The sequence below is a fragment of the Rhineura floridana genome, chromosome 4 (genome assembly GCF_030035675.1).
Source record: "Rhineura floridana isolate rRhiFlo1 chromosome 4, rRhiFlo1.hap2, whole genome shotgun sequence".
Taxonomy (NCBI): Eukaryota; Metazoa; Chordata; class Lepidosauria; order Squamata; family Rhineuridae; genus Rhineura; species Rhineura floridana.
The window spans coordinates 3,309,715-3,381,803 of NC_084483.1; the positions used below are offsets into that span (position 1 = coordinate 3,309,715).

Here is a 72,089-nt window from a genome sequence, read left to right on the forward strand (position 1 = left end):
CTTACTTAAGCCTAGTTAAGGGGGGGAATAGAGATGCTGATTTTGCCGTAGGTAGATTTATGAAGGGCACTGAATTGAAACTCTTACTTCAACAAAAGAAATAACCACAGCTATGTCTGAGTCTTTCGACTTCCGGCAGGACAGTTGCTCTTTCTTATTGTGACACTTACGTACTACAATGAAAAGAGCATCTCTTGCAAGAAAAAAAATCATTCATGTTGAGCTGGTGTTATAGGGACTTTCTTTAAGAACCTGTTTTCACTTATATGACAATAATTAAAAAGACAATTTCTTTGAACATGTATGCCTTTGGGTTCCTATATAACTGGGATTATATAAAAGATTTCCCAGCCATGCTGTGATTTCTAGAAGTTTTGCATGAAGATAAACAAGTACACGTCTTCAGGAATATGGGTAAGTAAATAGCTGCAAACTAGTATTTGTTGTTGCTATGGATTTTTCAAGAGCTTTACATATCCTACCCCTTGGATCCACTTATGGACAGATCAGCCCATTTCTATTCTGTGACAGTTCCACATGTGCTCAACCGTATGCATCTATTCTCTCCTGTTTTCTTGTAGACTAAAAAAACACATTTAAAATTGCATGGAAATCGTATGCATTGTTAATGTTTTTGTAAGTATTTCCCCATATACGTATTATGCTATTTCAATATATTTCTCCATAAAATGTGTGTTTTTGCACATATTTTCCTGTAAAATATGCATTTGTGTGCACATTTTTGAATGAAAACTGCATTACAAAATAGGGGAAGTGCATCATCTGATCGATAGCTGTCCTGATTTGCATATAAATCTGAGACCAGCAAATTAGATTCGTTTGCTTTAAAATGCAGACCAAATGAATTTCTCCTCCATCCCTCTCAACAAACCAGTGAGATAGATTTAGGCTAAGAGACAGTGGGCTGCCCAAGAAAGGTATTTAGTATTAGTATTGGCAGATAAAACCCAATCACCTGTCTTCTGCATTACCCCTTGTTCTTTCTTTCTTTAAAACATTTATATGCTACCCTTCACTATAACTGATTCCAGGGAAGTTTTTGCAATTAAGATATCACAATGGCAATAAACCCACCACACAATTAAAAACAACCCACTAGCAGATTAAAGAGAGCCACTAGCAAGATTTAGAAGGCCTAAAACCTTTAAAAAAGAAAAAGGTTTCAACTGACACTCAAAAGAAAGCAGTGCTGGCACCAAGTGAGCTTCCCTAGGGAGGACATTCCAAAAAGGCCCTCTGGTTGTCACCCACTCTCTCTCTAAAAAAAGAGGTAAAGAGTCTCAGCTGATAACCTGTGATCGTGAATTGGATGGGATGGGAGATGTCCTGGGTCTCAAGCCATTTAGCTTGCACTGAACTAGACTGGGAAGCAGAAAGGCAGCCAGTGGGGTTCTTCTGACACTGGTGAGATATGACCCAAAGCCTGGCAGTTGTATTCTCTACTAGCTGAATCTTCTGGACAATCATGAAAGGCAGCCCCATGAAATACACATTACAGTTATCTAATCAGGAAGTTACCTGGATAACTGTATCCAGACTATCCTTGTCCAACAGAGGCCACGGGCTTGTGGGCTTCCCATAGGCATCTGGTTGGCCGCTGTGATGCTGGACTAGATGGGCCACTGGCCTGATCAAGCAGGCTCTTCTTATGTTCTTATGTGTTCACTGAGGCTGGTGGGAGTTGGAGTCCAGCAGTACCTGGAGGGCCACAGATGCCTATCCCTGCTCTAGTGACAAAGCTGGAACCAAAGCTGTGAACTTGATCCTTCCAGAGTAAGTTGAATGCTATCTTCTTGAACCTGGGAACCATCTATTCACAGCATCACTGTCTTGTCAGGCTTAAGTCTCAGGTAACTGGCTCTCATCCAGCCCATCAGACTCCCGATACTGCTTTAGCATTTTCAGACCTTCACCTGACTCAGATGACAAGGAGAAAGAGAGGTGAATCATCTCACTCCAGTTCTCCAGATAGCTTCACCCAGCAGCTTCATGTAGTAATTAAAAAGCATGGGGTGAAGAGAAAATCCCCATCTAGAGCAAATTCCACAGACAACCCTCTGGAACTAACCCTGTAAGTAGGAACAGAGCCACCATATCACAGTGCATATACAATTGTATATGGCATTAAAAGCCACGAAGAGCTCTATAATCTACGGTTAAATTCTCTGCTGAAACTTGATAGCATTTACACTGGAACACAGGTACCTGGTATGTAATCTGGTGTGAATGCTTTGGCCCCATGGACATATATTTGCATCTGTATTTATGAGCATTTTTTTATGCACGTCAGACAATAATCCAAACATTTTAAATAAAACCCTTTTCTCCATGTTTATTGTCAAGAATATTCTTTTTGTACTGTATAGAAATATTGTAGGATTTATTAAGACATTATAAAATGACACAATTAGCTCAACAATTTATATATCATGTAACGTCATCCTGACAAATTCCTATATTGAATCTAACTGCAGTACAAAGAGTACAATATACTCATATAAAGCCACTAATTGGGGAGGGGGGGCGGAACGATCACCTGAAAATATCCTTTTACGTTCTGATAAAAACTTAGAAAGGAAGAGGGAGTGAGGAATCAGGAGACATTCAAAGGTAAGGTTAGAATTCCAGTTTAAAATGTTGAATTGCCTCAATCTAATTAATTCTCATTGGCAATAACATAGCAAAACAATATTGCAAAATCTCAGTGGGCGTTAATTATCTTTATGTCTGAGGAGTGGTGAGGGAAATAACATATCCAGCAGAGACAGAAATAAAGCCATGCCCACAATAAGAAAGGCGAAGAATGTTGAAACATTTGGGGACTCCGTTCTGCTCATCTTCATAGTGCAAGTGAGATTCAGTCAGGTATTTGACTTGACATTGATTTCAAGGTGAATACTTGCATGCTTAAAAGTCTAGTCACACTTTCATGCAGTTCCAGGAATTCTGGCTCACTTCCCCCGATTTACAGTGTAGAAAGTGTCTCTATAAGGACTGGGCTGTTTGCATTATAATCACAACATACATGACTCAATTAAAGAAGTATAGTGCTTTTGAATTACTGTAAAATATGCAATCAAAAATTCAAACACAGTTACTCTGTGCACATTCTTAATTAATTCCAAAATGGTGTACTGTTTGGTTATCAACACAGTATTTACTGAATAGAGGAGAAATATATTTACTGTTCAGTAAATATTGTAATTTAAATAAATGCAACCTGATCCTAGCCACATTTACTCAGAAGTAATTCTGATTTACTTTAATAGCATCTACTCTCAAAAAGAACGCTTAGGACTGCAGCATATCATATCCTGATCCTATTCAACTTTACTTGGAAGTAAGTACCACTGAGCACAAAATGGCTTGATCCAAAGTAAATATGCATAGGATTGCAGTTGTTAAAGCACGGTTCTAAGCATGTTTACTCAGAAATAATGCCTGTAGCATTCAGTGGGACTTACTTCTTATGAGTGAGGATTGTGGTATTAATTACTCAGTGGTTTTTTGTTGTTATGGTGGTGATCCTCGCTGGAGGGAATCTTTTGTATCCCTTTTTCTAAATACCACTTAAAACACAGGCAAACTGCTTCCACACTGCCCATTGTCATTTCCAATAAGCCCCGCCTACTTTGCAATGCAAAGTGCCCTAGGATGGTGAGGGCAATGCTGATGAAATAGGCAGACTTAGGGATGATGTGTTGGCTTTTCTTATCTCAGACTACCCAGGTCTGACAGTTGTGATAGAGCAGAGTCCCAAAATATGGCACTAGAAACTGTAGTAGGCCCGAGCATGGAGGCTGGATTATTATTAACAGAATCTTCTAAGGGTCACACAAAGGGGTAGCCCCGTTTTACAGAGTTCCTGTATGAAACAAAAACAGACCCCCACAAGTCTCTAAAATGAACTTGATGTGAACTGACTAAACACAAAACTTTTAGTAGGTGGGGCAGGGGGATGGGAGTGGTCAATTAAAAAAATCTTAAACAAGAAGGTCCTACTTTGATTGACTGAGAGACCCCCTTTATTTTTCAAGCATAAGTTCATTTTGTTACCTTTTTCCCTTTAAAAAATGTTATGCTACAAAAAGTCTCCATAATAAATGTCTTTAAAAATCGCTATAATACACATGGTAAAAATAATGTAAATACATGTCGATAACACCCAAACAAGTCCTTTGAAGCCCACTGTGAAACACTGTCAAAGGTTACAAAATCGAGTCTATGAAAAGTCACTGTGTTTGTTCATTTTGCAGTATAATTACATGGATAACGCAGTTATACCTATCACTAAGAGCTATTGTCTGTATGAAGGTATCTGATTTTCCTACGTTATTAATTGGGCCATTTATAAAGGGTATTTTTTTTTGTCCTTGGATGTGCTGAAAATTTCATTTCACCCTCAATCAGGACAGTAGCCACAAGTTACTGGTCTGCAAAAAACACAGCTGTCTTCTCAAGTTCTAACAGCACAATCAATCTTATACATGTTTTCTCAGAAAGAAGTCCCGTTGAGTTCAATGAAGCTTACACCCAGTTAAGTGGGTATAGGACTGCAGCTGACGTACACCAATAAACCTAGAAACTCCTTGTGTGTGTGTGTGTAGGGGGGAGTCCCCCAAACATCCATTAGCTCTGACTTATCATTTACAGCAGTTACAACAAACTGAAAGCAGTTTCTGGTTTCTGACATGGACAGACCAAGCTTCGGTGAACAAGAAAACCACCAACTGCCCAAAGACAAAGAGGACATTTTTTCCAAAATGATATGTTAATATTTGCCCAAAGAACACTTGTACGTTCAGAAAGTTTATACTTTGCTCCTCCAAAATCTGTTCGATTGTTCAGTTTTGCTGTTCACGCATAAACACAATGAGTATCAATAAATAAACTAGAGGAATGCTTTAAAAACGGTATTAATATTACATTGTGCAAAAACATTTAATGACCTATATTCTATGCACATACCCTGACTAAAATACGAAGGCCAAATTCAGAAGCCATTACCTAGTTTCAGCCCTTTCCTGTAGAAACAATAGTAACTGGGCTGCAATCCAGTGCAGAATTGAGCACATTCAAGTCCTCTTGATTCAATGGGATATGCGTGCTGAACAGTGTGCGGGACTACAGCCACTGTGTCTAGCTAATCATGTGCCATTAAAGTGCATGGGACTTTTTGCCATTGTTTTTAATGAGACTAGCATTAGGCACTGAATAAGGACTTCAATATTTGGCCCTCTTTTGTGATCTGTGTTACATTTACATTAATCCACTTAAGTGCAGGAACAATATTTTCAAAAGAAAACTTTTTCCTTGCTGTTTAATAATATATTTAGCACTGTTTCAAAAACTGCCCTTTCAATAGCTTCTGCAGTTTAGCCAATGAAGTAACTCTTCCAGGATCCATTATAATTTGATTATCCAGCAGGGGTAGGCTTTTTACTTCCAAAGGAAAAAAGGGGAACGGCTCAGTATCTATTAATCATCAATCACACTTTCTTCATTAGGATAAGCAGTTCTTCAGTTCATCAACATGTTCTTTGCTGCTTATTGGAAAGAAACTGTGATGTCTGCCTACAAGGGAGGTTGCTCAAGGGTTGCTTGCTCCTTCAGACAGATGTGTACGGCACCTGAGCCAATTTGGAATCTAAAATTTTGGTTTTTATCTTTTTCTGTTTGTTTTATTTTAATAAAAAAGCAAGGTCAACCAAGTTTAGTAAGTTGGAGATCTCCATTTATCTTTATCGTATCAATAGCTGACAACTTCTCAACGCGGTGGTAAAAATCAAAAAGCTGGTGTCCGTCCACGAATATTCTAAAACGAGGGTGCTCACAAAGTATTTCAACCTGTAAAAAATAAATGTTATGAATCAGGGTCACAACTGCAACTGGAAAGAGCATTTCGCAGAACTTAAATATCACAAATATAGGAACCATGGCCAATTTTATATTGCCTTGAGCAACTGTGGGGTTAGGCTTGTTTACTTATATACAGAATTATTAACATCCATTCAATAATCACCCAGTTATGAATCAAACCCACTGTAATCCACTGTGGTAACCCTGGACCTGGAATGTCTGGGGATCTGAGAAACAAATCCTGCTCACAGAATCACTGGATGATACCGGGCAAGCCATTTTCTCAGCTCCAGATCCGTGACTGCAGTATGAGAACAAGCATCGCTTCATAAAACTACTGTGACAATGTACTAAATGAACAGATACAACGGTTACTGTAAAAAGACTTGCACATTAAAGTACATTATGAATTATTAACACATGTTCAAAGCAATGATGGATTCGTTATCACAAATCCCAGAAGCGCCACTCTGCCAGAGGTAGTGATATTGCTGATATACCAGTTGGAGTGCTTTATTGGCTCCACTGGTGTGTCTGCACAGCCTGACCTCACTGCAGCCCTGTCCAGATAAGCTGCAGCAACACCAGTGACCAGAGGATGGCAGGTTTGCCCCATCACCCCATTTGCTACTGGCTCTACAAAAAAAAGAGACAGCACACTGCCTAGAGTTTTCAGCAATTCGTGTGCACTGAATTACCAAAACAAACAGTGCTAATCCCCCAGTCTGCTGTTTGCTAGCAAGGACTGCCACCTGGTTTAAGGGTCTAACATATGAGCCAGAAGAGCACACATACTGGCTACTGATGGCCTCTATATTTTCAGAAGCACAATGTCTCAGCTTCTGGGGGCATAGAAGCTGTGTTGCCACCAGTTAATGGCCATGTAGCACTCTAAAATGACATTATTCTAGCTGCACAGTGTCTAACAGAATGAGCTGAGAAGTTCCTAGTTCAAATCTCAGCCACAAATCCACCAGTAACCACCACTCTCTCAGCCATCCCTAGGGTGGCCAGATGCAAAAGAGGGCAGGGCTCTTGCACCTCTAATAGTTGTGCAGAAGAGGGAATTTCATCAAGTGTAGCTTGAATGACAAGCTACTCCTGCTGAAATCTTCTGTTCTAGACAACAATTAACTAATAATCAAAAAACCTTGCAGTTTAAGAAGCAGATTGGACTGTGAAAGACCAACACAAATTGTGTTTGCATTTTAACAAATTTGTAGAGCAGTCCAATAGCTCAGAGAGGAGGTCAGGTCTCCTGCTCCCCTGGTGCATTCACTATAGCTGCCCAATTTCCCTGATTTTTAAAGTCTGATAGAAATATCTGTTGGCTATAGTTATGTTCTTAAGCCGCAAGATTTTTTGCTTTTTAGTGAATTTCTCTGCTTTTTAATCCAGGAGGTAAGAAATGGGATCCTGTGCAAGTTTGCTGAGAATGAATTATTTGCATGCTTATTGAGTTCGGTGGGATTTACTTGTCCGCAATCATGCTTGGGATGGATGAAACTGACCACAGGGGATGGGGAAGGGAGGAGGGGGAAGGGAGCAGGCAGGAGGGGGAGGACAAGTTTGATCATTTGCATGTTTATTGAGTTCAGTGGGATTTCCTCCCGTGCAATCATGCTTAGGATAGGTAAAACTGACCATGGGGAGGGAGGCCTGGAGTGGGCAGGGGAGGAAGAAGAAGGGAGGAGAGGAAGAAGGAAGGAGGGAGGAAGAAGGGAGAGGAGAGGGGAAGGAGGGGAAAGGCAGGTCTGGTCATTTGCATGCTTACTCAGTTCAATGGGATTTACTCTCGTGCAATCATGGCTGGGATAGGTAAAACTGACCATGGGGGAGGAATAGGGGAGAGTAGAGGGAACGAGGAAGGGGGAAGAGAGGAGCAGAAGGAGGGGGAAGGGAAAGGAGGGGATTGGAAGGGGAGGGGTGAAGGAAGGGGGAGGGAAGGGGCTAAAGGGAGGTGATGGGAGGGAGGAGGAGGGGAGGGGAGGTTTGATCATTTGCATGCTTATGGAGTTCAATGGGATTTACTCCCGTGCAATCATGCTTAGGATAGGTGAAACTGACCTGGGGGAGGGGCAGGAAGGGGAAGGGGGAAGGGAGGAGGCTGGACTGGGCAGAGGGGAAGTCCCTTTCCAAAAGGAAAACATTGTGAACAGTATCATTGTTTTTCAGGGCTTCCCCCACCTTTTTATTCTACAGCAGGTACATGTAGCCTCCCACCCAAATTTAAACCAAAGCTGTCACTGGCCACATCCACACCAGACCTATTTCACTTTAGACTGTCATGGCTTCTCCCAAATAATCCTGGGAAATTTAGTTAGTGAAGGGTGCTGAGCGTTGCTAGGAGATGCACTGTTCCCCTCACAGTCAGAGGCTGATTAATAAATCACTCAGGCCACTAGAGCTCTGTCAGCGGAATAGGAGTCTCCTGTCAGCATCCTTCACAAACTACACTTCCCAGGATTCTTTGGGAGAAGCCATGACTGTCTAAAGTGAAATAAAGGTCTGGTGTGTGTGTGGCCCCGATTAGGCAAGCCCAACAGCTGGGAGTCTGGCTTTTATAACACTGACAGTTGATTCTTACTGAGCATGCCTGACATTATCACTGAGTTCAATACTAAATTTCTTAAATTAATTAAAAATCAGCCAGGCATTTTTTAAACTTTTAAACTGCAGAAGATGAAGGTCAGAGTATGGGGGCAAGGCCAGTAATAGGATTACAGGTACTCTGTGAACATGGCTGATTTTTAATTAATTTCAAAAAATTATGAGACCACTGACACAAAAAAGTCCAAAAGGGGTCTGGTTTTTCTCTCTCTCTTTTTACACTTTGAACTCTCGATTCTCTCTGACTGTTTTGTGTATTGCCATGAAAATTGACAGGGTTGTTAAGCAAGCGTTTCTGAGTTCAGAACTATAAGTTATGTAAGGTTTTGTTTTGAAATGAGCTTATGGGAAGCATCAGAATAGCATGGGGGTATTTTCAATTTAACACTGCAGAATGCAAAAAATCCATGCTCACTATAGTATACATGAAAGGTGCCAGAGCCCTGACCTGTTTTGCATCTGGCCCCCCTTGCTTCATTCCGATCTGTAATATAGGAGTAAGCCACGTGTGGAGAACCTTTGGCTCTCCAGATGTTGCTCAAGTACCTAATCTGCTTTGGCCACCGGCTGTCCCTGCTAGGGCCAATGGGAGTTGTAGTTCAGGAAAGGTTCCCCACTCTTGGAGGAAGCAGTCTACTTTACATAACTGTTGCAGGGATACTGAAACAACGTATGCAGAGTACTAATTGAAATGTGCTATATAAATGCTAATGTTGAATAATAATAACAACAACAACATTAGCATTTATGTAGCACATTTCAATTAGTACTCTGAATACATGTCAAATGCAAAATATGTGCTCTGCTACTGAGCTATGGCCCTTCCCCATAAGTGAAGCACTCCAAGTGACCTGCTCAAGGCCACACAGAGCCTTTTCATATGATGAAATGTCTGTGGGGAGAAAACAGTATTGGTCCCATTCAGTGCCAGGTAGCTTTAATCCCATTCTCACATCAGGCAAGGGGACATGAATAGCCCTTGCTTTAGGGGAATAGTCACGTCTTTTAAAAATGTACTGAGATATATGTATACTTATTAAAGAGCAGGAATACACTCTTTCTTAATGCCCCCCCTCCAAAAAAGGTAAATTAAATGCTGCAGCAACATGTGATTAGAGCAGAGTGGTGGCGGCCCTGCCTCTTGCTCGGATGGGATTGGGCAAGGCTGCAGCAAGATCGGGGAAACTCAGGATTCACAGTGGCAGCATCTCACAGGTGTATACACCCCTGTGGGCCACTGATGCCCCAGCTCAGAGCTCCCCTGACCTCACCACCATCTTGCCCCATCCTGGCAAACACAGTGTTGCCACTGCTGGGAGGGTACAGCTGTCAGGCTGAATGTTTGATGGCAGAACATCTAAACATCTCAAAATGACACAGAGTGCAATCACTACTTGCAAGTAATGTCACAGGCACTTGTCAGACAACTTGTAGTCCACCAAATCAAACACAGCCCACCAGACATGAAAAGTGGCTCATCAAAGGCTCGAGAAACCTTTCTTTTTGCTACTTCTCTGGGACTGTTAAAACCAGGGAGGTTGTCAAGCACCTGGTAGGCTGGGGTTTGTTTGGAGCAGGTTGTGCAGTGCAACTATTGTTCATACAATAGTTGCAGCTGCAGGAGGGTGCATGTCATTACGCATTTTTCCAGCAGCTCATTTCTGCACTTGAACTGAACAGAATGCACTTGCAGAATAGGAAAATGTATTCTGGATTCCTGCAACCAATGGGAAGCAACATCCCATTTCTCAAGTGAAAATAAGATGCTGTAATTCCTTTTTTTATGTTCAGAAACTGCATACATCTTAATTGAGGCGAGCCGCATGGAACATATTTTTGCCATTTTTGGAGCAGCTGCACTGACTAACACTCCTTTTCCAAGTACAGTTCAAGGTGCTAGTTTTAACTTTTAAAGCCCTCAACAGTTTGAGAACAGGGTTCCTAAAGAACTATCTTCTCCCTCATAAACTTCTCTGGCCATTTAGACTGGCTTTACAGGTCCTGCACTGTGTCCTCCTGTCAACTGAAGTAAGGAAGTAGGGACTGAGGAGAGACTAACACCATGTTCATTTTTACATTTGATTTTAAATACCTGCTGTGCTTTACATTTATTGCTACTGATTATAGTGATACTACTTGATTGTATTTTTATGTTTTCTTACATATGTCACAGCCACAACTTAAAATTGGCTAGAATACACTTTGAACAAACAAACAAACAATATGCAAAGACCTTGAGTGGGGCTTTGTTCCAGATTCTCCCATCCTATCTAGTCCACAGAAACACAACAAAATACATAATTGAATTATGGCTAAAATGAAAACACAATGTCATGGTGTAATTGGACTGTCCTTAACCCCAATAAATATACCAAAAAATGTTCCAAATATTAACATCTCAAAGTACAAAAAACACAGGACTTGTATGCCTAGAATATGCACTGCATTGTGACCAAACTTTATATCATCAGAGAAAACTCATGCAGGATGTGTATGTGGTCTAGACAGATGTAACCAGCTAACCTCTATCCTGATTTGACTTCAAAAGCCGACTTTGACATTTATCCTGCATTTTAAATCACAATTTCCCCCGCACTTACTAAAGGAAGGATAATAATCATAAGCAACAATGCAGAGCATCACTATAATGTGGTTCTCTTGCAAGTTTTCATCTGTGCACTCACCCACTCCTAAGAAAAAAGCAATACATTTCACCTATCGATCTAATTGTTCCTCTCCCCCCCTTCCAGCAGACTAGAAATCACAAAATCCCAGGCTGCACTACTCATATAATTTACTTTCTCTAATGCCATTCAAGACAAACAAATTCAGCCATAGATTGTACATGTACATATATAATCAGTAGTCTTTTAGGGAGAATTTAGCATTATTCCTTACATTACAGCGTGTTCCATCATGTTCTGGAGGTAATACTACTGATGTTCATAAAGTGAGTGTCCTATGCAGGCATGCTAAACACCAAAACAATCCAAGGGTGAGAGCCTGACTGGGATCCTATAAGGAGGGAGGGACCTGAAGGTATGCAGAAAAAACTTGCATAAAAGATTACTAGCTTCTCCCAACCTCAAAAAACAACAGGAAATGAGGTCCATGCCTACACACTGGCCTCTAGTTGCCTGGCAGCAGAAAGCAGCACACAGGCCACCAGAGTTGAGAGTTACAGCCAAACTTCATGTCTGAGAGCATTTCACATGTCTGAGCTTTTTAAACTGAGGGGGCTGGATCCTGGACTGGGACTCGTTTGTGCAGGGACAAACAATCCTTTAACTGCACGCAACACTCCCAATTAAAGTTGTCCCTCCCCCAGCTCCTGTTTGCCCTGGGAGGGAATATGCTATTAGTGGATGATTTCAACAAACCAATACATTCAATGCATAAACATATAACACGTAGTTTGGCCATTCAGCTGAAGTAAGGCAAGCAGCCCGCTATTTACTTCCCTTCTAGGGCCCACAAAGGGGAGGACCTGAGATAGCAGAATGCCTTAGATGCCTTGGATAATACCCTCAGACACTCATGTTCTGAGCTCAGTTTCACCCCTGCTCACGGGATCCTTTAAATATCCTAGGGGAATGCTCTCTCACAGTTTAAAGGATGGTTGCAAACTGGCCCTAGAGATATCATTTGCGGCCAATTCCTATCCAGCCTCTGTGACGGATGAGTTTGAAGGCCAAAGGGGAAAGGAAACAAGCTCCCCCATTGACTCCAGTGCTATTGGAGCATTATTTGCTTTGCTGATGTCTGGAACCTCAATGATTGCTTTGGTGCCAATGAAGCTTCTCAAGCATTGAGACACAGTCCTTTGGAAGCAGTGGACTGCAAACAGACACCTATGCTCAGATGTTCATTTGGATGCATATCCAGTTGAGGCCCAACAAATTATATTTGATCTAGGAAGTCTGCTTCTGCCTGCAGATCTTCTTAGCTAGATTGGGGCAAACAAGCATGGCGTGGGGTGGAGAGGGAAGTAAAGGGAGAAAAAATATTTTCCTCTGGACTTAATGTGCCCCCCTTCTTCCCCCTTCAATATTTTTTTTCATGAGTCCACATGTGACAGTTGAAAAGCAGTATTTAAGATTTTTTTGTGGCTCCTTTTGATGTTGTTCTCATTGTTACTACACCTACTCCCTTTTTATCGTAAACATGGAGGTGGCATGTAACAGAGAAAGATAAATAACTTTTCGTAGAGTTGCATTTCTTTGTTTATTATTCCTGTGTACACGATGGATATCATGAGCTACAGACACCCAGGAGAAGCTCAACTGGATCTTATGGCATTGCATCAGCTAACGCCAATACTGAGACACATTATATCCACACACACACCAAACAAACAAATCAGGAAGTATGGAGTCAGTGTTAATGAGTCTACGAATTATATGGTAGCCGTTTCAAACAGAGGCATAATTTTTGGCTGTAATAACTAGAGATGGTGTAGAATATTTGCAAAATCGGATTTGTGATCGAATTCTGGGACAATCTGCAAGTTTGTCTCACCATTGAATAGGCTCCCACTCTCCGAGTGCAGTCGGAGCTATCGGTGACATCGTAATTAAAAATATATATATCCATGCAGAGAATTACGTAATTATTTTTGTAGTCAGCTACTACTGTATACATTATATAAATTATACAGCAGCGTAAGGAATAATGAAAAAATTATGTGATTTCTTGGAAAAAATCACACAAAAAAGGGAGAACCGGGAATCGCGATAACTAGTGGAATGCAATTTATGGTGAATCATAACTGGCAGCCCATTTGACAAACAGAAAAATGAAACGTAATCAGATAGTGAACCCCATCCCTAGTAATAACCAAACCCAGAAAATTTGCTATACTACTAAATGTTACCATCTTTAGTTTGTAGTAGCATCCCCATGTCTGGACTTTCTTGACTGTTCAGATTAGTTGCCATCACAAGCAATACGTGCCACACAAACAAACATAATATCAAAGTCCTGTTCATAGATTTAAATCAGTAGCTTTGAGTCTATGCATTGCTCTGTTACTCAAACAGGCAGAGATTCTTACAGCTCAATGTTCTTTTTGACATTCACATGATTTTTTTTAAAAGAAAAAGAAACACCAAACACTTTACCCATTATACACAGCTCCTTTATGAACTATTTATACTCACCCTAAAGGGCTGGTCTGGAATAAATGGAAAGTAAGGAAGAGATGATTGTTCTTCTCCCCATTCGCCAGATATGCAAGAATTCCTGAGAAACTGTCTGTCCGAGAATATGGCTTTCAGTTCAATAGCTACGTCAGCAGGAGGATCATCCGCGTCCCCACACGTGAGACTGATGTCAAAACTGTAACGGGAACAGTATCCCTCTCATTCACCCAAAATAAAGCAATCAAATCCAACTGTAGCACGCTTGACTTCTAAGCATGTACAAATACATCTTAAATAGTATTGACACACAGAGAGACACACACACAATAGTATTGGCACCAGCAGGCAAATAGATGTAGTACTTGTAGACTAGCTTTCCTGCTTGGCTCCTTCATCTATGTCTTCCTTACAAACACTTCACACATTAGATGCTTCTTCCTCCCCCCCCATCACACAAAAAAAGAGATATATATCAGTGCCTACTCCAAGGGAAGCTCAGAGGGTGGCAGCAAGGGAGAGGGCCTTCTCAGTGGTGGCCCCCAAATTATGGAATGATCTCTCTGACGAGGTGTGCCTGGTGCCAACACTGTTATCTTTTCGGCACCAGGTCAAGACTTTCCTCTTCTCCCAGGCATTTTTAGCATGTGTTTTTAAATTGTTTTTATATTGTTTTGGATTTTAAAACTGTGTTTTAAATTGTTTTTAAAATATGTTTTTAAACTGTGTATTTGTTTTAATGTTTTTGATTGCTGTAAACCGCCCAGAGAGCTTTGGCTGTGGGGCAGTATACAAGTGCAATAAATAAATAAATAAATAAAATACACCACTTGTGTAGCCGTTGTTATTATAACCAAGAGAAATGTTGAGAAACGAGGGCCTTCTCTTATACAAATACCCCCTCTGGGGGTCAGAGGAGAAACCAACATTCTATATTTACAACAGCAGATAAAAATAGCTTGTCTTGAGAAATGCTGGGTGTTTGGTAGGCACATTCTTTGTGTGTGCGTGGGAACAGAGCTTTTCTTACAGGTCTTGGGCTGAGAAGGCATACAGGGCCAGGAAGGGAAGCGCCCTACCAATCGCAAGCAAGCCCTGCCTGTCTTTTACCTTTCTGGGTTGAGATCCACGATGCCCATGATTAAGACTTTCTTGCCGGGCCTCATTCCTCCTTTGATGTGCCCACAGAATGGGACAACCTGGAAAAAGATTGCAGGGATTCAAAATGACTAGGCCCTTACATAATGGGGGCAGACAGGGTCAGATCAGGCCCCATCGCAACAAGATGGGGAAGAGGGAAAGGAGGAGAGAGAAGGCCAAAATCCTTTACCAGTCGTGGGAAATACACCTCGGCTTGTACGGGGGATCCCAAAGAGTTGTTCAAATGCCCGTCCTCTATTTTCTGAAAGCAAAAACAAACGCACGCTCAGACAGAGAAAGCGCCTTTGTGTTCAGCACCAGACCCACGGCGGGGGAAAGAAAGAGAGGGCCCTCCAAGCAAGCAACAGAGCGCCAATCTCATGTCAAGTCTCGAAGACAGAATCCATATTTTCCCTCCAGCCCCTTTGCAAAACAAAGGGTGTTGCCTGCTTCTTCAAATTTCCCAGCAAGTCTTCCAGGGAGTAATGCATGTCAATCCCCTGAGATGGAGGAGAACCCCAGAGCTCACACACACACACACACGCGCCAGGATGACACCTGAAGAGTGGGAGAAGGGGCAAGCCACCCGAGGCCCCCAGTTCGCTCCACCATCCACCAATATCCCTCTCGCCACGCCAGCTTTTCCTTCCCAGCAAAGCTATCAGCTTTGGGGGAGCCTCACGCGTTTGCCGGCCACTGGATCCTACCGCCGCTGCAAACAGGTATTCTGATCGCCAGATCCCCACGTTGAAGCTCTAATCCGTCACTAGGGGGAATCTGGGCGTGAGCCCCACAGACCCAGAAGCAGGCCAAGCGCAAAGGCCCTCCCCTTACACCCCCCTCGAGCAAAGTATTTAGGCGGTGTGCCCCTTACCACCGCGTCCCTCTCTGCCACCGATCCCGCCATCTTGTTGAAACCGTGCAGCCAGCCACGAAGCCTCGATCAGCTGGAGGAGGAAGAGGGGGAGCTGCTGGAGGGCAGGCAGGACCCGGCTTAGACGTGCCTGCCGAGCGCAGGGCACGGCGCAGCGAGGCTGACCTGGCGGGGAGAGGGAGGGGAGAGGGAGGAGACTGGTGCTGGCCGTCCCGAGCGCTGGATTCTCCAGGAGGAGTTCCTTGCAAATCTCCAATGGTTTGCAGGCGGCGCGCAGAGCTGGCGATGCAGCCGCAGCAGCAAGGAGGAAGGTGAACAGGCAAGGCAAGCCTTCTCCTCTGTGCCAGGCAGGAGGCAGCATATAAAGCCCTGCCGCCGGCCTTCGGGAAGCCCAGCGCAGGGCATGGGACCAGGAGGAGCCGAACGGGGTGGGGACTCGCCCAGGCTGTTGCAGCTTGTTCCGAGCGCACTTTGCCTCCAGGCTATTTTGACGCAGAGAGAGAGAGACGTCGCGGCTCTGACAGCGGCCGGGAGACAATGCAACACGGTGCGGGGGACGCCCGACGAGGCATAATTTGGAAAGGGAGCGCAGCGGGCGCCCCAATGTGGTGGACACCGTCTGTTGGGAGCGGAGAGGGGACCTCTCAGTGGGAATAGGCGCTCGCTGTCAAAGGTGTGTTTCGCATCTGGGGCTGGCTAAGGGCCAAACGGTTGAAGAACCCTGTGAACACCTGAAGCACGATTTAAAAACCGTGTTAACATCTTAATTCTCCACCCCACAGAAACTCTGGCGTGGCTTGTTCTGTTAAATTCATTCAATGGGCAGCACTTGGCAATACAGTAATCAATAAATTGTTATCATGGGTAACTGCTTGAAAACCCGAAAAGGAGTGAAGAAGCTGCCCTAGGGCCTGTCGGGGTGCAGAGATGCACCTCGAGTTTTCAAGTTACTGCAGAACTCAATCTACCACCAAAGGATAGTCCCATTAGGAATGACTTAATCATCACAATACCAACTACAAACCCTCAGAATAACAAGCCTGCCACCTGGCTTAAAATGAGATTCTTAGAGGAGAAGGAACAAGCGGCGAAGTCAACTAACCCTCTTGGTTGCTTAGTAAATCAAGCAGAGGGGTGAATTCAAATGTCATCAAGCTGAGCCCTAGTACTGAAGCAATGAATACCTGGGAGAAGAATCTGGAACCGTTGAGATGCCCCCCTCAAAAAATCTTAAAACCACAGAGAAAGAAGGACTTTCCCTCAGAAAATATGGGCAGGCAGTGCCCTCAAAGGGAGGAATATATGAACAAAGACCAAACTGCACAGAGTATGAAGATCCAGAAAAATCCCCAGGGGTCCACTACACACCCAGAGGGTGCAAACTTACAGCAGCCCAGGAACCATCTGACATTTCTGTCCTGGAATATCGCAGGCTGGCAATGTAAAGTTGTCAACTCTTCCCTTTTGGACTTTATAAACAAGCATGATATTATTCACTAATAAGCAAAAAACATTGCGGTTTAAGAATGTACTATAGCCAACAGATGTTTCTATTACACTTTAAAAAGCAGGGAAATTGGACATCTGACCTCCTCTCTGAGATATTGTACTGCCCTACAAATTTGTCAAAATGCAAACACGAATTTTCACGAATGCCCGTCCGATCATGGGGAGGCCCATATGGTTCCCATTAGACAGTCCAAAGGCAAGGGCTATAACTATGCTGGCCTTTGTCTAATGCAAATGGCTAACAGACTGGATCTAGTAATTCTGAATGGGAGTGTGGAAGGTGACAGTAATGGTGATATTACATTTCTTTCAGGGTTGGGAGCCTCTACAATTGATTACTTTATTGTTTCGTATGATTTATTAAATTTAGTGTCTTGTTGTAAGTTGGGCAAGTGTATTGAGAGTGAGCACCTACCCATGGTCTTATCTTTGAAATCAGGAACTCAAAACATTTTTGCAGATTATGAATTGATGCCAAACCCTGAGGTCGAGATAAGAGCTTCACGTGTTAAGCAGTCAAATAAGATAGGGAACGTTTTAACAGAGTTGTTGTACTTGGAAGGTTGTTGTACTCAGAAGGTAGTCTATGCCATCGTGCAGCTCTGTAAACAGCAGATTCCCCAAGAAGAGTGGTAATCTTGTTTGCAAGTTAAAATCCCGGAGACTAATTCTAGTAAATCAAACACTGGTTTGATCGTGAATGCATCGACATGGAAAAAACGCTAATTGAAAAACATTAGTTATATAGGGAACAAAATTTGCCAGTATTACCTCCTGAATGGTTTCAGTTAAAGAGGAGATATAATGCTTTAATGAAAGTAAAAAAGAAGCAGGCCACAAGGGAGACATGGCAAAGCTTAATTAAAGTGACAAGAGCAAATGATTCTGCAACTTTTCGGAGAGTGCTCTCGCAGGGCTGCCTGAAAACAACAGTTAACATGGACAGCCATATTCCCATGAACTCTTGGAAATTATACTTTACTGCCAGCTATGCAAAGGGACAGAGTTGTCACCTGATATCAAAGGCAAATATAAACAGTTTTCCCGAGTGGCCACCAGTCACCTCCTATGAAGTTAGAATCATATTTCTAAATTGAAAGCTGGCAAAGCACCGGGGACCAATAATATGCCACCAGAACTCCTTAAGACAAATAAAGAGCAATGGGTTCCTATCCTAGGAACATTGCAGAATGTGAAAAATCCACTCACTACAGTATACAGCCACTTTTGTGCCTGTAAAATGACAAATGTGTCATTTCGCAAGTATAGAAAAGCTTTCACGCTTCCTAGGCTCAATGTTTTACCTTCTGCGCTTTTAGAAGGCAGATTTAACAAGGTTCCAGTTATTTGTTTATTTATTTATTTATATCCTGCCCTTCCTCCCAGCAGGAGTCCAGGGCAGCAAACAAAAGCACTAAAAACACTTTAAAACATCATAAAAACAAACTTTAAAATACATTAAAACAAAACAACTTTTTTTAAAAAAAAAAGCTTTGAAGAAATCTTAAAAAAGAAAAGAAAAAAGGTTAAAAACATACTTTTTTTTGAAGGGTTTAAAAAACATTTTATAAAGCAATTCCAACACAGACACAGACTGGGATATGGTCTCAACTTAAAAGGCTTGTTGAAAGAGGAAGGTCTTCAATAGGCGCCGATAAGATAACAGAGATGGCGCCTGTCTAATATTTTAGGGGAGGGAATTCCAAAGGGTAGGTGCCGCCACACTAAAGGTCCATTTCCTCTGTTGTGCAGAACGGACCTCCTGATAAGATGGTATCTGCAGGAGGCCCTCACCTGCAGAGCTCAATGATCGACTGGGTATATAAGGGATAAGATGGTCTTTCAGGTATCCTGGTCCCAAGCTGTGTAGCGCTTTGTAAACCAAAACTAGAACCTTGAACTTGCCCGGTAGCAAATGGTCAGCCAGTGCATTTCTTTCAGCAGCGGGGTGACATGTTGCCGATATCTTGCCCCAGTGAGCAGTTTTGCTGCTGCATTTTGCCAGCTGCAGCTTCTGGACCAACCTCAAGGGCAGCCCCACATACAGTGCATTACAGTAATCCAGCCTGGAGGTTACCAGTGCGTGGACAACAGTGGTCAGGCTATCCCGGTACAGAAACGGCCACAGTTGTCTTACCAGCCAAAGCTGGTAAAAGGCACTCTTAGCCACTGAGGTCACCTGGGCCTCTAGCAGCAAAGATGGATCCAAGAGCACCCCCAGACTATGGACCTGCTCTTTCAGAGGGAGTACGACCCCAACCAAAGCAGGCAACTGACCAACTATCTGAACTCCAGAACCACCAACCCATAGCGCCTCCATCTTGCTAGGATTCAGACACAGTTTTTTGGCCCTCATCCAGCCCACCACCGAGTCCAGGCAGCGGTCCAGGGCTTGCACGGCCTCTCCCCATTCAGATGTTACAGAGAAATAGAGCTGGGTATCGTCGCCCCAAATCTCCTGATGACCACTACCAAGGGCTTCATACAGATGTTAAACAGCATGGAGGACAAGATGGTACCCTGCGGCACCCCACAGCACAACTGCCAGGGGTCCGAAAGACAATCACCCAATGCTATTCTCTGAAAACGACCTTGGAGATAGGATCGGAACCACTGTAAAACAGTGCCTCCAATACCCATCTCACCAAGTCTGCCCAGAAGGATACCATGGTTCATGGTATGAAAAGCCGCTGAGAGATCAAGTAAGAGTATCAGGGTCGCACTTCCCCTGTCCTTCTCCCGATAAAGCTCATCCATCAAGGCAATCAAGGCCAATTCAGTATCAAAACCAGGCCTGAACCCAGACTGGAATGAGTCAAGATAATCTGTTTCATCCTAGAGTACTTGCAGTTGCTGCGCCACAACCCTCTCAATCACCTTCCCTAAGAAGGGGATATTTGCGCCTGGTTGGTAATTGTCACAGACCAATGGGTCCAGGGTGGGCTTTTTCAGGAGCGGTCGGATCACCAACTCTTTTAGAGCAGCTGGAACCACTGCCTCCCGCAATGATGCATTGACCACACCCTGGATCCACTCGGTCAAACCCCCTCAGCAAGCTGTAATCAGCCAAGAAGGGCAAGGGTCGAGAGGACATGTTGCTGGCCGCATCATCTCAAGCACCTTGTCTACATCATCAGGCCGCATCAACTGAAACCGTTCCCAAGAAGTTGCAGCAGACGTTGCACTGGACACCTCATTGGGGACTACAGTAGATGTGGAGGGGGCATCAAGACTGCTACGGAGGCGAGCAACTTTACCCTCAAAGTGCCTTGCAAACAATTCCCACTGGGCCTCTGTAGGGTCTAAAAAAAGCTCAAGTTAAAAAGCTCTTATGCCCCTGTGACACCGGAGATGTAGAAACTCTTGCTCATGTGCTGCTATATTGCCCTTTTTATTTGGACTCCTGACTGATCTTATCACCCCAATTCTTCAAAAATCCCAGGGGGGGGTCTGATGCATTTTATTTAGAATATTTACTCTCAGATTGGAACCTGCAGGTCACATATAGTGTGGCAAGATTTTGTGCATCAGCTGTTACCTGTCGGAGAGTGATGATGGAATAAATATTAATAAAAACTAAATTTCTGGGGGCGTTTTGCCCACTGCTGTATTTATTTAACACAATTAGATTCATATTATCTCATGTTGCAGCTGTTTCTTTCTTTCTCTGCATAATGTTGAATTGTCTTAATAGTTTTAATATTTTGTAGTGCTGGTCTTTGACTGTAATAAATGATTGATGATTAGTTATGTAGTAACTGTTGACTGTGCCCACTTAATGGACACTCTTAAATAAAACCCTTCTTTAGACTCCAAAAAGTCACAGCAGCATGTGAGATTTGTTTATGCACTGGGGAGATTTTAGGAAATGGGCCTGTTTTCTGAGTTTTCCATCCTCTGATGGCTGAAGGCTGTCTTTGTCAAGATTATCATGTTTCACTCTAGGAGAAACTTTGCCACCATGAAAGATCAGCAAACATCACTGTCTTATCCTAGAGTAGTGCCAGCCCTAACATTAGCCAGAATGAGACGACCACCTCAGGTGGCAAATGCAAGGGGGGGATCCTGCTGAGCCCCCTGGCTTTACCCGTCTGTTGGAGGACAGAGGTACATGTACCAACCATCCTGTGCTGCACCCCCATACTTTTATTTAATTACTTCTTTATTACACTTTATTTTTTTGTTTGTCTATTAAATTTATATTCCACCTTTCCTCCAAGGAGCTCAAAGTAGCATACAAACTTCCCCTTCTGATTTTATCCTCACAACAACAACCCTTGGGAGAAGGGTTGGGCTGAAAGATGTGACTGGCCCCCAAGGCCACCCAGTAAGCTTCATGGCCAAATGGGGATTTGAACCCTGGTCTCCCAAAGTCCCAGTCCCACACTCTTCACTGGCTCTGCTGATCTCAGGAATAGTGGAGGACAACAGCAATGAAATCACATTTCTCTAACACGACTGCACCTGCTGTGCCAGCCAGCAAACCTATTCCAAATGGTAATAGGCATGTTATACTTTGGTCCTTGTCGGAGTGGGGAGGAGACCCATCATGACCAATTTGCAAAACAGTTTGCAGGTAAAATCACTTGCATCCTTTCTGAGTTAGACTGCAGGCTGATTGCAGAGTCTGTGAATGTGCCTGAGTCTTCTGCTGGTCCAATTATTTTATTTTTTACTTTATTTTAACAAAAGCTATGTACTGCTTAATTGTAACAAAACCTCTAAACTGTTTATAAGAAATATTAAACTTTATATTAAATATTAAACAATAAAAGAATTAACTGGAAATTAAGATAGAAATCTTAGCTATATGAGGGTGTTTCCATGTCCAACTGAAGTGATGGGATCATTCCTTCTTACCTGCTTAGAGATCCTTGGTAAGGAACATTTAATCTAACCTACTTCTAGCAAGAAGAGTTTAAGTGCTCTCAGGCCAGACCAGTCACCAGAAGGCCATTATAGGAAGAAAGCCTAGTGTTGTGGAGATGTTAGATGGGAGCACTCAGGAGTAAAGATGGATGGCCCTGAAGGCTGCAATTCTAACATACTTACTAAGGGACTAAACCCCATAGAACTCAACAGGACTTACTTCTTGGTAGATATTGTTAGGATTGTGCTGTTGGTAAGGCTTGACTAGGAATCCTCTGCAACGATATCCATATCAAAGCAGGATTGTCAGCTCCCTGCCTGGAATGTCCTGCCTACTTTTTAACGTGGCTGCTCCAAACTTCTTTACAGACTTGACCCTTCACTGCAGAGAGAGGTTTGAGAAATGAGTAAGAGTTAAGATTCTCTACTCTTTCCTGCCTATTCTGTGGGCAGCTATAAACTCACTTTGACAGCCAACCCAATTCCAGGGAGTAATAATTGAAGAGAGAAAATACACATGGTTTGGTCTACCTTCACAGGCAGTAGATTGGGAATGACAGCAATTGAAGCCACACTTCCCAGTATGTGAATTCTCTTTTACCACTATTGGGCAAGAAACAAACCATCATGTAAATGACAAAGTGCAGCATCCTACTTCAGACTTTGTTGTCCAACTCATAGAGAGTGATAAGGATATCGATGCAGGAGCAGAGCTTAGCACACTCATTCCCTCTTGCTCTGCTTGTGTGTAGGATTTACACATGAGCAGCATGCCTGAACAGGATTTCTGTTACCTAAGGGGAAGGGTCACCTGGGACAAAAGATGGATGAGGAACAGACTGATGCTAGAGGAAGAAGGGAATTTTCAGACCAACGTTGAGTACGGATATAAGAGATGATGATACAAGTTTCCCATCACAAGGTGGAGCAGAGGTGAAGATCATGAGCCAATCAGGGCAGGCATCCTAAGTCCAACTGTTCTTGGCCTGTAGTGCTGAGTGCAAAACAGCAGGTGCTAATGGTATTCTATGTACTGAATGAAGGTGGATGAACCTATTCTTACAGGATGCAAACAGCTGTTAATTAGGTTACTGGTAGATTCAGTGCTCATTGAGGAAGTCACTTTGTTCTTTCCAGGGCTAACTGATGGCCAAATTGAGGTGTGGACTCATGCTGGCAGTTGGCAAATGGATCAGATGCAGGATTAGGTGTTACCATACATCCAGAATGTTTGCCCCTTTCAGACACTGAGAGCAAGTTTGTCTCTTGCAGCGATCTGTCTGAAACTTGGAGGGCTTCATCACTCAAGTACTGTTACTATGCCTACAAATTTCATTCAATTCTGTTAAAAAGTTTTGAAATTATATGTTTGTTCATTGCCCCATGTGAGTCAATGGTAAGTGGTAATCCTTGTGCTGATGGGACCAGTTAGTTGAATACTGCCCAAAGTCTTGGATTTTTTGAAGTGAAATTCTAATTCGGTCTTTACCTGAAATGGAGGTAATATGAAGCAGTCTGAAGTGAACAAGTGAGGTTTGAACTGAATTTTGTCTTTGGAGCATACCTTTAGTGTCAATCAGTGTAAGTAACTTGACTACAGTATAACCAAAAAAAGCTCATAATAGCATCAAGTTGTAATAGTACATCTCAAGTATCAACCAGTATAAGTTAACTTGACCTCAGTACAAATAGTAACATACTAGTAGTAGCTATGTAGTTCAAAACACAGCAACCTGCCAATACAGCCTTATAAAGATGAGCCAATATGTCTTGGCATTCTCAGCTCATGGCTTTTCTCTTTTGTGATGATCATTGTGAAGGTACCCCATATTAAAGGTGCCTTGGGTTTATACTCTCCTCCCAGCAGAAATTAAAGAGTTGCTGCCATTATTTAGTCATCGTTGCCATTATCAAATTTTCCCACAAAGGCGTAGTTTTAATGAAATGGGGAAGTGGGTCACAGGCATCCACCCCATCTGGCCTCTCAGGTTTCACAGCAGGGCATCTGCCTTCTTGGCTGGCTTTAGTACTGAAAAAAAAATTGTCATAAAGCCAGAAAGGAAGCCCCTCTTCCTGCATTAGGCTGATCCATGATTTTGTTTTCAGTATATCAACATGATGGGAATGACTGAGGGGGTTGGGTGGTTGGGTGGGAGGCAGGACAAGATAGGAGCAGCTGGGAAGAAGACCCTTTTCTCTGCCTTAATAGTTTATTTTGGTTCTGTGGATGGATATTTCTGGATGCTATCTAAGCACTGAGGAGCAATGCTGGATTGAGGACACTCCCAGACTGCCAACCTGGTCCTTCAAGGGGAGCAGAATTCCATTTCTAACAGACTATACACTTAGTCCTGGATTCTGGATTCTCAGTTTATTTGCCACACCTAGTTAGAGTTGTAATGATCTGTTCTCTCAATTTCTCATTTTTTTATCTTAAATTTGGTTCTCCACATGTCTGCAGCAATTTGTAATTTTTTAACAAAATCCTCATAAAAATTCTTCAGTATTTTAGTGCAAATTTCTTCCAATAAATACATGTTTGGATGCAGTTTTCACTAATGTACATAATTTTTGGAAGCAATTTCTCCTCATCTAATGCATTTTTGCAAGTTACTTTCATTCATATATCCATTTCTACACACACTTTCCCCTAATATATGCATTTTTGCAAACATTGGTTGGTTGGGGAACTGCACTGCAAAATTTCGGTAAGTGAGGATTTTGAAGGATGTTTCGGTTGACATATAGTTTTGGAAAGTGCAAATTTGATAGATTGAGCTTGAAATGCAAACTGAATCTAATTTCTCGCCCATCCCTATATCCAGTCAATCACTGAGCTCAGATCCATAAACATTCTGACATCAAATAAAAAGGAAAGATAAAGTTGGGTGTCATCCACATACTCCCAATGTAGGTCATTGTCAGCTCTACACTGCATCAGCAGTGTCAGGGGGGGCTGGAAATTCCTGGGTCTTTGGCAGGGAAGGAAAGTCCTTAGCCAGCAGTCAGGTTGTAAATCTGCCAGGCCTATCCGAAGCGTACTTGCCGAGTCAGAAGTCCAGAAGCGAGGTCAGTGGAGGTCCGGGATCAATTGCCAAGGAGGTCAGTCAAAGAGATGCTGCAGGGAAACTAGGTCTACACAAAGCCACGCCTGACGTTGCAGTCAGCAACAAGCTGCAGCCAAGGTGTGCCTTATCAAGAGCAGGATGGACAGCAGGTGTGAGCCCTCAGCATTTGGGCCTTAAGGAGACAGGCCTGCCTCTCTTCTGCCTGACCTTCTGCTGTCTACGTTCTGCAGGTGAGGGGGGAGTATCCTGTTCACTGTCTGTGTCTGGCTGCAGGGCCTCTGCTGTCCCTGGGGTGCTCTGCAGCTGAGGGGCAGAAGGAGCTGGATTCTCAGGAGGCTCCTCCATGTCTCCTGCTGCTCCTGGGTCTGCTGCTGTTACTCCCGAGTCATCCTCATCTGAGGAGTCCTCTGATGGGGCCATGACAGTCATCCACCAGAGTGACCAAGGCTGCCCAAAACCCAGATTGAAAGGGATCAAGAAAATCAGACCGAGAAGGTCTGGAGCCGGGCTACCAGAACCTGGTCACACACCTTGCCCAAGATTGGCAAATCTGAGATGATCCAGTAATTAATTATCAAAAGGTGGTGGTGGGATCCAATGAGGACTAGTTTTGCAGTGGTCTAATAGCTGCTTCCTTCATTACAGATGGCAGAGATCCCCTGTCTCCTAAGGATGCATTCACAGCCTCCATCACCCACCCGGATAGTCTCCCTCTGGCCACATTAATCAGCCAGGATGGGAAAGGATCAAGAGGGCTAGTGGTCAACCTAAAATCTGCAAGCAGCTGATGTACATTCTCAGGCAAAAGCAACTAAAGGCAGTCCCACTGTGGGAGCTGCCATCCTATCCCACCATCACAACAATGCTTGTGGGACGATGCCACATAACGTGTCATTCATATAGAGGCACTGAGAATAATGGCAGCTTGCTAGGGTGCCAAATGCAGCTCCACCACTGCAAGCAGAGCCTGAGCTGGCTAGATAAAAAAAGGACACAAATCAAAAAGCCACTGCTGCAGCCACATACCACAGTAAGCCTCCCTCACCACCTGGCTTGGATTGAACATTTTCATAGTTTTCCTGCCCCTGGAGATCATTTTGTCTTTTAGGCTCCTTCTTTCTCCTTGCCACCTCCTGCCATTTTTCATAGGAAGAAGGTGGGGGAAAGCTGGACAAAACATTTTGGCTCAACACTAATTCTAATCCCCCATCAGCCAAGAAGCTCATTTGATGAACTTGGGCCAGCCATTATTTCCCAGCCTAACCTATCTTGTAGGGATGAGTGAGAAACTCTATTCAGTTTATCAAATTGGCACTTTCCGAAGCAATATGAGAACCCGAATCCCAGCCATCCTTCAAAATTCACACGTTTAATACAAGTGCACTTATTTGCACTTATTTACCAACCAATGTTTACAAAAACGCATATATTAGGGGAAAGTGTGCATAAGAATTAACATATGAGTAAACATGCAAAAATGCACCATGTGATGAGAAATTGCTTGCAAAAATGTGTACGTCAGTCAAAACTGCATACAAAAATGTGTTAGAGGAAAATTGCACTAAAATGCTGAAGAATTTTCATGAGGGTTTTTTTAAAAAAAGTTACCAATTCCTGGAGAAATGTGGAGAATTGAATTTAAGACTGGAAAGATGAGAAACTGAGAGGACCGAAATGGACAGATTTTTCCACCACTCCAGGGTTATTGCATGGATAAAATGGGGAAGGAGAAACAATGGATGCTGCTGAAGTCCTTGAAAGAAAGGCAAAACACAATGTAATTTTTTAAAAAAGGAGATCAGATCCTTGCTCTGCAGATTCAGATCTATGTTGTAAAGAATTTTGCTCTTTCCTAGGAGGGCCAATCCACAGACCTATATATTCCATAACATCTCAGTCCTGAACACCTTTTCTTAGACATGAGTCCTATCAGGCTTTGCATGACTTCTCACTAACTCTGTGCCACTAAAGCAAGATCTTAGCAACTCCCAGACGTGGGAGTTCCCTGATATGTGGCAACCTCTAATAAATGAGCAGTCAGGCTTTGGCTCCTATTTCCTCTTCTGACACAAACAGTGCTGGAAAAAATCTCAAGTGCAGATGTAATCTGGACACCTAAATATTTGTTGCTGGATCCTAAAATACTGGTGCCAATGCCACAAACTTTGAAATATTTCTTATATATAGGTCTAAGTGGCTTACATACGGTTTCCAAATGGTTTCCCATCCAGGCAGCTTACAGCGCCAGGTCTCCTGAGCTTCATCTATAGAGCTGCATCATGTGCCTTCAGTCCATTTTCTGGAACGGGTGGGATAACAGCATTGTACTTTCTTGTGATCCTCAGAACATCACAACATTGTCAGACAATGCTGAGAAGGTAGCATATGACGGTGTACAGATGGGCATCCAGAGGTTGTCTTATTGAAGTTTGGTATATATTGCTGTGGAATGCAGAAATGAATCATCTGGTAAGACTGTTGGCTGAAAGAATGAACTTAAGGTTTATTACTACAGGGAAATAAAATCATTCTGACTACAAGCATACACATGGCTATTGCAGAGCCACAAGGCTCACACTCACAGACACTATATCTGACAGACTAGAAAGGAAGGGGAAGGAAGTGAAGCCTGAGGAGAAACAAGCTAGTACTTACTAAAGAAGGAATCCGCAAGGAAAGAACAGGTTGCCTTTCTGTCTGTTGGTCTCTGCACTTCAATAAGGATGCAAACAAACTGGAACAGGTTCAGAGGAGGGCAACAAGGATGATCAGGGGACTGGAAACAAAGCCCTATGAGGAGAGACTGAAAGAACTGGGCATGTTTAGCCTGAAGAAGAGAAGACTGAGGGGAGATAGGATAGCACTCTTCAAGTACATGAAAGGTTGTCACACAGAGGAGGGCCGGGATCTCTTCTCAATCGTCCCAGAGTGCAGGACACGGAATAATGGGCTCAAGTTGCAGGAAGCCAGATTTCGACTGGACATCAGGAAAAACTTCCTAACTGTTAGAGCCATACGACAATGAAACCAATTGCCTAGAGAGGTAGTGGGCTCTCCGACACTGGAGGCCTTCAAGAGGGAGCTGGAGAGCCATCTGTCGGGAATGCTTTGATTTGGATTCCTGCATTGAGCAGGGCGTTGGACTCCATGGCCTTGTAGGCCCCTTCCAACTCTACTATTCTATGATTCTATGATTCCTGCCCGTTCACATTACTTGTTACTACTGTTGGTGCTTGACTCCCAACTCGGTTGCCAGGTTCATGGCCTGAGACTGATCCTGTATCTTTAGGAGAAGAGAAAGTCAGCCAAGTGCAGATGTTCTTGCAACATTGTAATGGGAAAAACCACAAGGTGGAATTCTCCCTTCCCCCTGCACAACTTTTAAAGATACAGAAGACCTCTTGGTTGCCAGGCCCAGCCTCCTTTCTCTTCTCCTAAAGATACAGGATCAATCTCAGGCCATGAACCTGGCAACCCTACTCCCAACATGTCTTAGTTAGGCTTGCAATACTTTGCCTTTCAAAATGGCCATCTGTCTTTAATAGACGAACAACCAGGAACTGTTCAACAGGCGTCTTGTCTCTGTGGCACCACTGACGATATTCCTTCCAGATGGATGTTAATGGCAAGGGAGCCCTCTTTGGAAGCTCAGAGAGTGGAAGACATACTATAGTAGGGTTGGTAGCCCATCTCTGTGCTTCTCTGTAGTTCTCAGTAGAAGAAATTCATTTAAGCCATATTTATCTCATGGAACAAATCCTTCTGCAAAAAACACAGTAGGAGGAAGCAGGACTTGTGAGGCAGCAAACTTATGAGGCACAAGTGATTACAAATTAAACACTGCATTCAGGACCAGGGCCAAGCATGCCTGGGCCCTTGGGCACCAGCATGCTCCAGGCCTGTGGCACCATAGCCCAACACACACACCCTACAGGTGGTGTGCACACTGTGCACAGCATTCACACTGACAGGAGAGGTAGGTGGGGCATGCATGTGGGCTTATTGAAGTCTGCACTGTCTGTATTGGGGGGTGCCTGGGAGCTCCCTCTCCATGATCTGCAAGGTCAAGTTGCAGGACCTGACGCTGCAGCAGATCAAGGAACGGGAGCACTCTCCCACCCTAAGGAGGGCCCCGTCAAGGACCCTTCTGGGCCACAGGGCCCCTCGGCCAGGGCCCAACCTGGCTGTTCTCTGGTGCCAGCCCTGACTGCATTTTTGGATAAGTTTGAAGTGGTTGAATAAGCGCAAGGTTATAATAGAGGAGGCTGTTTCTCAAGTTAAGAAGCTTGGGAAGGCAGGCCAGTTTTGTCAGTCCTTATGTGAAGAAAAATTATTCTGACTTACTTTGCCATAGTAATGTTTCTTTCTATAGGCTTGTACCTGTCTAACCAAAAACAGAAACTGTGGAGGGGGGGGGAAGAGCCAAAGAGTCCTAGCTTCTTTCTCTTCTGTCTCTTTCTTCCCCTCATACTCTCCATTGCAGACTTTGTTATATAATGCCACCACCCTGCCTCCACTCTGTGACCTACAGGCCTTCCTCATTCTCCTTCTGCCTACTTTAGCCCTTTGCAGGATTTTGGCAAGCTACCATAAACCTTCACACCCTTGCGCATTCAGGAGGTAGGGCTGGCAGCACAGAATGAGAGGAGAACAAATAAGCGTACAACCAGTGTGATGGAGCTGAAAAGTAGTGTGCCTGGGCTGGGGCAGGCAGGAATCAAAGGTCAAATCCTTGCGCAGCCATAAAGCTTACTGGATAACCGTGGCCCACCATTGATCAGCCTTCTTGGAATAAAATGGGTTATCTGCCATTAGTGTTGTGTTGAGTTCCTCGGAGGAAGGCCTGGATACAAATGAAAAAATAACCCTTGAACATCCATTCTGACAGAACAATAGGAAGATATGCATTTTAATTTTTTTTAAAATGGGTTTAGGACCTGCATACTTTAGAACGGCCTTGTGTTCTTGACAGCCACCCAGAGCAGTTTCTTGCTGATGTCCTCGGCATGATCAGTAAATGTATAGAGAGAGGCATTCTTGGTGGCTGTTCTTCACTTTAAAATCCCCTTCCACTGGAAGTCTTTAAAAGGCTGTATGGGACAATTTTATTCACTAATAGGCAAAAAATCTTGCCATTTAAGAATGTACCTATAGCCAAGAGATATTTGTATCAAACTTTAAAAAGCAGGGAAATTGGGCAGCTATAGTGAATGCACCAGGGGAGCAGGAGACCTGACCTCCTCTCTGATATATTGTACTGCCCTACAAATTTGTCAAAATGCAACACAATTTGGGTTAGTCTTTCACAGTCCAATCCACTTCCTGTGTAGCTTGGAAGAATTTGATAACATGCCTTTGAGCAAAAGATGAGTGAGGAGGAAGGGAGAGGAAAGGGGAAGGAGGGGGAGAGGAAAGAGAGAGGGCGAAGGATAGGAGAGAGGGGGACGGGGAGGGGAAAGGCAGGTCTAATCATTTGCATGCTTATTGAGTTCAGTGGGATTTACTCCCATGCAATCATGCTTAGAATAGGTAAAACTGACCGTGGAGGAGGAGGAGGGGATGGGTCAGGAGAGGAAAGAAGGAAGGGTGGGGAAGGAGGAAGGAGGGGGATGGGATAGGAAGGAGGGGGATGGGATTGGAAGGGGTGGGGAGGGAGAGGGAGGGGTGAAGGAAGGGGGAGGCAAGGAGCAAAAGGGAGGGGATAGGCGGGAGGAGGAGGGGAGGGCAGGTTTGATCATTTGCATGCTTTTTGAGTTCAGTGGGATTTACACCTGTACAATCTTGCTTAGGATAGGTGAAACTGACTTGGAGGAGGGGCAGGGAGGGAGGGAGGAGGAGGAGGAGGGGAGGGGGAGGAAATTGGGGTGGGCACTGGGCAGAGGGAAAGCTCTTTTCCTTTCCAAAGGAAAACATTGTGAACAGTATCATGTTTGTTCAGGGTTTCCCCCACCTTTTTATTCTACAGCAGACACATGTAGCCTCCCACCCAAATTTAAACCAAAGCTGTCATTGGCCACATCCACACCAGACCTTTATTTCACTTTAGACAGTCATGGCTTCTCCCAAGGAATCCTGAGAAGTGTAGTTAGTGAAGGGTGCTGAGAGTTGGTAGGAGATGCTCTGTTCCCCTCACAGAGCTGCAATCAGAGTGGCTGACTGTTAAACCACTCTGGCCACTGGAGCTCTGTCAGGGGAACAGGAGTCTCCTAACAACTTGCAGCACCTTTCGTATAAGTTTTCTAAGGTTCTGTTTTGAAATCTGCTTATGGGAAGTAGTAGGATGGCATTATTTATAATAATATTTATAATTTTTAATTCTGTGCAAAAAGTACAGGAAGTCAAAGCAATGCAGTATTGAGCCTTGGTTTAAGTTTTATAAAATTGGGAGTTCACTCCTGAAATTCCAATCTCATCGTGCAAGTTGTTGAAACTAATTATCCTAGGGCTGAAACAAGAAATGCTACATGTATTCCAGATTCTGTGACCAAGCCAAAACAAATATTACTATGGCTATTATCTTAAATTTATTCTTCCACCCTATCCCATAAGCTCACGGTGGCTTAAATGGCTGAGAGAACCTCCTGCTTCTTATACCTTAACAGGCTGCCTGATAGTTTGCAGTGTCTCACAATAGCTTTATTTTTCAGCCACAAGAGTGGCTGTATACTATAGCCAGCATGGATTTTTCACATTCCGCATGAAAAACTATGGAATGCTTTAAAAGAAATGGGGGTGCCACAGCATCTGATTGTCCTGATGCGCAACCTATACTCTGGACAAGAGGCTACTGTAAGGACAGAATATGGAGAAACCAATTGGTTCCCCATCGGAGAGGGTGTGAGACAGGGTTGTATTTTATCACCCTATTTGTTTAATCTGTACGCAGAACATATCATACGGAAAGCAGAATTGGACCAAGAAGAAGGAGGTGTGAAAATTGGAGGGAGAAATATCAATAATTTAAGATATGCAGACGATACCATCCTATTAGCAGAAACCAGTAATGATTTGAAAAGTTAAAAGTTAAAGAGGAAAGCACAAAAGCAGGACTACAGTTGAACGTCAAAAAGACTAAAGTAATGACATCAGAAGATTTATGTAACTTTAAAGTTGACAATGAGGACATTGAACTTGTCAAGGATTATCAATACCTCGGCACAGTCATCAACCAAAATGGAGAAAATAGTCAAGAAATCAGAAGAAGGCTAGGACTGGGGAGGGCAGCTGTGAGGGAACTAGAAAAGGTCTTCAAATGCAAAGATGTATCACTGAACACTAAAGTCAGGATCATTCAGACCATGGTATTCCCAATCTCTATGTATGGATGTGAAAGTTGGACAGTGAAAAAAGTGGATAAGAGAAAAATCAATTCATTTGAAATGTGGTGTTGGAAGAGCGCTTTGCGGATACCATGGACTGCGAAAAAGACAAATAATTGGATGTTAGAACAAATTAAACCAGAACTATCACTAGAAGCTAAAATGGTGAAACTGAGGTTATCATACTTTGGACACATAATGAGAAGACAGGATTCACTAGAAAAGACAATAATGCTGGGAAAAACAGAAGGGAGTAGAAAAAGAGGAAGGCCAAAAAGAGATGGATTGATTCCATAAAGGAAGCCACAGACCTGAACTTACAAGATCTGAACAGGGTGGTTCATGACAGATGCTGTTGGAGGATGCTGATTCATAAGGTCGCCATTAGTTGACTTGAAGGCACATAACAACAACAACAACTTTTCATCAAAATTTGCATCAGCCAAGGCCCCACTCCAAAAGACTGGTTCAGAGGAAAATGGCAACGAACAGGTTCAGCACGGCTGGTTGTTGCCACTTTCCTCTGAACCAGTCTTTTGGAGTGGGGCCTTGGCTGATGCAAATTTTGAACAAATTTAGCTTTTGTACAGGTGGGTTGTTTTTCTTTTTGCATAGCATTTTCTTATTTTATTTTTGCTTATTCCTTTATGACCCTCAAGTTTCAATTCTCCCGAGTCCACAGAAGAAACACGTCCCTTTGACCCCCTGCTTGGATAGGGAGCAATCATCTTTTCTTTTCTTATTCTTTAGGATAAATTGCTATATAGTTAGGAACAGAAGAAAACTTTTAACTAAATTGGATTGATGGGAGCTGTAGGTGGTAAACCAAAACAGAGTGCCATAACAGTTAAAACTGTGGCTAGTTTTGCATGCCACAGCTATTGCTTGTAATATTCATTTGATCTGGTGCTTCCATTTTTTTTCTATATAAGTAGAGTTAAAATTTAAGTTGAAGTTAATCCCAATATAACATACTGCAATCTTTGCTTAGAACTGCTCTTATTCCATCTTGTGCCTTAATACTGCATATTCATATTGTTTTCATTTAATCTGTATATATTTATTTTGTCTGCATATAGTGTCCCTTATATTTCCCCTTCATTTATGTGTAATGTACTTTTGGTTTTCCTTTAATATTCTTTGTGGATTGTGCTTACATGTTTCATAAACAGAAGGGCATTCATTGGTTCATTGTTGAGGTGTGGGGTTTTTTAAAATTCAAACTGGTATCAACTACTGATAATCTCTGATTACACTCTCTTATCCACTGGGACAAAATTAAGAACCTCAATTTTGCACCTGACCTGACTAATGAAGTTGAACTGTATGAGTGTCCCTGCCCCATGTATGGTTGTTCGGAAATGGGGGTAGACTACTCATATTAAGATGGTCCAACCCCAGAGACTGATGGATCCTATTGGTTTTCAGAGGGCTCTGGGGAGTTTTCCAGTTGGCATAGCCGGCTCTTCTGTTGAAGCCCTGGTTGATCTGTGGAATACAGAGATGACCTGGGCAATTAACATGATTGCACCTGGCCATCCTCTCCCAACTGGCAGAGCTCAGAAAGCTCCATGGTATACCCTGGAGCTAAGAGCAATGAAGTGAGAAGGGAGGCAGCTTGAACACAAGTGGAGAAAAACTCCTAATGAGTGTAACTGAACATTGGTACATGCTCATGTTCGAGCCTACTCAGTGGCAGTTAAGACGACAAAGAAAACACCTCCGCCTCCATTGCATCCTCACCTTGTCATCCCGCTGAGCTGTTTATACTGGCCCTGGGGAGGTGGTAGAGCCATCTAAAGCCTGCTGTAACATGTGTGCTAAGCATTTTGAGGATACAATTGCTTCCATCAGTGGGGGTTTGGATTCCATTGTTGATGCTGATGATCCAGATGAGGTGTCTGGAGTGCTTTCTTGTCCAATGTCATTGTATGAGTTTCAGTTGCTGCAGCCTGAGGACATGGACAAGATTCTTGGTTGGGTCCGTGCAACCACCTGTGTCTTGGACCTTTGCCCTTCACAGCTGATAAAATCTGCCAGGGAGGGGCAGCTGGGTGGGCCAGGGATATAATGAATGCTTCGCTCCAAGAAGGAGTGGTCCCAGGCTGCCTGAAGGAGACAGTAGTAAACCACTCCTAAAGAAGCCTTCCCTGGACCCGGAAGATTTTAATAATTATAGACCAGTAGCAGATGTCCCCTTTCTGGGCAAGGTTCTTGAGAGGGTGGCTGCCAACCAGATCCAAGTACTCTTGGATGACATAGATTTTCTAGATCCATTTCAATTGGGATTCAGGCCTGGGATTGACATGGAAACTGCCTTGGTGGCCCTATACCTGTGTTGGGAGAGAGACAGGGAGTGTGACTCTGTTGATCCACCTTGAGCTTTCAGCGACTTTCAATACCATCAGTCATGGTATCCTTCTGGGGTGAGTGTCTGAGTTGGGTATTGGGGCATCACATTGCATTGGTTCCATTCTTACTTGGATGGGTAGCTTCAGAAGGTGGTTCCTGAGGAGCATTGCTTGGCTCCATGGGCTCTCCAGTATGGGGTCCTGCAGGGATCAGTTCTGTCCCCCATGTTTTTTAACATTTACATGAAATCACTGAATGGGGTCATACAGAGTTTTGGAGTGCATTGTCATCAGTGTGCTGATGCCACACAACTCTATTTATTCTTTTCATTTTCTGCAGGTAACACAGTGGTTGTGCTGAATCAGTGCTTGGTTGCTATAATGGACTGGATGAGGGCCAATAAACTGAAGACAAGACTGAGATGCTGTTGGTGGGTGATTCCTCTGACCAGCTGAGTGGTGTGCGGCCTGCTCCCTCTGAAGGAGTGGGTTTGCTGTTTGGGGGTTCTCCTGGGTCCACTGCTGTCGCTTGAGGCACAGGTGGCCTCAGTGGCACAGAGTGCCTTCCATCAGCTTAGGCTGGTGGCCAAACTGTGAACCTATCTGGACAGGGATAACCTGGCTACAGTAATCTATGCTCTGGCAACCTCAGTTGGATTGTTGCAATGCGCTTTATGTGGGGCTACATTTGAAAATGGTTCTGAAGCTTCAGTTAGTGGAGAATGCAGCTGCTCAATTATTGACAGGTTCAAGGTGAACTGAGCATATAACACCTATCCTGTTCCAATTGCATTGGCTGCCTATACACTTCTGAGCCCAATTCAAAGTGCTGGTTTTGACCTATACAGCTCAGAACCCCAGTATCTTCTGGAACGCCTCTCCTGAGATGAACCTACCCAGACCCTTAGATCTTCCTCTGAGGCCCTTCTCCAGGCCTCTCTCTGAGGGAGGCTCAGAGCGTGGTGACAAGGGAGAGGGCCTTTCCAGTTGTAGTTCCCCATCTGTGGAATATGCTCCGCAGTGAGGTCAGCCTGGCCCCTTCATTGACATCTTTTCAGAACCAGGTAAAGATATACCTTTTCTCACAATTGCGAGATTGAGATAAAGTTTTGTTTTAATATTTTGCCAAACCTTCTTGTGGCTGCATGGGGGTGTTATGGCTATGTTGTTGTTGTTGTTTATTGTTATGTTTTTATAGTGTATTTTGTTTTTGTTTTAACGTGTAAGTTGTTTGGGGACCTTTGGATATCAAGCAACTAATAAATCTAAATAATAATTAACAACAACAAAAATCATAAGCTGTTCAGTCACAAGTTGTGAAATACAGTACAAAAATGATGATATAAATGAGATAGACAAAAAATTGTGGCATTTTTTTTTTATAAGTAGCATCTTGCAAACAAAAATCAGAAATGCTTTCACATTGTTTTATCTCAGTTCACCCTCAACCAACTTAGAAGTCAAATGGTTTGCTCCTACTAGGATTCTCTTTGATCATTCCAAGAATCATTTCTCATTTCTGGCTACTTGTTATTTAAAAGGAATGCAGCTCGATCAGAATTTTGGTGTGGCATAATTACTGTGGATGTATCACCCCATAGCTGTGCTTATAGATTCACTTCCATTGCCTATCATGTCTTTTGTTGTCAGATGTGAAGACTGCAGTTTCACAATGGCTCCCTTTAGTTTCAGGGTGGAAAGATGTAGTAACTCTCTGGAAAAGATGAGCAATGAGCAAGAACAAAGTTTGGCATGAGTTCGAGTCATCTGAAAAAACAAGAGCTGAGCCAAAATGTTTGAATATGGAAAATTCTAGAGAATAAACATTTATGAAAGCATCTCCTGGTATTAAGCAAACAATTGCCCAGTATTCCTGTTTTGATGGCAATTGGGAATGACAGCACAATAGTTAAGCCTGAAATGCAGTGCCAAATTAAGGTTGAATGACCAATTAAAATTTTTTTGTGAGAACGTAAGGTCAGATATTGTCCAGGTCCTTTGGTGCTTTCAAAGTGTAGAGGTGGCACAAGGCCATTTCTTCCTTATGACTAAGGAGGAAGAATTCCACCTTGCGGTAGAGGCAACAGCGATGGGTGATGGAGCCCCACCGCCGATGGCTTTTATAGGGTAATCTTCCCTTCATTGATGGTTACAAAGCATGGGAATGCACAGAAAATACAGGGGAACCCCCCTCCCTTTTATTATGCTGCCTCCCTTGTTATTTGACCAGGACTTGGATGCCAGTTGTCGATATGACCCAGGGACCTACGTACATCAGGCCGCCACCGCCTCTTGTGGTGGAAAGCGCCGGGCTGGTGGAGCTGGAGCCGGGGAGGAACTGCGGCCTCTCAGGAGGACATCGGTTCCTGTGATGATCTTTTGGCGTTTTCGGAGGTGGTTTGGAGGCCCGGGAAGCGCCCCTGCAGCGGCCGCCGCCCTTCCATACAACCTTCATCCACTTGCCTGATATCGGCTGTGTTTACACTCTGGCCCCTTTGCTGAGGCTTCTCTAAGAAGAACTGCTCTGTTAGTTTCGTTTTTTGAGAGGCTGGTTGTTCTGCCCCTCTCCTCGCTGGAACTGCTGGATGCTGGGGTTGGGGGAGATGCCAGTTTTTGATCTTATAAATGGACTATCTCCCACACTGGTTTTGTACCGGGTGGGAAGACTTACATCAGGAACTCCTATCTCTAGTTACACCTCGGACCATACAGGTGAGAAGCCTATTATTGAAACTGAGTTGCCTCTACCTTGTTATTTAGTTATCATTTATTCTTACAGTTTTTATTGTTTGCTTTCTGATATTCTGTTGTTTTATATGTTTTGTTATGTACATGGCTCAGAGTGGCTGGTAAATCCAGCCAGATGGGCGATTAATAAATCGAACAAAATAAAAAAAATAATGACTATGGGCAATGGCCAGGAACTATTCTACCTCTTATGCTCCATGAAAGAAAAATGGTAATCTCAACAATTCTTTTAGAACTGCCACAACTTAGCTTCCCAGCTCATGACCCAAAGAAGTTTCCTATAGCTCAGTGTGGCAGGGATTTTTTTTTTTTTGACGGTGCAGTTTTTGAAGTGAAGTAGTCTTGAAAGCATAGGCAACGTCCATATTTATTTTTCTCAAGATAAGCAGGGATGGGGTCTGGGTTCTTTGCAAATAACTCATGTTCTCATTGAGTCTTCCTGACCTTTAAGGAGATTAGCACTGGCCAAGGAAGAATCATATTGTGATGTTTCATGAAGGTCCATCATAAGAAAGGAGACATAGCAATGCTGCATCAGCAACACTAGAAATGTTTATCTGTTCTACAGGGTCTTTAATATAATTTGTCTTCCGATTCCTTAGGCCCTCCTTTCTTCAAATCGTGACCCAGATGGGTTAGGCACCTGAACTTGTGCACATACCATCGGACACCCAGTGCACAACCACCCACGTACTCTTGATCACGGTGCACATGGCATTAGCACAACTGAAGCAAGAAGGCAATTAACTTCTGTGCAATGTGACAGGAGTTCTGTCAAAGAGGATACAAACTTTGACTGGCACCTAGTGACTGTGTGGCTCTGTTGCTGCCTGAACTCAATAAGGCCTTTCCTGATGAGGCTCTGAAACAAGTTTGGCTCCTTGTGGATTTCTCTGTTTGTTCAAGAAACACTTAACCCACCTTTTTCTATGATAAGTTCATGCAGGCTAACTTATCAAAAGGCAGAAGAATGAAGAGATTCGTAGCACACAGTCAAACTAACAACACTGTATCATTTGGAATCCTCAAACCTATGAACAGTAGAAATCAGTAAAAAAGTACCACTGTGGTAGAATATGCTTTCCATCCAGGACAGCTGCAGTGGTGTCACATTGATCCAGATAATGTATCATATGCAGAATAATATATTTCACAAACATGGGACTCCTTTAATGCTTTGTATATGACATAACCACAAGGCAATATTCCATCAGATTCCCTGCAGCAAAAAAGAGCATTAATGTGCCAGGAAGATGTTTTCTGTGTCACTATGTGGGCACCTGTCGCACTGTGCGTCTTGCTTAAAGCTGGTGATGGCCGAAGCCTAAAGAGAGATGCATCACACACATGCATTAAACCCTGTCCAGTCATTGTTGGTGTGAAGGGGCAACACAAGAACAAAGGGACACAGGGCTTTTTGTTCCACTCCCATTGTCACATAATTCCTTCACGCTTCCTGTGCTTTCAGGGCAAATGTCTGCAATGGGGAACCTGCCCCACATGATCTAGAATTCTGTTCTAAATTGCACAGGCAGGCTACAGTGAGTATGGCAAGCTCCCTTCTGCAGACATTTGTCCTGAACACAGGGGAAGCTGGAAGGAGCCATGTGAGGAGTGGCATCATCCAACTGCCAGTGCAGGCTGGTCCATTGGGGCTAGCTCCCACCTGCTTATCCCCTTACTTAAAACCAGTCCAAGGGATAACATTGGCTGTTAGTTTCCTCTTCCTCCTCAGTTTCTGTGCTGTCCTTGTAGAACTCAGCAGGGAGGAGGAGGAGGAGGACAAAACCAGAATTAGTTGGCTCTGCCTATCATTGGCTCTGGTTCCACCTACCGTTGGCATCCTTGCCTTTTGCCCTACCAGTTCCCATGGGCATCAGCCACCACTGCCCATAACCCTTTGCTACTCACATACAAAAAATACTTCTTTCCGTATACAAACTCCACATTTCAAAATGCCTAATCCAAGACCATTAGGCTTTGCAGAGTCAGATGGGTCCACCTTTATACTTGGCTTTAAAGTAATACTAGACGAATACAGGATTGGTCTATCAGTTGTTAGTCATTGGGGCTTTTTTTGAAGCAGTACGCACCAGTACAGAGTACCGGTACCTCTTTTCTGGCTGCCCATGGCAGCCATTTTGTGCGTCACCTACAGCACTGTTGTAGACTGTTATCAAGATAGGAGAACTGGCAGTTCTCGTTCTTTTTTCAAACTGAAAAAGCAGTCATTATAGCTCAATGGGGCCTTTATGTGTAAGAGGAAGTACACATCTGAACACTAGATGCTAGGAATATTACAGGAGACAGCTGTTGCCTTCACAAATGTCCCAGAGGCATCTGGCTGGCTGTTGTTGGAAAGGGAATGCTGGACTAGGTGGACCTTTAGTCCAACCCATCAGGGCTCTCATTACATTTTTCTGGGCATATTTTCAAAATCTCGGAGACGGATTTTCCAGCCCAAACAACTAAGATGCCTTTTATTAGAGATATTGAGATGGAATATAGATAACTACAGTAGGGCCCCGCTTATACGGCGGGTTCCGTTCCGGACCCCCACCGTAAAGCGGAAATCTCCATAAAGCGGAACCCCATTGACTTTAATGGGGCGCGTCACGCAAAAATGCCCCAAAATGCCGCAAAAGCGGCTTTAAAAGAGGGGAGGAAAGCCACCGCATTAGCGGAACGCCGGGAAGCAGAGCGCCGGGAAGCGGGGCCCTACTGTATGTACTATAGATACCTATGTGTTATCAGTACTGGAATATAGATAACTATGTGTCCATTACTAGAAGCATGGGTAGTTCCAGGACTGAGGGGTTTTTTGGACAAAGTGTCCACTAAGGGCCCCCTCCTACATAAATGGACCCCCACTGTGGGCTCACCTGGCGGCAACACAGGCAGCTATGAGCTGCCATTTTTAGTTTCCCACATTGCTGTGGAAAATGTTTAATGGCAGCAACTAGTAACAGCCTGCCAAGAGAGGCCCAAGGCAAGTATCAGCGGTGATTGGCCCTGAAGGAGGGATGGGCGCCCAGCAGCCATCTGAAGGTGACAGACACCAATGCCAGACCTGACAGCGACTAGACAGGTAGGCTAGTACCACAAAGGACCCCACAAGACACTGTTCTCTTTACATTCATTTACTTTCTACTCTGCTCTTCGTCCCAAAGGAGTCTAGGATGGCAATGGCAAACATCAAACAGGAAAACAGTACAATTAAAAACAAACACCAGTTTAAAGCATTTTAAAACATCTAAAAACATTTAAAATGTTTTAACATCTGAACACATTTACAGGCAATCCACTTGACCAAATTTTAAAAGCCAATCAATCTCTTTGCTGCCAGCCACATAAGAACTCGCTCGTCTATGTGACTTTGACTCATGACTTCTCTATTTGCAACCGTGATCAGTGAGTATTTACATTCCTGTAATTACTGAAGGGTTTCATTTACATTGTTACTGTGTGCATTTGCTCCTCAAAACAATGTCAATATCAGGCAACCACAAAGTCACAGCTGGCTTACTTTTGGATAGTAAACAGAGCAGGCTCCATTATATACAAATGCAACTGAAATAATAGCTATTTTGAGCAGCTCCTAAAATGGCACTCCAGAAGGCATTTTGTTAACCAGCAGCAGTGGCATATAGTGCTGCAAAATGGCCCAAACCCACATCTTACCATGGCTCTGCTAGCTGTTAGGCCTTGGCCTCAAGCAGCAGTCTGAGGTGAGCCAGGAGCCAGGAGCCAGGCCCAAAGGGCCAACCAGGCAGCCAGGTCAAGGGGCAAGCCGTAAGTCAGAAGGACCAAAGAGCTGTTGCGCTGTGTGTAGTTGTGTTGCTTAATTTTGTTTAAAAGCAGCACCACAGCAGCAGAGAGTAACAGCAGATGTTGAAATGCGAGTGTGCCAGCGTGTGTGTGCGTTTGCCTAAGAAAGCAGGCTTTTACCCTGCATCAGCATCACTGAGACTGGAGACTTAGTAAAATAAGAAAAGCTACTTTATTTAGAGAAATACATAGTAGATAGAAAAGGCATACCTAGTTCTAACTAACTAGCTAAGTTGGAGGCATAACTCCCAGGTGCAGCAGTCAGCCCCATGCTCGGAGAGAGCAGAGACAAAGGGAGTCTCCTCTCTCCTGGTCTGCCGGAGGACAAAGGAATGGAAAGGGCGCAAGGAGGACAGAAGGAAGTCAGTCAGAGCAACACAGGTAAAAGGTAAACAAGCCTATCCATCTGGAGGACCCTAGCTCTGTCTTCCTTCTGGAGCTTAAACAAAAGAACAAAACAGGAGTTCCTCTTGCCCCACTTCCAACAAGAGCAAGCTAGGACCAAAACAAAATTTAGAAGCCAGGAACAAGCCAGATATCAGGACTGAAGATAAAAACAGGAAAGTACCAAAGAGCTCAGGAAGACTTTGTTGCTCAAGTAAGGCTCATTTGCAACAGAAACCTCTCTTCCAGTTCAGGAGGATTGAATGGCCAATCTAGTGGGTGGAGTCACTCAGGTGGGCGGAGTCAGTACCTGAGGGTATTTCACTAAGGAGCTACCACCTGAGGTACAGTGGCTCATCACACAGGGCAGCTGACTGCAGAGCTCAGCAGCTCCTGAAACTAGTCTAGTAGCTGTCCTGGCCAAGCTCAATGGAATCAGACGGATCTGCTGCGGTATTTTCCTCCAGTATTTTTAATGAAAAACTTCAGTTTAGAGTGCTTCATGGATCAGCTTACAGGTCACAAAAGATTCTGCATCTGTACAGCGCATAACTAGGCATGACGACTCAAAGGTAAGATATTGTTGCAGCAATAAGATACCCCTCTTACACCCCTTAAATAGGTTTGAGCAGGCTCCTTCTACTTGCGTGAGGAAGGTGTCACAGAAAGGGAATGTGTGTGCATGTGAGTGCTCCTCCTAGTTGGAAAAGTGAGGGCCAGCTGAGCTTGCTGGTGCACTTGTCTGTGTGTCCGTAGCAGCAATGGCACCTCATTGAGATCCTCTTAGCTGCCGCTGGGGTGAAGGGGGTGGAGGGGAGGAGAAGGGGCTGGCTCCTGATGAGCTAGCATTCCCTCTGTTGTAACTGGAGCTGGGGGGGGGGAGCTGTCGCTGTCAAAAGTGTTGAAGCTTTCTGCTTCAATACTTTCTTGTTGCAAATTACTAGGACCCACCCCTGGGTCCCATCCTCTTTCTTCTTCTTCTCCTTCTCCTCTGTCTCCTTCATCTCCTCCTCCTCCTCCTCCTTCGTTTCCTTCTACTACTACTACTCCGTCTCCTTCGTCTCCTCCTCCTCCTCCATCTCCTCCTCCTCCTCCTCCTCTTCCTCCTCCTTTTTCTCCTCCTCCTCCTCCTCCTCCTGGAACGTTCCACAGGTCTCATGACAGTACCTGATCAAAGGTGGCATATTTAATACACATGGGCAACAGAGAGTTGGGAGGACAGGATTCTAAGTAGCATCACAATGCATGTTGCCGTCTTAGCCATTTGCTGACATACTGCTCTGAGACACACCCGTGGGGATTTGCTTTACTTACTGCATATCGTATTAGTTGGCTTTTTTAGTTGGCTAACTTTCCTTTCTTAATTTCCAGGTGCCCAAAGATTTTACTAGTGCATTGGGCCAGTCCTTGACAGCAAGTCAACAACTGAGTTTGCACTTTACACAGAATACGCATGCCTATCTATTTACAGCTATTTATAGCAAGGTTGATTTGATTTAAATCGATTCTCTGAAGGACTTGATTTTAATGATTTAAATCACAGTTTAGTTCACTAGTGAGGAAGATTCTATTTAATCATCATATTTTAGTAGAAGCATATTATTGTTTAATATAACCTTAATATATATTCAAAGATGTAGGTTTGATTAGAATGAAGGTACACACTAAGCAATTATTCTGAAATGTCTAGAGTAAGGCCCAAGACAGTTGCAATGTTATTCACACAATAATGGCTGCTTTATACTTTTAAATAGTAATATTACTATTAATATAATAATTAATTCATGATTGTGTTAATGTTTCTTAAAAGTAAATATCAGCCATTTGGGTCCCTGATCCTAATCAGGGCAGGGGACTTTAACCCTTTTTTGCACAACTAGGGATGTGCTACAATTCCTCCCAATTCAGATTTGGGAATGAAATTTCCATTAATTTGCTTATCCTCAATTTTTGCAGTTATATAGCAATTTTCTGTGGCTATTATTGAAAACAGATTTTTTTTAAAAAAATCTGCCTCTAAAATACTGATATTAAAATGATAATTTTATTGATATTTCCTTTCAAAATATTGATATTAATATCAATATTTTTGCAAGAGGGGGCAGATCAGTAAAAGCAGTGACTAGTGAACACAGGACAAACTCAGATTGATACCAGCCTCTTAGGTCGACAGAATGCTTTTGAACTGGCACTGGCCAATGGATCCCAACCCTAGCCACTGCAGTTCCAGTCTAGAAGTTCCAATTGTCAGTAGTGGGGGGAGAGGAGGAAACAATCTATGTGCACTATATACAAATATACAACTGCAGAAGACAAGGTTCCTGTTTGCATGTACAGAGGCTATATGTGTACAGTATTTTATTTTATTCTATTTTAATATCCTACTTTTCAGTAAAAACGTTCAGAGTGGCTTTCAGACTTAATGATGCTTATAGCAGACCAATTGATACCAATGTGACTAAAGTTAGTTATGATTTCAGTGGGTCTACTGTAAGCATGATCCAATCCAGAGATTGGAAGTAATTCGTTACAGGTAATGAATTACTTGTAATTCATTACTTTTTTGAGGAACAAGTGGGTAATTCCTTTACATTTTGATCGTAATAGAATAAGGAGTAATTTTATTACTTTTGTGGAGTAATTGTAATGTTTCCAGCATTACTTTTGGGCATTACTTTTGGGGGGGGAGCAGGGGAAGTCTTCTGCTCCTCTGATTTGTGGATGAAAATCATGTGCCTCAAACTGGGCTTCTGTGCAGCATTGCTCTTCCTTCATGCTCTGTGGGTGCGTAGGAGATGACAAGGGAGGAGATGGAGAGTGAGACGGGGTGGAATGGAGAAAACAATTATTTAAAAAACTGATAGTGGTGGTGAAGAATGGAGTGGAGGGAAAAAGGGGCCGGAGGGCAAAAACATGGATAAAGGAGCAGAAGGAGGCAGCAGCAGGATGGAGATAAAGAACTGTGGAGCTGAAAGATGACAACATGTGTGAGTGTGTGTGTGAGTGTGAGAGAGAGCATACTGTGTTTGCATTTGGCACACAAAGTGGCCTCCACCACCCTCTCTGGCTACTATGCTGCATTTGCAGTATTTTAACTTTTTTGCATCTTGGGAAAATGTTTGCTTGGGTGAGTGTCCCTTAGTTGGTGGCAGGGCAGGGTCCAGGAGGTGATTAAGTGAGAGAGATTATGCCTGATGACTGAGGGGGGGTGCACTTGGTTTGACATGTAAGGATCTGAATAGTGGCCTCTGCCTCCCTCCCCACCTCTCTTACCAGCGGAGAGACCACCATTGGTATCTTATGGATAACAAGAATTATTCTACTACCTCTGTATGTGTGTGTTTATTTTTAATATTGTTTTAGGTTACTTACATCTGCAGCCAAGGCCAGCACCTTGTAACTGAAATGTAATTGCAGTGATTACTTTTGACAAAAGTAATTTTAACAGTAATTACTACTTTTTTGGGGCCATGTAATTGTAACTGTATTGTATTACTTTTTAAAAGTAATCTTCCAAGCTCTGATCCAATCTGGATCCAACCTACTATTAAAAATACAAATATAAATAAAATACAATTAAGTGCAATTATAGCAAGAGATCATAAAACTCATGGTACTCCAGTCACAACTTTAAATTTAGTCTGGATGAATAAAAGGGTCTCCATTTGGCAAAGCAAAACTTCTATGGGTTGCAAGCAATGCTGTTGTTCTGCTTGCGCAACAGACATCTGCTTGCACAATGGAACTTCCCCCTCCTCTGCTCCCCCCTGCAGACTCCCCATGCACCCTCAAAATCTACTCTAGAGACTTGGGGGATCCTCCAGAGTAGAATCTGGAGGTGTGTGGGGAGAAGAATGGGGGAAGGAGACACTGTCCCACTAGCCCTAATGGACCAGCCTCCACTTGCTCCATATGCACCTACTGATACATGAAGATCTTCAGTGGAGGGCCTGTGGTGTTCCCACCAACTGAGATGAGGTTGGTAGCTACCAAAGAGAAAGAGAGAGAGACTTATCAGTGATGGTGCCCTGGTTGTGGAATGTGCAGGTCTATAGCCATGAGGGGTTAAGGGGGTGGCTCCCCTAAAAACTTTCTCCCCCCTAAACTTTTTTACCTCTTACCATGAACAGAGTATCCAAAATGCAACACGAGATACTGCTGGTAGATGAGACCCCCAGGTCAGAAGGCACTGACTGAGCTACTGGGGAAGAACAAAGGACAAGTACGAGTAGTGCTGTGACTAATGACGCAGCTGGGTCAAAGCCGAAAGGAAGCCCAGAGGCTGATGTGCACAGATGCAAAAGAAGAGTCCGGAGTTGTACGACGCACACAATAGGAACATGGAATGTGAGAAGCATGAACCAGGGAAAGTTAGAAATTATCAAGAAAGAAAATTTGTCAACAAATATGGAAAACTAAACAATGGCCCACAGACTTGAAGCATTCAATATACATCGCAATTCCAAAGAAAGGGGATCCCAGGGAATGCAGTAAGCATCGAACTATTGCCTTAATATCCCATGCAAGTAAAGTAATGCTCCAGATTCTACAACAAAGGCTCTTACCATATATGGAGGGAGAAATGCCAGATGTCCAAGCTGGATTCAGAAAGGTAAGAGGCACCAGAGATCATATTGCAAACATACGCTAGATAATGTAATGGACCAAGGAATTTCAGAAGGAAATCACCCTGTGCTTTATAGATTACAGCAAAACTTTTGATTGTATAGATCATGAAAAACTATAGAAGCACAAGAGGCTACTGTAAGGACAGAATATGGAGAAACCAATTGGTTCCCCATTGGAAAGGGTGTGAGACAGGGGTGTATTTTATCACCCTACTTTATTTCTTTAAGAGATTTCTTACCCACCCTGGACCAGAAGGTCCCAGAGTGTGTTACGCTACATAATCATACAATATTAAAATCCAACAATATATAATCATACAATATTTAAACCTTATAATAAATAAGCAAAGAAACTTTCACATCTCCGTTACAATCCTTAGCATTTTGTTTCTTGATACATTGTTCCTTATTCTCATTGGATGAATGTGTGGTGACAGCAGCAGGATGGTGCTTTCTGGTTCTGTCCCCAACCTCCATATGTTCATGTGAAGGTCTAAATCAGGGGTGGGGAACTGCCTGCCTGTGAGCCAAATTTGGCTATGAGGCCGTTTTCACAGAGCCACAACTTCCAGAATTCCCTGGGAAGAAGAATTGATTGTTAAACTACTGAGAACTCTAGCTCTGTGAGGGGAGTAGGGGTCGCCTAACAACTCTCAGCATCCTTCACAAACTATAGTTCCCAGGATTATTTGCGGGAAGCCGTGACTGTTTAAAGTGGTATGATATTGATTAAAATGTATAGTGTACATGGAGCCTTAGTTAATACAAGTACAATTGTACTGCATGTTGGTCAAGACAATGAAGTTAACGGAAAACCCTTTCATTTAAATTTCAGTGTTGTATGCTGAGGTTAGGGATCAGACAAGTTTGTCAATTTCAGTTTCTTTTAGTGTCAGGAAGTGCAAATTTGTTAGCTTCACATTAAAATGTAAACAAAATGAATTTTTACCCTAGGTCTACTTATTTTTAGCCTACGTATGACTGAGTAGGATCTCACCCATGGTCTTTACATTTTTCAGTGCTATATCCTCCCAAGTATATCCTTTCTTTCCAGTTTAAAGGACAGAAGTAAGGCTGCGCTTTGAAAATAATGGCTAATTTCAGAATATTTGTCTGATTTAAGAGCTTCACTTAATGGAACAAACTGTTCTTCCAAAACTCTTGAGATTTCTAGACTTGATTTCCAGTTTACATCTGCATAATTCAATCCAGATTTAACAGCTGTTGTTCAGAGGGAAACAAAGGGAGCTTGTTTATGTGTCTTTCTCTTTAAGAAAAAGAAAATAGCAAGTTCTTAACTCTCTCAAAGGGTAGAATGTTAGCCTTTGCTTTAAAAATTATTAAATATAAAAAGAATAATTATCACTCAAGACAACTCTAATAGTAAATACCAGTTACCTTTAAAAAGACATTTTGATATTGAAATGGTGCAAGGGCATATCGAAAGTAATGATGCGTTTTTGCAGTAGGAATACACTAAATTATTATTTATCACAGCTTTGCAGCGTATGTCTTCCCACCTTTTTTTCTTTCCATTGCTTAGAAGCATTTTACAGATATATCTTCAGTAGTTGGGGGCTGAAGGGAGGAGACCATATTTTCTTGGGAATCTATAAAACTAGCGTTACTTGCACTTGTGCTAAGGGATTGTGCAAAGTCTCTGGCATTGATAAGCTAAGCTGCTGTGATGTCATGGAATGTTCACAAGCATTAACTTTAAAAAATTGCAATTAGAATATCCCTTACTCCAGAATACTCACAAAAATCTGTACTATAAAGGCTCCTTAGATTGCACTCTCAGAACGTTATCTCCACTTGTTTTTACGGTAATACTATCTTGGATTACATATTCTTCAGTATAAAAGTTAAAATTTCATACAGAGGACATACAAAGGAAAGAAACACAAAACATCTGAACAAGCACAATCTAAAATCTGAATGTGAAGTTACATAACATGTAGATTTTGTTTTTTAACTGATGAAAACTTTGAGCACTCATTCTGCTTCTATTAACAGATTAGGCGTAAAAGAAAAGTTCTCTCTTCCTGACTGGATCAGAAATTCTTTCCCTTCCCATCCTGACCCTTAAGGAAGAACTCATTCAGACCACTTATTTTCTTTCTTTTGAAAGGAGTTTATCTAGTGTCTGGCAACATGCCATTGCTTTTTCACAGGAAAAGAAAACATGGGGAAGAATTTTCTCGTAGCACTACATTGTAATCAACACTGTCAATTCAGAATATGAACAGAAGGTTTGGTAGGGCAAATTCAGTGAGTTTTTGAACAGGCAATCTGATTAGGAAATAGGTCCTGGATTCTGGTTGATTTGTCTTCTTTCCTTCAATTATCTTGTGCCATGTTCTGTTCATAGTTGCCAGAAGATGGAATATATTCATATCCTACCATGAGAAATATGAAGCAGCTGGTGTTTTTTGCCGCCAAAACTAATTTCAACTGGATCTAGGTAACCTAGTTTACTTTGCATGCCATCCTTCCCAAGGAGCCAACTCAAATCCCATTACATACAGCCAACAAAGATGTTAATCTGTGTCACTAAAAGTACACAGATTAACTCAGTGCAGTATTAAGATGCTGAGCTGTTTTTAGAAGCTAAACCCATGGACTTTTCAAACATCTTGTGAACATTATTAAAGGCCAGATCACTGAATGTTTAACAAGTGGAATTATCACCCTTTATTAGGGATGGGCAAGAATTTTGATTAAGTTCTCATTAACAGCCAGATTTATGAAATTTATCAAATTTACAATACGAGAATCAAAACACACACATCCTTTGAAATCCACACTTGCTTGAATTTTGTGATGCAGTTTGCCAACCAACCAATGTTTACAAAAATGCATGTTTTAGGGGAAAGTGTGCATAAAAATAAATATGAGTGAAAATAACATGCAAGTTTATTATATAACAAGAAAAAGCTAGCAAATATGTATAAATTAGCCAAAACTGCCTATAAAAATCAGTTTATTAGGAAAAATATGTACTAAAATACTGGAGAATTTTCATGAGGATCTTTTTAAAAAAAAAATCAAATTGCTGCAGAAATGTGGAAAACTGAATTGGAAAAAGTGAAACTGAGAGAATCAAAACTGACATATCTTTCCTATCCCTACCTGTATTTTATATTAGTGCAATGACTTGGCAATATTTTAAGAAGATATTAACTAACAGGCAAAAAAAACCTCTTGTAGTTTAAGAACGAACCTATAGCTAGGGTTGCCATATTGCCCGGCTAGCCGGGTTTTACCTGGATTCTATGCATGCCACCCGGCGCCCGGCTAGCCCCTTACATGGCCCGGATTCTCAGCTTTAATTTAAAAAAAAACTAAGTTTCTAGGTGGTCCGGTTCTCGAGATATACATAAAAACGTCAGCCACCCCCCTCGACCGTTAAATCTTTCTTTAAATAGTACTGTATTATAGCACTTTGTAGCTTTAACCCCGCCCGTTCAGCATTGCAGCCAATCAGGGATTGTGTTTCAGTTTCATTGACCTCAGGCAGTGTCTAGAAAACAAAATGGTGGTTTCACACACACACACACACACACACACACACCGTTTATCTGAAAATCTCATAAATTGGGTAAGTATATACATTTCAGTTTTTTTTTCCTCTTGTGTGCAGGAGTCAGAGCTTGGGCAGTGTTTTGAAAACCTTCCCAATACTTGCTTTTTGTAAAAGCAATGCTAATCCCATATGCCCAAAGTAAATCCCATTTAATTCAATAGGACTTACTTTGAGTAGACATGTTATGAATGTGCTGAAAATCAATGGGACTTTGGAGTGAATGTAAAAAAGAATTATCTTTGTGTTCTAACTCTTTCTGTCTCCAGTCCAATTTTAAAGCAAGTAGGCAGGGCTTACTTAGGTAATACAGTTTTTATTCTGTAGGAAAGTAATACTGATTTTTTAAAACTAATACTGATTTTTCTGCAATGACCAACTGGTTTGGCAATAAACTATTATATGGGCTGTATGTATTTATACATCTGCAGTGTGTGTGCGTGTGCGTGTATGGAGTCTTTCCAACACCCCTGTGAGGTAGGGTTGGAAACCAATGCAGCTCACAACAAGAAATAAAGCCATTTAAAATCCAATGACCATAAAACAAGTATAAACAGTTGCAAAACAGCGTAAAGTGGCATGATTCGGAATTTTGGGTTGTGTGAATGAAGTTGCTTATCACTTGAGGTTGCAGTTCTGTCCCTGTTTGAGTGAGCCCCACTGAATACGCTGGGACTTGCTTCTGAATAAATAAACCTAGGATTGCACTATAAATTTCTTTACAGTTTGTGTAAATAATAAATATATTTGATAGTCATGCTTATATACATATTTCTTCATTTATCATATTTTTGGTTTTTGGTTAGGAATCCTGACTGGTTGTGAGATGCTTAGTTTTTTGCCTTACTCATAGGAATCTTGTTGTGGTTGGTATGGTATTACATTTAGGAAAGTGTTACTGCCTTCTGTGTTTTTTTTTCCTATTTGCATTTCACTTATCTTTAACCTCACTCCGTTACAGCCATAGAAGCAACAGCAGCATATGCAAGATAATTAACTCCCATTAGTGATAAGAACAAGAATTTATAATTATTATTTCAATTAAAACAAGAGGCTTATCAATACTTTGAAGAGGACCAGATATTTATTTTCTTTCTGAGCCCAGGACTGGGTCTTTCATGATGCCCGGGGAGCAGGAGAGTAGTCAATAAGACAGACATCCTGGCATTGGTAATCTAATTAGCAAGGTATTTGTGGAGTTGTTGCACACTTCCAGGCCCAGTTTCATTTTGAGTATGGAGGTGGAACCTGTGTAGATGTGGTTGAGAAATTTTGAATTAAGCAAAGCTCTGCTTTTATAAAACCTAAGAAACATACAGATACTTTGAATGTCTGAGTGCCTGCACCAGTGGAATACTGGAGGAACTTATAAAACTTGCTGCAACAGTATTTAGAACTGAGCATGTGGTGTGAAAGACTCCTTTTCCTAACATTTTGGCTTCTTGTTTTTCTCCACCCACCACATCTCTGAAATATATTGTATATGTTATGGTTAACCGTGCTGCTGCCCTGACTTACTTTATGTTTGTTGCTATTTTGTGTTTTTATTATGGTTTTATATTGATTGTGTATTTTTATTGTTTTTATTATATTTGTAAGCTGTGCTGAGCTCTGTTTTTAACAGCAAAAGGGCAGGATATAAATTCTCTTAATCAATCAATAAATACTCCATAGTGTTGGAAACTAGAGTCTAGGCATTTAAGGCTGAAAATGTTGCCTAAAAAAAAAAGATTTCTCACATCTTTCCCCAGTTTTTGGTGGTAATTCCTAGGCACAAAAACAAAACAACTGGACAATCCAAATATTAATATGCAAATATTTGCATAATATGCAAATAATATGCAAATAATTTGCATGATATGCAAATTAACCTGCCTGGATTTGTGGAACTGGAATATGGCAACCCTACCTATAGCCAACAAATATTTCTATCAAACTTTAAAAAGCAGGGAAATTGGGCAATGACAGGTGGATGTGGTTTTGGAAGCATGGCCTCTTAGCCCAAATTGGACCCCCTGGTAGGCCAAGACTGGCCTGCAGGCAAGAGATTCCTTACCCTTCCTGCATGTCTCAGGAAATCTTACATATCTGACCAAGAGGCTTCAGTACCCAATCTTGTGATTAAAGCCTGAAACTGGAGAAGAGACGCAATGGTTATTTGGTTTACACCTGTAGTGATAATAGCAAGGGACTATTACAGAACTAGCACCAGACCACATTTGCTTCCTTAAAATTATTTTATCACTGTAAGCGCCTTCTTTTTAAGTGCTATGGACACACACACAATTCTGTAATATATATTTAAGCCCCAAATAATGTTACTTTACAAATACAAAATAACAACATAAAATTTTATTAATCCATTAAAAATGATATCCCAGTCCCATTTCAAGTTTTTGTGGATCTCAAAAGCAAACTTGCTTAGGAAATCTGTGAAACCTTGAAGTAACCACACCAGTAGACATACCACTGTAGTCTAGATACTTTTAGCAAGACACAAGCTGCTCATTACATGAATCAATTGCTATGTCTCTTTGACCGCAGAAAGTATCTGTACAGATCCAGACATTACACATTATCTGTTCCTACCTTTCCCTTTGGAGCAGATGGTATTCCTCCAAAGGAGGTTAAAAATGAGCTGAAAGGAGACAGTTGTGAGTTTAAGGTAGCCAGATTGATAAGGGCCAAGCAAGCCTGAACGTGTACTCAAGCGGTGCAATGTTCTAGGGTAGGAGTCACTAAACTGCTGCCTATAGAGACCAGTGCGCCTTCCAGCATATCTTATGATGCCTGTGAAAGATCTCACTGAACTGTCCCTCAAAAATCCACAATGAACAAGAGACTGTTTGCTTTTCTGCTCAGTCTCTCCTACGTTGAATATTGCCCCTGAAACATGCCTACATTTCACTGGATGCTACGATTGGATACCCACCCTCCTTCCCATTCTAAACAGAGGAGATGGGCAAAGAGCTTCTTAGAGCATCGTGGTGGCCAGTGTACGTGGAGGGTTTCCACTGATGGAAGGAGGGGTTATGCCCCCACCATTTTGTGGCCCTTTCTTTTTCTGTTCTTTTGATGTGGCAGCCATTTTGTGTTATGCCATGCCCCCACAGCAGTCGTTTTGTGTCAGTTACCCAAAGCATTTTCTCAACAGATAAAAATGGCAAAGCAATAACAGATGCACTAGGGAACTAAAAAACAGGAGCTGGATATCATATAAGCAGTCAAACGCCATTAAACATGAGAAAAAGGTTGCATTTACAAGGTGCCTCACAGATAGCAAAGAAGTTGCCAGAAGAACATGCTCAGGGTGGGATTCCACAATTTGGGGGCCACCACAGAGGAAGTCCTCTCTCCTTAACACAAGATCCATCATGGTCACTGGCAATCCCGAGGGCCAGCATCAGGCATGACTGGGCCCTTGGGTACCAGCCTGCCCCAGGCCCATGGTACCAACACTTCCTCCTGATGCAGACAGCATGGGTTTAAATAGGCAGGCAGGCCCCACCTACCTCCTGCGTTCCTCCTGCGTTGTTGCAGCATCACCCATCTTGGGTGATGGCAGGCATGTGTGTGCAGCGTGCTAGCATATCGACACAGCAATATGAGCGGTAGGTGGGTCAGGCGGGCCTATTTAAGCCCACGCCAACAGTATCGGGGGGTGTTGCCTGGGAACTCCCGCTCCAATCTGCAGCAGCGTCAGGTAACTGGGTCACTAGATCCTGCAACCCAGTGCTGGCACGGATCATAGAGTGAGAGCTCCACCCTCCCAGCCTAAGGTGGGGTCCTTCAGGGGTCCTTCTGGGCCACAGGGTTCCTCATCAGGGCCGGTTCTAAAGGGTGGCCAGGTTGGGCACTGGCCCGAGGGCCCCAGAGCTACAGGAGCCCCTGAGGGCCCCCCCGCTCCCCTTCTGTGATCCATGCCCCCCAAGCCTCCCACTTACCTGTCAACTGGCTTTTTAGCATTGCCCTTAATGAAGACGGCGGCCACAGCTTCCCTAAGGTACTGAAGCCCCTGCCGCCATCTTAGTTGATGGCAGAGATGTGTGCGCGTAGCACGCACCTGTGCCATCAACAAAGATGGCGGTGGAGGCTTCATTCCCCTTAGGGAAACCGTGGCCGCCATCTTCATTAAGGGCAATGGTAAAGACTAGACAGGTAGGGGGCTGTGGGGGGGCACATAGGGGCCACGCGCACACACATATGCACGCGCACGCACACCCACACCCACCCACCCACTGGGGGGCCAAGGCAAGCTGATGCCCAAGGGCCCCTGCATGCCTGGAGCTGGCCCTGTTCCTCACCCAGGGCCCAACCTGGCCACCACTGGCTCCGGGCCTGGCAGTCACGAACAAAAGAGCCATCTCCATGCAGTTTCCATTGAAAATGGGCACTATAAGCTCCTTTTAATCACTGACAAGGATCAGTGTATAAAACTGTATAAAAGAATGCATCAATTAAGATAAGCATTTTGCTTCCATGAGGGAGCAGTATTATGATTCCACAAAATCAGTGGAAAAGCTATTCCCCAAATGGAATTGTTTTGCTATTTGTGTGTGCTAGTACCCTATATAAAAGACACATGCAGCTGCCAAAAAAAGGAAAAAGGAATGGATTCTGGCAAAATGTATCTTCAGCAAGAACAGAGTGTTCCTTCCATATTTGTACAGCAACAGAAATGTGGTAGGCCACTGGGAAAATGACAAATACAATGTTTAAAAACTAGATTTTTGTATTAGCCAGAAAAGCACACAGATGTAGACAATACTTCAGGCCATCCTTTTTTAATATTTTTCCTGTAAAAGTCAGCTGGTCCAAAATGATTGGATCCTGTTTTCTTCCATAGCAGCACTTAATGATACTTAGATTAGAAAAATAAAAGAAGAGACAATTTATACAATGTATGTTCGCAGCTACTGCTGCCGTCTGGCAGTTTAGCGGCATGAAGCAGGAATTTAGAACCAGTGGATTAAGTAACCATATTTCAGTTGCATAAGCTGTTCCTTTCCAGATGCTCCAGCCAATCAGAAGTTCCAATAAATACAGTGCGCTAAACGAGCTTCTTTAATAACAAACAGCTATCTATGGAACAAATGCTATTGATCTTTCTAGCATTGTATACATTCTTCTATATGCAAAATTCTAAGAGCCACAATTCCTAGGGTCAAAGTGCAAAGCCAGTCTGGAAAATAATTTAATGCAGAAATATATTTCTGAAAGAAATTAGCATTAAAGAAACAGTGTGAGTAACATTTAAACCCCTTGTAAATGGCATGCATTGAAATATGATGGAATATGTTTATTGTAAAAATGAATTAATAGGGTAAGGAGGAGGGGAGGTGGTGCGTTGTAGTTCCACTTGTGGCTGGGAATGATATTTCCTTTCCAGTCTCCACTCTTGTTTACTGGATTCCTCAGTGGTGGTGTTTTTATAAAAAACAAACCAAGCACAAAACCTTTCAAATATGCTACAACCAAGTTTGGGCAGACAGGGATTCTTAACCCAGGTTTACTGTTGCAGATACATACAGAATATCTTTACTGGAGCAGTCTGTGAATCTGGGTAAGAATAATCCAGTTGATCGGAATCCATATCCTTTTTACTGCTGCAATCTCCTCTAAGATTTGAGTCTTGAATTTGAACTGAAGGGGACTGAGCATAAAGGGCTTTTCATATTAAGGAACAATTTAACAAAACCCACACTGTTGTTGCAATGAGCCGGAAAACTAGCCCTCCTCTCCACTTTCCTGTGTTGTGTTTGACTTCAGTTAAATCCAGGAACAAAGCACAAAATGACCATTCACCGATGTGTGAACAACAGGCATTCATTCTTTCAGGCCAGATTAGTTCACAGACGGCAGCATCAATGTGATGCAGATAAGTGAAGCTTTATTAAGTATTTCATTTTAAAGGATTTCTTGGGAAAAATTGAGTTATTTATTTAAGAATTTCTGGGGCAATTTCATTTATTTTGTTAAAATATTTCCACAAGAGAGCCTTGTCTTCAAATAACTTTTTCAGTAGACCAATTGTAATTAATAGCCATGATTAATTTAGGTCTATTAATTTCCATGGGTCTAATCTGAGTAAAAGTTAGCTGAAGACAACCCGCTACAAGATGTGCTCGTATTTACATGTGTTCGTTCACAAGTCCCATTTATGCACCAACCTGCACACGTAAAAAAGCAGGAAATTGACATGATTTTCATTCACATTTTGTCTAAGTGTTCATTGTTGTATGAATTTTATCCTACAATATGCATTTTTGTGCATATTATGATACTTTTTTTGAGCTGACGTTGTAGCAAAATTGAGAGAAATGCAAAAATGAAAAAATAACTGTGTCCCAATCTGCAAATTAATCCTGGAAGTGTGAATCAGGTCAATTTGCTTAAAAAGTATAGACTGAACAAAATTTACAAACATCCTAAGCACACACACACAAAAATACACATTCCATATGCATACCTATATGTTAGGCCACAATTATTATTACTATTAGATGTAAATGTCAAGCATATTGTTGCGCACCATCCCAATCTCCAAGCTGTGAGATTTCCAAGGGTCCCTGCCCTCACCCAGTGTTTGGTTTCCTTGGAAAGAAGGTCAGCGGAGACTGTGGTGTCTTTATGAAATATGGCTTATTATTTACACATATTCCAACCTGAGTTTAGGATGGAGGGGTTCAAATTCTTCCAAGCTATACAGGAACATAAGAACATAAGAACATAAGAAGAGCCTGCTGGATCAGGCCAGTGGCCCATCTAGTCCAGCATCCTGTTCTCACAGTGGCCAACCAGGTGCCTGGGGGAAGCCCGCAAGCAGGACCCGAGTGCAAGAACACTCTCCCCTCCTGAGGCTTCCGGCAACTGGTTTTCAGAAGCATGCTGCCTCTGACTAGGGTGGCACAGCACAGCCATCATGGCTAGTAGCCATTGATAGCCCTGTCCTCCATGAATTTGTCTAATCTTCTTTTAAAGCCATCCAAGCTGGTGGCCATTACTGCATCTTGTGGGAGCAAATTCCATAGTTTAACTATGCGCTGAGTAAAGAAGTACTTCCTTTTGTCTGTCCTGAGTCTTCCAACATTCAGCTTCTTTGAATGTCCACGAGTTCTAGTATTATGAGAGAGGGAGAAGAACTTTTCTCTATCCACTTTCTCAATGCCATGCATAATTTTATACACTTCTATCATGTCTCCTCTGACCCGCCTTTTCTCTAAACTGAAAAGCCCCAAATGCTGCAACCTTTCCTCGTAAGGGAGTCGCTCCATCCCCTTGATCATTCTGGTTGCCCTCTTCTGAACCTTTTCCAGCTCTATAATATCCTTTTTGAGATGAGGCGACCAGAACTGTACACAGTATTCCAAATGCGGCCGCACCATAGATTTATACAATGGCATTATGATATCGGCTGTTTTATTTTCAATACCTTTCCTAATTATCACTAGCATGGAATTTGCCTTTTTCACAGCTGCCGCACACTGGGTCGACATTTTCATCGTGCTGTCCGCTACAACCCCGAGGTATCTCTCCTGGTCGGTCACCGCCAGTTCAGACCCCATGAGTGTATATGTGAAATTAAGATTTTTTGCTCCAATATGCATAATTTTACACTTGTTTATATTGAATTGCATTTGCCATTTTCCCGCCCATTCACTCAGTTTGGAGAGGTCTTTTTGGAGCTCTTCGCAATCCCTTTTTGTTTTAACAACCCTGAACAATTTAGTGTCGTCAGCAAACTTGGCCACTTCACTGCTCACTCCTAATTCTAGGTCATGAATGAACAAGTTGAAAAGTACAGGTCCCAATACCGATCCTTGAGGGACTCCACTTTCTACAGCCCTCCATTGGGAGAACTGTCCATTTATTCCTACTCTCTGCTTTCTGCTTCTTAACCAATTCCTTATCCACAAGAGGACCTCTCCTCTTATTCCATGACTGCTAAGCTTCCTCAGAAGCCTTTGGTGAGGTACCTTGTCAAACGCTTTTTGAAAGTCTAAGTACACTATGTCCACTGGATCACCTCTATCTATATGCTTGTTGACACTCTCAAAGAATTCTAATAGGTTACTGAGACAGGGCTTTCCCTTGCAGAAGCCATGCTGGCTCTGCTTCAGCAAGGCTTGTTCTTCTATGTGCTTAGTTAATCTAGCTTTAATTATACTTTCTACCAGTTTTCCAGGGACAGAAGTTAAGATAACTGGCCTGTAATTTCCGGGATCCCCTCTGGATCCCTTTTTGAAGATTGGCGTTACATTTGCCACTTTCCAGTCCTCAGGCACGGAGGAGGACCCGAGGGACAAGTTACATATTTTAGTTAGCAGATCAGCAATTTCACCTTTGAGTTCTTTGAGAACTCTCGGGTGGATGCCATCCGGGCCCGGTGATTTGTCAGTTTTTATATTGTCCATTAAGCTTAGAACTTCCTCTCTCGTTACCACTATTTGTCTCAGTTGCTCAGAATCCCTTCCTGCAAATGTTAGTTCAGGTTCAGGGATCTGCCCTATATCTTCCACTGTGAAGACAGATGCAAAGAATTCATTTAGCTTCTCTGCAATCTCCTTATCGTTCTTTAGTACACCTTTGACTCCCTTATCATCCAAGGGTCCAATTGTCTCCCTAGATGGTCTCCTGCTTTGAATGTATTTATAGAATTTTTTGTTGTTGGTTTTTATGTTCTTAGCAATGTGCTCCTCAAAATCTTTTTTAGCATCCCTTATTGTCTTCTTGCATTTCTTTTGCCAGAGTTTGTGTTCTTTTTTATTTTCTTCATTTGGACAAGACTTCCATTTTCTGAAGGAAGACTTTTTGCCTCTAAGAGCTTCCTTGACTTTGCTCGTTAACCATGCTGGCATCTTCTTGGCCCTGGCGGTACCTTTTCTGATCTGCGGTATGCACTCCAGTTGAGCTTCTAATATAGTGTTTTTAAACAACTTCCAAGCATTTTCGAGTGATGTGACCCTCTGGACTTTGTTTTTCAGCTTTCTTTTTACCAATCCCCTGATTTTTGTGAAGTTTCCTCTTTTGAAGTCAAATGTGACCGTGTTGGATTTTCTTGGCAATTGGCCAGTTACATGTATGTTTAATTTAATAGCACTGTGGTCACTGCTCCCAATCGGTTCAACAACACTTACATCTCGCACCAGGTCCCGGTCCCCACTGAGGATTAAGTCCAGGGTTGCCGTCCCTCTGGTCGGTTCCATGACCAACTGATCTAGGGAATAGTCATTTAGAATATCTAGAAACTTTGCTTCTTTGTCATGACTGGAACACATATGCAGCCAGTCTATGTCCGGGTAGTTGAAGTCACCCATTACTACCACATTTCCTAGTTTGGATGCTTCCTCAATTTCATATCTCATCTCAAGTTCTCCCTGAGCATTTTGATCAGGGGGACGATAGATCGTTCCCAGTATTAAGTCCCTCCTGGGGCACGGTATCACCACCCACAACGATTCTGTGGAGGAGTCTGCCTCTTTTGGGGTTTCGAGCTTGCTGGATTCAATGCCTTCTTTCACGTATAGAGCGACTCCGCCACCAATACGTCCTTCCCTGTCCTTCTGATATAGTTTATATCCAGGGATAACCGTATCCCACTGGTTTTCTCCATTCCACCAGGTCTCGGTTATGCTCACTATATCAATGCTCTTCTCTAAGACCAAGCACTCCAGTTCTCCCATCTTGGTTCGGAGGCTCCTAGCATTAGCGTACAGGCACTTGTAAGCAGTGTCTCTCTTCAAGTGTCTTTGGCACTTGTGGTTAGGCCTGTGGTAATTTTGCTCTTCTGAATTTATATCCTGTGCCCCTGCTCTCACAATGCCTACTTCTAGGCCTACCCCTTTTAAAATTTCATCATTTCTTTGGTTTTTATCCCAGGGGGGAGGTTTATTCCGAACCGGACCTTTCTCAGCTCCTGTCGGGTTTCCCCCCTCAGTCAGTTTAAAAGCTGCTCTGCTACCTTTTTAATTTTAAGTGCCAGGAGTCTGGTTCCATTCTGGTTCAAGTGGAGCCCGTCCCTTTTGTACAGGCCCGGCTTGTCCCAAAATGTTCCCCAGTGCCTAACAAATCCGAACCCTTCCACCCGACACCATCGTCTCATCCACGCATTGAGACTGCGAAGCTGGGCCTGTCTGGCTGGTCCTGCGCGTGGAACTGGTAGCATTTCAGAGAAAGCCACCTTGGAGGTCCTGGCTTTCAGCATCCTACCTAGCAACCTAAATTTTGCTTCCAGGACCTCACGGCTGCATTTCCCCATGTCGTTGGTGCCAACGTGCACCACGACCACTGACTCCTTCCCAGCACTGTCTACCAAGCTATCTAAACGACGGGCGATATCCGCAACCTTCGCACCAGGCAGGCAAAACACCTTGCGGTCTACACGCCCATCACACACCCCACTGTCTATGTTCCTAATGATCGAATCACCCACTACAAGGATCCCTCCACCCCCTGGAGATATATCCTTGGCACGAGAGGATAGCTGCTCATCCCCCAAGGAATGGGTCCCTTCTAAGGGATCGTTTCCCTCTTCCTCAGCTGGATGCTCTCCTTCCCAGAGACCATCGTTCTCCATGATAGCAGGAGAGCTATCATCGTTGGAGTGGGACACAGCTATAACGTCCCTGAAGGCCTCCTCCACACACCTCTCTGCCTCTCTCAGCTTTTCCAGGTCCGCCACCTTGGCCTCAAGGAAATGAAGTCGTTCCCGGAGAGCCAGGAGCTCATTGCACCGAGAGCACACCCACGACTTCTGTCCAACAGGCAGATAGTCGTACATGCTGCAGGCGGTGCAAAACACTGGAAAGCCCCCACACCCCTGCTGGCTTCTTACCTGCATAGTTTTGTTTAAGGTTTATTATGTCAATGGGTTAGAGACTGCAGTTTAGTTGAGGTCAGGGAGCAGACGGGCAGAGTGGGGGGCCCTGGCCTCCTCACCCTGCTGCCGAACATGCTCTGCTGCTTAACTCGCCTTGATGCTTTGTCAGCTGGGGCTCCCTCTAGCTCGTGGAGCAGGCTCCCTCGCTAGGGTGCTCTGACTTTATATGTGTGGCTGGTTCCTCCCAGCTACTGCTGCCAGCCAATGATGTGTTACTTGAGGCTGATGGCTATCAGCTAGGGCTTAACTCTTTAGTATTCTCTCAGGCTTCCTTCCTTTGAAGGCAGGAAGGCAGGCTTCCTTCCTTCCTGAGCGAGGGGCGGGGCTGTTTAAGCTTTTGGCTGCTTTTAATCTAATCAAGGGGCTGCGCCTTCCAGGCAAGTCTTTTGTGTTTGTTGTTTTCCCACCTAGAACAGCCTGACCTTTCTTTAACCTAGGGAAACAGAGCTTGTGGTTGTGTTTCAGGAAGGCTGAAGCTGCCCTTTTTAGCAAGGACTGAGCTGACTCTCTCCCTGTATGTGTCGGTGGAGTTTCCTTTTCCCCCTTCTCTCCGACTGGAATTTAGCCTTGTTTACAGTGTCCCCTGAAGCTTTCCTGCTAGGGTGGTGTTGAAAACTACCTTTCTATAGGCTTCCTTCTCCTAGGATCTGTCTCCTAAGATATAGGTTCTTTCAGGATTTGGCTCCTAGCTCAGGGTGACCTTGGGCTGCCCTTATTACTTATTACTTATTGCTCTGAGCTGTTTTACTTCAATTAAATAATGGAATAAATGGGAGCTACTTACCCTCTTTTCGCTCTGCTGCTTAGCTCGCCTTGACGCTTTGTCAGCTGGGGCCTTGACGCTTCGTCAGCTGGGGCTCCCTCTAGCTCATGGAGCAGCAAGCAGGAAGTGGATTGGACTGTGAAAGACCAACCCAAATGGTGTTTGCATTTTGACCAATTTGTAGGGCAGTACAATATCTCAGAGAGGAGGTCAGGTCTCCTGCTCCCCTGGTGCATTCACTATAGCTGCCCAATTTCCCTGCTTTTTAAAGTTTGATAGAAATAGCTGTGGGCTATAGGTACATTCTTAAACCGCAAGGGTTTTTTTGCCTATTAGTGAATTTCCTTGCTTTTTAATCCGGGAGGTAAGAGATGGGATCCTGTGCAAGTTAGCACCAGCAGTAACAGAAATAGTTCAGCAGTGTATTTTAAATGTTATATTACCATCAAGAATGCCTTTACTTTTACTACTGCACTACTGGTCACAAACAGAAAAACCACTTGGCCACCTCATTAGCGTAATATGGTATTACACTAACTGCAAATGTTTGATGCCCCTGCAAATGTTTGATGAAGACCTTCTGTTCTCTGCAAAAGATGAAGAGGAAAATGCCTCTTCCCTATACAGCAAAGGCTTTCACAAAAGTTGGAGGCAGTGCCAACTCAGCACTAATTTCAGATAGTGAGTGAGTGAAAGAGATTTAAGATTAAACAACCAAGAGCTAAATTCAAGATTAAAGTGTTAAAAACAAAGAGTCCATCAAATCTCAAAATAACTACAGCAATGTTATGAGCACAGGTCAAACAGCCACACACACTTTAAACAAAAAGTATTTGAGTGTTTGTCATTTATAAACCCATTTAAGGATTTATACCACCAGCATCAACCCAAACACAAGAAGCTTCTATTTTTCTCCCATGAGTGGGAAAGCAATGATCCCTCCACTCACTGCAGCCCTGGGCTCCTTCTGGGACGAATGGTGGGATATAAATTTAATAAATTAAAGAAATAAATGCTGCTGCTACAGTCAATTTAAAAGTTCTTTTCAAAAAAATAAAAAACACAAAACCAAGAGACTGAACAACACTGGACTACACTTCAGGGTTGTCATACACAACTCCCTCTCAGCCCCCCCAATATCTGTACAGCCACACTAGGCTACTTTGCAGGGCTGCTGTAACCTATCCAGCACTATATCCACTCCTCCCCACTGCTGTGCTATGCATATACTAGTGTGTGTGTGTGTGTGTGTGAGAGAGAGAGAGAGAGAGAGAGAGAGAGAGAGAGAGAGAGCGCTAAATTCAGGATTAAAGTGTTACAATCAAAGAGTCTCATACAATCTCAAAATAACTACAACAATGTTATGAGCACAGGTCAAACAGCCACACACACTGCAAACAAAAAGTATTTGAGCTTTTGTCATTTATAAACCCATTTAAGGATAGGGGCTGGGGGCTGGCAGGGCAATTGAGCCAGCGGAAAGAGCAGGCTGCGGGTGACAGCGGGGGTGAGAACACACACACACACACACACACACATCACCGTCACTCACCTCCATTCTGCTGCTGCCTTCTCCGTCATCCTTGCCCTCTGGCTTTCTCCCTCCACCGTCCATTTCTCTCTCTCTCTCTCCTGACCATCTGGATCTCCATTTCCTCCCTTGTGCTTCCTCACACAGAGCATGAAGGAAGAGCAAGCTCAGCAGAAGGCCAGTGTGAGTCACATGTCTGTTGCCCACCAATCACAGGAGCAGAAGACTTCCCCTGCTTCCTCCAAGTAACTGGAAGGGGAGGGGGGAGGGGGAGTGAAACGAAAGAACTCCTGGTTTCTACTGCACCTGTGTGACGTTATCACCCACGGTAATGCATTTTTTAATCTATTAATTAAAAACAAACCATGCCGTTTTTTTACTTTAAACCTACTGAAGATGAAGGTCTGTGTTTGGGGCAAGCTCAGGGATTTGATTAGAGATACTTTACAGTCATCTCTGATTTTTAATGAATTTCAACAGATTATGAGAATTTCTCAAGAAAAAAGTGCAAACAGCGTCTTGTTTTTCTCTCCCGTTTTTCACTTTAACCTGTGAATTCTCTGTGGGGGGGGGGTTGTATCACCAAGAAAACTTTCAGAATTGTAGAGCAAGCGATTCTGAATCCAACAGTATAACACTGTAAGTTTTTGTTTTGAATTGGGACTATACAAAACACCAGAAAGGGTTGGGGGGTATTTTCATTTAACATGGTAGAACGCTAAAAATCCCTACCGGCTATAGTATACAGCCACTCTCGTGGCTGTATAATTAGTTAAAATAACATGCAAAATACATCATATTAGGGAAAATTGCTTTGCAAAAATATGTACACTGGGCAAAATTGCATAGTACAATGTACATATTAGGAGAAATGCACACTAATATGGTGATGAATTTTCATGAGGACTTCTTTTTTTAAAAAAATGCAAACGATTGTGGAAATGTGGAGAAGTGAAGACTGGAAAAATGAGAAATTAAGAGAAATCAAAATTGACAGATTTGGTTTATCTTTACTAGGACCCATGTTCACAATTGCAATCTTGAACTAAATCAGGATGTCTGAGCTAAAGCTAATCTTCTAGTTTTAATATCTTCTTTACAAGAGCTTAAAGGACATCTATGATTACTGCCTGTACGTGAAAACAAAAGGCTAAAAGAGATCTGGGGGTTATGGTGGAGAGTCCTATGAAAATGTCAAGCCAATATGCAAATTCCAGGCAAGGGTAAGATAAAAAGAATTGCCAGTCATAATGCATTATCCAAATGTATGGATTACTGTGAACAGTTCTGGTTCCCACATCTCAGGATAGGGCAACCAAGGAGCTAGAGCACCTCCCCTACAAGAAAGGGTACAATGTTTGGACCCTTTTAGTTTAAAGCTGAGTAATGTAGGGACATGACAGAGATTTATAACATTATGTATGATATGGAGAAAGTGGATAGAGATCTTCCTCTCTCTCTCTGTCTTGGAACTTGAACACAGATTAAATGGCGAGGGATTCAGAACAGACAAAATGAAGAACTTCACACAGCACATAAGTTAACATACGAAATTCTCTGCCCGTTAAACTTAGTGATGGCCACCAACTTGGATGGTTTTAAAAGTAGATTAGATAAATTCATGGAAGATAAGGCCATCAAAGACTACTAATCACAATAGCAGAGCTTGGAAGATTACTTTTAAAAAGGAATAAATTACAATTACTGTAACATGGCTCCAAAAAGGAATAAATTACCATTAAAATTGCAATTGTTCTGAAAGGAATTTATTATTTTACCGTTACTCATAAATAATCAATACAATGACATTTCAGTTACTTTAAAAAAAACCTAGAGTGCCTACAAGGTGCTGGCCTTGGCTGCTGCACACCTAAGATGCCTAAAACAACATTAAAAATAAACACTCACACACAGAGGTAGTAGAATAATTCTTGTTATCCATAAGATAGCAATGGTGGTCCCTCCACTGGAAAGAGAGGTGGGGAGGGAGGCAGAGGTCACTACTCAGATCTTTGCATGTCAAAGCAAGTGCAACCCCCCTCCACACACCCACACTGTCAGCCAGCGATCATAATCTCTGTCATTTAACCACCTCCCAGACCCTGCCCTGCCACCAACTAAGGGACACCCACCCAAGCAAACATTTTCCCCTGAGATGAAAAAAGTGAAAATACTGCAAATGCAGCAAAGTAGCCAGAGAGGGTGGCAGAGGCCACTTTGCGTGCCAAGTGCAAACATAGTATTCTCACACACACACATAAGTTGTCATCTTTCACCTCCACAGTTCTTTATCTCCATTCTGCTGCTGCCTCCTTCTCCTCCTTTATCCATGTTCTTGCCCTCTGGTTCCTTTCTCCTCCACTCCATTCTTCTCCACCACAGTCCATTTTTTAAAACAATTGTTTTCTCCACTCCACCCCATCTCACTCCCCACCTCCTCCCTCGTTGCCTCCTACCCACCCACAGAGCACGAGGGAAGAGTGACACTGCACAGAAGCCCAGTTTGAGGCACATGATTTTCATCTACAAATCAGAGGAGCAGAAGACTTCCCCTGCTCCCCCCAAGTAATGCCCAAATGTAATGCTGAAAACATTACAATTGCTCCTCAAAAGTAATAAAATTACTCCTTGTTCTTTTACAATGAAAATGTAAAGGAATTACCCACTCGTTCCTCAAAAAAGTAATGAATTACAAGTAGTTTGTTTTTTGTAACTAATTATTACTTCCAAGCTGTGCACAATAGCTGCATGCTACTTCCAGGTTCAGTGTCTCTCTGAATTACCAGCTGCGGAGGAGCAGCAATTAGAGGTTGAAGTGAAATGGAAGAGAGTCAACAACCTTGGCAAGATTAGAAGACTCTCCTCTCTTTCATCCCAGGATAAATGATCATGTAAACAATAGTATAGGTTATCAATAGAAGGTGATGTTTATAGTTCTGTAAAGAAAGGCAGTCAACTATGAATGATCGAAAAGAGTCAGCAAGGGTGTGTGGATGAAACACCCCACAATTCTTTTTTCATAGGATTAAAAACATGAGGCAGCAGCCTTTGAATTTTGTTTGTGTAAACATGCTGGCAGGTAAATACAAGTAAGCTCAGGGGCAGTGTTCTGAAGCAAGACATTTCTGACAAGGTGGAGCCTAGTGACTTGAGATCGACTTCTTGACTACTTCTCCAGATGTACGAATGCAAGATTTGCTGAATATGTTAAATCTCTTTCAGACAGTCTTTGATTCTCTTACGTGGAAGGACTAACTAGCTACATTCAGGAAGAATTAGAATGTGGCCTGCCTTTTAGTCCTATTTATGTTTACTGGAACGCAAGTAGTTATGGGGAAGAAATTTGATTCAGTTCGCATTTAAAGGAGAGCCTACCTAACCCACACTTGCTGAAACAATACACAAACTGAAACAGCCATCCTTCAAATTTCAGACTTCTCAAGTTTTGCTATGCAGATCTCCAGGCAAGTAATGTGCACAAAAATGCATAAAGTGTGCAAAAAATGCATATATTTTTTATAATATACAAAATGCATTACATTAACGGAAATTTTTTTGCAAAAACGTGTATATTAGGCACAACTGCATACAAAAACATGTACATTAAGAGAAATTTGCACCAAAATGCTGATACATTTTTATTTATTTATTATTTGATGTATATCACGCCTTTCCTCCCGGCAGGAGCCCAGGGCGGCAAATTTTCGTAAGGTTTTAAAAAATAATCAGAAACTGATAAGAAACATGAAGAACTGAAGGTAAGATTGGAAAAGTGCGTAACTGAAAGAAAACAAACTAGACAGATTTACCCATCCCAGGTAATAATAAATTTTATTCTAGGCCGCCTATCTGGCCGCACAAGTGGCCACTCTAGGCGGCGTACAAGATCAAGTAAAATATGCATGTTATTTTATGTTAGCAGGTTTTAATATAAGACTGACATTCAAAGTATGTATTTTAAAATTTGAAGCAGTGACGTTTCAAATACATGTTTTATATTCATCCAATGATTATTTTTTTTAAAGCTTACTAATCACATTCTATATTTTGTACAGAGAATGTGAATTGGTGGGCACTATAATCTCTGTGTGCTTCCAGATAAGCAGCTCCTATACATAAATGCTCAACAGACAAAGGCAGTGACAGGCAAAGCTGAAATGAAACAAGCTGTAATATGCATGGTGGGGACCTGCTATCGCTGTAGGCAAAACACTTGCCAGCCCCTCAGTGGTTTTGGACCAGTGTTTTTTAAACTGTTCTGGGAAATTCTGGAAGCTTCTTGGGGGATTCCTTTGGGGAAAGGGCTGTAGCTCAGTGGTAGAGCATCTCCTTTGTGTTCAGAAGGTCCTAGGTTCAATCTCCAGCAATTGCAGGTATGGGTGGGAATGTCTCCTGCTTGAAACCATGAAGAACTACTGCCAATCCATTCAGAGTAGACAATACTCAGAGAGATGGGCCAATGGTCTGACTTGGCATTAGGGCCCATCCATATCTCCCTTTAATCTGTGATCTAAACCCCTTTGTGTGTCCATGAATTCATGGGCAGCCATATGAAGTTCCCAGCTAATTCTGGATTTTCTCCTAGTTAAATCCACACTTCCCCTATTATTTTTTCTGTCCCAATTATTAACCGCTCTTGGCGGTTCCCCACTTTTTTGTATTATGGGTGCATGGCCGGGTTTCATCCCTCCCTCTGTCCACGCCTCCTCCTCCTCCTCCTCCTCCCTTATAGTTCAATCCTGCTTCCAATACTGAACCAGGATGCTTTCTCCTTCTGGCTTCTGTAGCTGTATCACATTGCTTTTTTTTAAAAAAAACTACTCATTTGCAATCAAATGTAAAATCAACTGTTTAATGAATCACATTTTCACTTTAAAGCTATTTTGCAATATTATGCAAGCAAAGGCCAATGCACTTCATTGAAAACACTGCAAACCTGCACATGAGCGTTAATTCAAAAAGTCAGATGTATGGTTTTGTGCTCTTGCAGAAAAGCATGGGAAAAACAAAGTACCATTCTGGACCCATCACTGTAAAGAGGTGGACTTAGGGGTGTGACTAATGCAGAAGCTAATTAAAAAAGGTAAAGGTGTCCCTGCACTTGTAGTGCGAGTCGTTTCCGACTCTGAGGGTGACGTCTTGCGACATTTACTAGGCGGACCATATATATGGGGTGGGATTGCCAGTTCCTTCCCCAGCCTTTCTTTACCCCCCAGCATATGCCAGGTACTCATTTTACCGACCACGGATGGATGGAAGGCTGAGTGGACCTCGACCCCTTTTACCGGAGATTTGACTTCCTCCTTCCGTTGGAATCGAACTCCGGCCGTGAGCAGCGCTTCGGCTTCGTTACCGCCACTTACTACTCTGCGCCACGATGGATCTTCAGAAGCTAATTAGACCCGCTAATTACATCCGCCAAAATTAATGCCCACACTTATGGATGTGAAAATTCTGGTTTTAAAAAATAAATCTGAGCACAAAGAGAACATGTATGGGTCTTGAGACCACCAACTGAATATGGAAAACATGGATTTTGAGGTTAGGTATGGATGGGCCCTAAGGCAGCTTCTTATGTTCTTATTGCAAAGATCAATAAATGGCACAGAAGCTGCTCTGGAGAGTTTGGCCACCCTGCCCATCTTACCCTGTGGCATGTAGGGAAGTGTTGGGTGTGTTTTAGGACACATTCTCAAATTCATGCAGAGTAGGGTTACCACCTGTACTCTTTTTGAGATGGTGCAACAGCATACTCTTACTTTTCACTTATCAAAGCCAAATGTACTCTTTTTGAAATGACGAAATGACGGTAACCCTAATGCAGAGCAACATTGACATCTCACGGGCCTAGCCAGTGCCTAATGTGTTCTGAATGTGTACCCCAGATCATGCCTCCAAATTCTCTGCTATGTGGGGGGGGAGGGGGGTGTTGGCAAACAAGCTAATGCAAAAGTGCACTGAAATCAAGCTACCTGGTTTCTAATGAAGGCATGCTCTTGCCTCTGGAGGTGAGTGGCTTGCCTTCATTATAGTTCCAAGACTTTTATTTTACTTCTAAAACCATAAAGAAAAACTATAGTGAGAAGCAGTGCATACAACCCCTTTAATGTGTTAGTATTTAGACTGACATGATTCACATTGCACTGTTTTCCGTAATGAAGTGGTGGTCTGAGCTATGCAAATGATCACTTATATAAAAACAGTAATAAATAAATCCCACCTTTTCTCCAAGAAGCTCAATGGCTCTTTCCATCTCCATATTATCCCCACAACAACCCTGTGAGGCACGTTACGCATAGAGTTGGTGGCTGGCCCAAGGTCTCCTAGTGAGCTTCATGGCAGAGTGGGACATTTGAACTCTAGTCTCCCATATGCTAATCTGATATTCTAACCACTATGCCACGTTGGCTCAATGGCTCTCCAGTGAGCTATTACTCTTTAGTCCTCTACCCAGTTTCTGTTTCTCCAGATGCCAAAGTGAAATGTGCATGGAATAGCCCCATAATCTGACACAACAAAAAGGTTGGTCCTGGGGCTATTGATTGGGACTTTACAGTCTGGGGGGGGCAGGCCCATGCCATAAACACTCATAGAATAGGTGAACGTCCAACTGTTAAGTGATAGGACCACCTGTATTCGTTTTAAGATACTTTAGAGTTATGTATGGTGGTTTTAATGACATTTTATCTGCTTATGTTCACGTGAGTGTGATGTGTATTGTCTCATCATTTTATGCTATGACCCACTTTGTTTAATCAATGAAGGGCAAGCTAGAAATGTAATAGAATAAATAAATGCTAATTCATATGTAAGGATACAAATGTAGGCTATCTTTCAGAGGGTGGGAAAACATGCTCTGGCTCTTGCTCTGGCTCTTGCTGCCAGGATTTAATTTGCCAGCCCCTAACAACATTCATGGCTGGCAGTAAACTACATGTAAACTTTAGGGATGGGTGAGGATTTTGGTGAAATCAGCATTGGCATCAGACTTCCTGATAGTTCATAGATCTGCTATATTTGTGGACTGATTCTGAAACCTGCAAACTTCTGCTGCTTTTCCTGACACAGGTTAAACTGATCAGTCTGCTTTGCTTGCTAACTGAAATTGACTATGAGGGAGGGAGAATATGTCTGAAACTGATTAGCCTATTTTATCTTGTTAATTCCGCCCCTCCCAGGGCCGTCTGTGTCAGTGAGTGTGCATGTGTGTGTGAGAGCTGAATTTGGCAGAGGGGGCATAGTGAGCAGTTGGCAACAGTGAGTCGTTACATTGCAGGTGGTGGAGGTGTGCACCCCAGGCAGCATACAGGCCAGCTGGGGACCAGCAATGGAGGGGAGGGGATGGAGAAGCAAGCCGGGTGGGTGGGTGGCAGGAGGATGGATGGACCAACAGGCAGACAGGATAGTGGGAAATGGGGAGCATGGAAAGCTGTTTTTCTCCTTTCCTTTCCTAAAGGAAAACATCCTGTCTTTGCTTGTTAAATGTGAAAACTGACCAGCCTCAGTCACAAAGGAAGCGACAAAGCTGCTTTCCTTTCAAAAATTGATATTTCATTTCAAAATACCGGAATTAATATTGATATTTTTCTGAGAAAAAATCAACTGGTAAAAGCAATGGATAGTGGATGAGGAATGAACTCAAATCAATACTGCCTCTTAGATCAATGGCATGCTTTCAAAGTGGCACCAGCCAAGGGACCCCATCCTTACTAAACCTTTCTGCTAGCCATCCCATTGTCTGCTAGCCATCCCATTGCTGAATGGGATTATTCAAAAATTACCCAGTTTCATAAGAGCTAACCTTGCTATCTCCTGTTTGGCCTCCTCCTTTCTAAGCTTTAAGCATGCTAACCCACAACAAGCTAAAGATTTTCATTTTGCTGCTGACACTGGGTCACCTACACGATCACGGTAGCCATGAATGCAGGAGCTGGTTTGGGAGTGTTCAGAGGTGAAGCTAAGAGATCCCAATGATGAAAGCAGGTGCAGATGGAACTCTAATGGGAAGAAATCCTGAAGCTCGTATTCTTGGAGCCCGTCCCCTTTTAATGTGCTAGTTATGGCAGATGGCTCACAGGGGGGGAAAATGACTCAGGATATAGCAGCAGCAAAAAAAGGCAAATGCAGTGTTTAGAATTGCTAGGAAAGAAGATTAAAATAAAAATGCTTGCATCATAAGGCCGTTATATAATATGGTGAGGCGGCTGCATTTGGAATACTGTGTCCAGTTCTGGTCACACTGTCTTTTTTTTAAAAAAAGAAAGATATCACAGTACTGGGAAATGCACAAAATAGAGCAGCTAAATTAGTTGGCTGGAGCAATCTTTGTTTGGAGCACCTTTCATATAAGGAAAGGCTAAAGCAGAGGGTCACTAGAAAAGACAATCATGCTGGGAAAAACAGAAGGGAGTAGAAAAAGAAGAAGGCCAAACAAGAGATGGATTGATTCCATGAAGGAAGCCACAGACCTGAACTTACAAGATCTGAACAGGGTGGTTCACGACAGATGCTCTTGGAGGTCACTGATTCGTAGGGTCTTCATGAGTCATAATCGACTTGAAGTCACAAAACAACAACAACAAAGCAGAGGTGGCTAATACTCAGCCAAGGGGCCTGATGTGTTCCCACCCACACACATAATTTTTCTGATCCTACAAGACCCCACTGAGCAAAGAGGGAGGGATCAAAGTGGACACAATGCTGGTGTGTTCACTCCACCCAACCCAGCACCTACTGAGGATGCAAATCACCGCCTTCTGTGTCTTCAGATTGATCATCTGACAAGCCGAGAGGGGACGATGCCCCCTGCTGCTCACCTCCTCTGCATTCATCAGTTAAGGAGTGGGAGTTGGGTGCTGGTATGACTGCAAATGTGGGATGGTCACATGTATCACTGGTAGGTGCCCTCCCTCCTCAGGCCAGAAAAAGGTTAAATTGGTTTAAATTGTTTTCATATTGTTTTAAATTTTAAAATTGTGTTTTAAATT

At 42.9% G+C, this 72,089-nt stretch overlaps 1 protein-coding gene across 2 annotated transcripts; it reads right to left on the reverse strand.

The window, feature by feature from the left end:
* Positions 1-4,023: 4,023 nt before the first annotated feature.
* Positions 4,024-16,095, reverse strand: LGALSL (galectin like). 2 transcript variants are annotated; one of them, XM_061622256.1, is made up of 5 exons: positions 15,643-16,095; positions 14,959-15,030; positions 14,739-14,827; positions 13,650-13,827; positions 4,024-5,868 (listed from the first exon to the last, which is right to left on the reverse strand). In XM_061622256.1, exons 1-5 carry the CDS (start codon positions 15,673-15,675, stop codon positions 5,725-5,727), a joined length of 516 nt encoding a protein of 171 aa, XP_061478240.1. In that variant the 5' UTR covers positions 15,676-16,095; the 3' UTR covers positions 4,024-5,724. The 2 variants fall into 2 exon arrangements, with proteins under 2 accessions (XP_061478240.1, XP_061478239.1); XM_061622255.1 differs by lacking the exon at positions 15,643-16,095 and adding an exon at positions 15,327-15,410.
* Positions 16,096-72,089: the final 55,994 nt, after the last annotated feature.

Bases quoted from the DNA above. Each gene is read 5' to 3' on its own strand.
- LGALSL (XM_061622255.1), bottom strand. From the start codon at position 15,380: ATGGTGGAGCGAACTGGGGGCCTCGGGTGGCTTGCCCCTTCTCCCACT. The intron at 14,828-14,958 runs GTAAAGGATTTT...ATCTTTTTCCAG, and splicing joins AGGTGTATTTCCCACGACTG to GTTGTCCCATTCTGTGGGCA. The intron at 5,869-13,649 runs GTGAGTATAAAT...TATTTTTTACAG, and splicing joins TTCCAGACCAGCCCTTTAGG to GTTGAAATACTTTGTGAGCA.